Source organism: Thermobia domestica, chromosome 12 (genome assembly GCF_964235325.1).
Source record: "Thermobia domestica chromosome 12, izTheDome1.hap1.1, whole genome shotgun sequence".
Taxonomy (NCBI): Eukaryota; Metazoa; Arthropoda; class Insecta; order Zygentoma; family Lepismatidae; genus Thermobia; species Thermobia domestica.
In genome coordinates, this window is record NC_137465.1 from 185,119,662 (window position 1) to 185,191,750 (window position 72,089).

General features: G+C 34.7%; 1 protein-coding gene across 1 annotated transcript; it reads right to left on the reverse strand.

Annotated features, from left to right (window-relative positions):
- Positions 1-4,840: 4,840 nt before the first annotated feature.
- LOC145666892 (uncharacterized) lies at positions 4,841-44,553 on the reverse strand. Its single transcript, XM_081734476.1, has 2 exons — positions 43,763-44,553; positions 4,841-15,775 (listed from the first exon to the last, which is right to left on the reverse strand). The coding sequence occupies exons 1-2, from the start codon at positions 44,283-44,285 to the stop codon at positions 15,420-15,422; spliced, it is 879 nt and encodes a 292-aa protein (XP_081590602.1). The 5' UTR covers positions 44,286-44,553; the 3' UTR covers positions 4,841-15,419.
- Positions 44,554-72,089: the final 27,536 nt, after the last annotated feature.

Here is a 72,089-nt window from a genome sequence, read left to right on the forward strand (position 1 = left end):
CTTTTAGGAGATGCTATTTTATTACACTGAAAATAATAATTTTATATTATTTGACCCACATGACAGTGCAACATGCCCCCGCTCCCCTCTGTTAGGATCACTGGTCTCATACTGCTCATATTGTAAATTCTTGAAAATTCTTGTGACTTCATTAGGTTAGTATTTTGGAAAAAAAGAAAAACAAATTACAAATTAAATATAGTTGTTCAAAATACAGAAATCACTGAATTTTCCTTGTTTTTTTTTTTTTTTTTTAAAGTAACTATCCCTCATTCCACCTAATCTGATAGGCGAACAAAACGAACTTTTCCCCTCCACTCTCTAGCTCGGAGTCTGATAAACGTAAATATTGAATTCTTACTATCATTAACCCTCGCACATGAAGGTTTATTGGTTAGTTGTATTGGGTTATAGTGTTGCTTTCAGCACCGAAGCTATATGAGACATGGGTCTACAGCACAACGTGGATCCCGAATTTCATGAGCTCCTGCCGGAAATCGAATTCAGGTCTCCCGCGCCGAAGACGTGTGTATTTATCACATAATCACGAAGAAGCTCACACAGAGGTTTAATATTTAAACTTGTATAAACAATTAATATCCTTTATAATGACACTTAACATATTTCTAAACACTTTATTACATTAATATTTATGGGTGAGTCAAATAGCATCTTTTATTCTAATTGTAAATTTTAATATTTACCGTTTATTTAGTAGTCGAGAGTTGTGAGATGCTGCTGAAATGGTTAACGATGACAGGGTTGGAAATTTAAAAACAACTTACCATATTCATATGATAATTTCATATTGTGGCCCTACTATAGCGTAGTCGTTAACGCTCTTAGCTTCGGTACGAGTAGTCCCGGTTTCAATTCCCGGGGAAATCGTTTGAGAAAATGTAGAAGTTTTTTCAGGTTTTCCTGGATTTTCCTTATTCCTATCAGACAAATATCCGTATGGTGTCTGGTACCAGGCCCTTCCCTCATTTCTCATATCTTTGTTCTTCCCCAACTCCCCAGGTAGTTTCCTCGGCGCGAGGGAAGTCATCTTTCATATTTGACTTGCTAACACGACTATGGATACCGAAAGCTCAAAAATTCCTAATGCTAACCGTAATAATTTCATATTAAAATGCAATCCGAAAGCAAGTAAATTTATATGGGTAGAGTTTCATAGTTAACACAACAACTGAGGAATTTAAAGTGATTTTTTTTTAAAGAAAACTGCATCGTCCGATCCTCTAATAATGATTTGTTTTGATATTAAAGTTTAGTTTATTTGTAAAACATGAATTCTTGCCTCCTAGGCACTAAATATGCATTAGACTACACTGCATAGCTTTAACATTCTTTGAAATTTAAACCAGAAGTAAAATCTCAACCGGATTGGTTTGTTTCTAACCTCACCGGCTCTTAAGTAAAATAATTACAGAGAATAACTTTACAAAGGATGAGTTGCTACTAATTCTGTTAAAAATAGAACTAATATAAAATCTTAATACATAATAACCAATAATCCTTTTAAAAGTGAAAATTTAAGTGCATTTATTGTTAATAGTATGGATTACTAGTGACTAAAACACACAGAATCTTCCTTCCTCTGCTTTCTCAAAGACATCCAATGCGACCAAATTGGGAATGGAAATTAGATTTTACACAAAAAGTAACTCACAAAAAGATTCCCCTCCCTGACAAGATCAGCGACTTGCTTCCCCTTTTGGCAATGCCTATCAAGGGAACTTGAGTTGAGTTGGAAAAAAAGGAAATGAAATCTTTAAGTTTTACGTCCCACGATTATCCCAGGTAGGCTAAAGGAAACGGTGATGATGAGAGATGAATGAAATGGTGGAATGAAGAAAGTGGGAGGAAACGGGAGAACCCCGGGAAAACCCACGAACACGGTGTTTATTCACCAGAAAGTCCACACAATGCGCGAGCTGGGATCGAACCAGGGACCCCAAGCAACGGAGGTGAACGCTGTACCACTGAGCCACTGATAGAGCCAACACAGACTGGAGCCAACACAGTTTTATCATTTTTGCTTTCATGAGATTCAGTTATTTACGTGTCATTAAATTCACATGAAAGTCCCGTTTGTTGCTCTACGTTACCGTCATGGCTCTATCAAGATCAATGTTGAAACCGGAAATGGTAGTAGATTTCTATTTCTGGTTTCAATATAGACATTAGATCTTATACTGAATCTGTTAATGGCACAGAAAATTCATATGTACTGTGATACCGATCATTATCGAACCCGAAATGATAGATTTCTATCACCCCAGGCTAAAATATAACGATTAGAAGCGACTTTTAATCAATTTCTAGAACCCTACGTCGTGTTAATATCACGAAACCATTTTTCAATATTTACTACCGCTTTTGTTCTATGTGGGCCAATATATTGTAAAGTTTCGCTTATGTAGGTGGTAGAGCAAATCACACTTACGGGAATTGTTTTCTTCCACTACCAATTGTATTACAAAATTTCCTGTTGTAAATAGTATAATACAGTATCACTATAAAAACTATAAATTTCTCTAATAACAAGGATAAATAGGTCCCAAGGCCCAGGCAGCCTAGGGAAGGATTCCCACAGAGTTCCAAGCAAACAGAAATTAGGTGGATATAGATATCTTAATGCTCCACGCAAGCAGAGAGAGGTTAGAAGACCACAGAGCTCCAAGCAAGCTAGTTGGTTGAGGTTAGGAATCTTACAGAGTTTCAAACAAACTAAGTGGACAGGATAGGAAGCCTAGAGCTCCATGCAAGCTAAAGGCTTTGGGTTAGGCAGCTCTCAAAGCTCCAAGCAAGCTGAGAGAGTGGAGTGGACCAGTCAAAGACTGATGTCAGATATGGAGGCCCTCTTGCTTTTATAGCTACTCTAGTGTGGCGGTAGCGCTCATGATCTTTCTTCGTCAAATGAGTAGTGATGTCACTGGTGTTCTTAGTAGTTTATAGTAGGACGCACGTACTGTTATTTATAAATACAATCATGTATTGATTTTTTGTAAACAGAGCCATGTGTTGGATAGTACAATATCGAAACCAAAATTTGCAATTTATTCAAGCACTTCCGATGTTAGTGGTAATGAAGGCGAAAGAATATGTCTGCCTATTTTTCAGACGCTGAATTCATACTAAGAAAACTGTTTTTCGCTATCTTTTATTGTTTTCGTTTCATTGGAATTAACACTGAAAACGGAAACGGTATATTTATATCACTTCCGGTTGGAATAGGGGGACAACGACAAAGATGGAAGCTATTTTTGGGACTCTGAGTCCATATTGATAAATTTATTCTTCCCATCTCACACCATTTTCGCTATGATATCTGCCAACAGAGGGATGTACATAGCCGCCCTATAATACTTCCCATACTTGCGGACAACATAGTTTGGAATCTAAGCAGGAAAACTTATTCAAAAGATTTTTTTAAAATTAAGTGCACAATGTAGGTCTATTCATTATTTTACCATAATGTAATAGACAAGGAAATACGAAGTATCTATTGGAACACTTAACCGCTCAAACCGGTTCGACGTACACATGTACCGATTCTCATAATACATCTAGAGCTAGTTCGACGTAAACGTATACGTCCCGTGTAATAGTGACGAAATTATGCATATTCTGCCATCTGTTGTTTTCCCACATGATCGAAAACGCATGTCGCTCAAGAATAGACTGAAACGTACTGCCAACTGTTGATTTTCCTACTTCTTACATATGAAATTATGTTCAATTTTGTGACATTATGCGAAAATTGCTGTTTTGGTTATTTAAAATTACTGCCTCTCGCAGCAGCTGATGGATATTTAAGTTTCGGCTTGAGGAGTGAATAGATTTTTCATTTTATACTTTTTAAGGTTAGTGTAAAGGGACAAGTATTGCCGATAGATGGGACTACAGTCTTCGTACCTCTGCCATATATTTTTTACCTTTCACAAAAATTTACAATTTCTCTTACAAATTTCAACCTAGAGACTTCAAATTTTTAGAAAAGGAACTTCATAACCAAATTAAAGAGAACAATCCGTGCCGATTTTTTATTTAGAATTTTCTTCATTGTTGAAATGATTGTTCAAATGGATACCCAAACCTTTAACAATGGAACTGTTTCAACAGTGATGAAAATTCTAAATAAAAAATCGGCACGGATTGTTCCCTTTAGTAGGTTATGAAGTACCTTCTCTAAAAATTTGAAGTCTCTAGATTGAAATTTGTAAGAGAAATTGTAAATTTTCGTGAAAGGTGAAAAATACATGGGAGAGGTACGAAGACTGTAGCGACATCTATCGGCAAAACTTGCCCCTTTACACTAACCTTAAGAGAGACTAATTCAACCACATTACTTCTTTTTACTCAATATTCTCCAAAGTTATTGCTAACAGTTAAGGTCCCACGTTTGCACTGTGTAGACCACTGATTACCCTGATGAACCACTCCCTATATTCCTAATGGAAATCCAAATCGTTCCCACAATGCAACAAAAGTGACTGCGACACTACCGGCTAGAGTTGTAACTAACTGCATCGTCTGCTACTGGCAGTAGCTAAGTGTATCATTGGCTAATTCTATTAGATTCACGCTCTCTGAGTGATTTGATTCGTTCTTGCTTTTAGTAGTTCGTAGTACCCAACTTCCTTGAGTGGCGGCACCACAATCTCAACAGTTTCAGCGGGAAGAGCAGCTGAAACCTATTATACTATATTATTACTTTATGGTGTAGACTATGCTATAAAGCAAATAAAGTACACAACGTTTATTTTATTATATTGTTTATTTATTAAATTAAATAAATACAATAATTAACATAAATAAATATTATACATTTGGTAAAAATAAATACTTTTCAGTGTAGTTATTGAAAAAATATTTTGTACTACTTATTACTAAATATAGTCTATGTTTGTACTGAAATATCGAAACCTAACCAAAGTCATTGATATATAATAAATAAATTACTGTAGATCTATATATTATCAGAAATTGTTTATATTGTGTATATTTTATTATATACCTCTACTACTAAAACTGTAGACACAAATAGCATATTTTGTTCATTTATCTCAAATAATCACTAGTTTTAATAGTTTATTGTTTTAGAAAACTACTTTCAACTGGAAAGGTTGAAAATACATATCATGGAACTAACATTTTGCTGAAATAAATTTGCTGTTAAAGCAAAACTTCTTTGATCTTTAACCATATGGAACGATACGTACCTTGAACCTCACACATGTCCCATATATGTCCTCGGATATTCAGGATCGTAATGGAAGCTTTAAGGATACTGGAAATATCTACGGGATATTCTTTGAATGGGAATGGGATGTCCCACTTACTGAACAGTATTTGAATATCCAAAAGTTGTCTTATGATTATTCAGCAAAGAACGTAGAAATATCCCACAGGACTCCTTTAGGAAGTCCTCCTTTCCGGGACACAAATGGACATCCAGATTTTGATATAATGTGCACGGGACGTACACCATCAAAAACGGGACTTCCTGTGGACATTCCGATATCCCAGGACTGACTTCCATTCGACGTTCAAGGTCCTCTGGGTTACGTGTAGGTAAGAAAATTATACGAGAAATGAAATTATGATTAACTACCTTTACAATGTGTTTCGTGACAACAAAGGATTGCTAAATAAAACATAAAGTAATTCATATATTAATTAATAGTTACCTAATTGTAAAGTAGCAATATTACACATGCGATAGCATTATTTTTAAAAGCAAAACTAAACCAAATGATGATTATGAAATTTATTAATAATTGAAGGATTGTGAGCCAGAGAAGTTACAATGAAGACTTTTATGAAGGGTAGAGCGAGTATAAATATCACAATTGGATAACCTTCATTCAGCGGTATTAACAAAATTTGGAATTGTAACACTGAAATTTTGACAATAAATGTTTCTGAACACAAGCGGACTTTTAGTAATGACAGGTATTTCAGAACACAATACATGACATAATGTTAACTAAATATTTCACGAGAGATAGCCAGCTCTAATTATCCAACTTTCAATTCAACTGAAATGTCAAATTTAATTGTAACAATTACTTAGCTATATTTTGATTTTGATTATCCAATCGTACATCGATTTCTTTCATTTCTCGTATATATTGCTTACATTGTTACAGATCGTTGCAATCTTCATATTATAGTTACGCAATATTCCAGCATTAGGAAGTGCATCTATAATTTGATATCAAGCATGAGAAAGAAATTAAAAATATTCAGAAATTAAAACAAACATATCCTAAAAAATAGGTTGAATTTATCCCAATAGTATTTCACGTAATAGTACTTTATCCATTACAGTTTTACTACTCTACTAGATTAGAAGTTCGTGTACTCACGTACCTTTTCTATGCATATAATTATTTAACAATAACATATTTTTCCTGTATCATTTTTTTCTGAAATGGATATAAAAATTTAACTTCAAAATTAAATCTGATAATATAGACATCTTTATTTGAATGGTCTAAGAAAAGCACTTACCGATTTCTTTTTTAAATATTTTATATCGTTTTTCTCTAAAATATGATGATATTTTTGAAAAGACGATCAACCAATAATGATGCAAGCAAATAACTCGATATCCACTTAGATATTTGAAGAGAAGATACGATCAGATAATCACAACAGATAATATGTTCTTTTGTAAAGTGTGAAAAATATCACTATTAAAGATCTTCCTTTGGATACTAATTGTTGACAACACTATTTACATTATGTTTTAAATTGAGGCCTATGGAGAAACAATGTTTAATTTAATTTGAATAATATTAAGAGAGATAAGCAAATTAGATTTTCTTAATAGCTAACTAAACAAAAGATAAAAATTAAATTGTAAGAGAAAAATAAACAAACTCAACAGTTTTCAAGAATTTGCAGATTTTCTAGGATATATAAATACACACTAACAACTAACACAATAAATAACGTTGGCATTAACATAATAAATAAGTAACATTACCTGAAACTACACAACTTGTATGTAACGTACAACTTTAAATAATTAAATACATATGATATGTATATATACCATAATATCCCATCCGAATTCGAATGTACCTTTCCAGTAATTAAAAATTACAATTTTCCGCCACGTATCCAAATATCCAATATCGCAACAATAATACATAATAACTGTAATATATTTCTAATAATATTTTTATTATAAACACTCAATACTAACAATATGTAATATATTTTAAAAACTAACATATAGTTTTGTCTCGTTACGATTATTGCATTTTCTCGTTTTGGAAACCCTATAAAGTCTGTCTTATGGAAAGATTTAAAGATTTAAGGAAATATCTTTTCAAAGAACGTATGACATAAGTTTGGGAAATTGAAAACTTCATTACTATTACTGAAAGAGTATGTTGGGAATAATTTTGATAGAAAACTATTAGTTTTGGACGTATTATATAGCCTATTTCATGCAATTTTAATATAGATATAAACTACTATTTTATTTTCAAAATTTTTAAAATTTTTATTGAAATTTAATATTACTATATTAACCTGGATATGTAAAAGATAATACTTCTACGAAACGAGTATGAATATTTCCTAAGATAGAAAAAAATAATTTTCCGTAAGTGACGCTTTTATGTTTATACGTTTTAAGTGTTAATGGGTAATATACAAGATATATAATAAATAAACATCTAATTATCGTATCTGGTGGTAAAAAAATAGAATTTTACTTTTAATATGAGAGCTAATAGATCTGATATATTACGAAGATTATGCTTAAGTTATGTCTGTTGGTTTGAAAAGACGAAATGGCACAAGACAAAGTTAGTTTTCAAGACATTTTAAAATTAAAAAGTAAATATTTGGTCCAGCACGCTATAATATGAATTCATAAATCTATATGTTAGTTTTAGACATTATAGATAAATATAATAAATTATACCATAAATAAATACTGTCAATATAGTATTGCTATCATAAATTAGACCCGAATGTTCCGAACTATTAATTGTAAACAATACAAAGCTTTCGTTTTATATAGACCTAAGATTTATAATAAGTTACATAATTTTAACATAAAATACGGACTATATAATTATGGGTAACTACATATATTTATAATATTGTATAAATACAATAAATTATCTTTTTTTACACTTACTTTACTATCACAGAGAGCATATAATTTTTCTAATCATCAGTATGAAGAGGTAACCAATAATAATGTACATGTATTATTTAATTGGATGCTAATCTACGTTGATAAATAATTTTATTATGTTTACATGTAATAATATTTTTTATACTTCAATTTAACACTTTGTTCACATTAAATATGGTTAATGTTAGAATTGTTATCTTAAATTTGGTTTAGTGTTTGAATATTTTGAATCCTCAACTTGCACTTGTATCCTCAACGGCGTTGACTACCTTTGTTATTTCCCCCATTGATTTATAATCAGAATTTATTTTCCATTTTATTTGAAACAGAGTTGAATTTTAATGTTATGACAATTACTGGTTTCTTTGTTCAAATCTAGATATTTTTTCTTGATTTTCCAAACAAACATGCATTATATATAAAATTTATCATTATTTAAATTTTATTATTAAGCATTACCATAATATAATAACAAAATTTAATTTTCTAGAAATAAGATTCATTTAAATGGATTTGTAGAGAAATCAGTAAACTCAAATCATTCAAATAAAACTGAAAGTTGATTACTGAAACCAAAAATTGGCGCTGAACGCCAATAAGGAATGTTTAGAAATGCGCACATTGCGTTAAATTAGTAATTCGTCATTAATTTTATGTCTAAATATATTGAGTTAACCTCTACTTTATACATATATAATATGTAAAGATATAAAAATAAAATAATATAAAATAAAAATAAAACATTCTTAATTAATATTTTTATGGTATTTGCTATTCTGTGTTACAGTACCAGATTACGCTCGCAAGTGTTCAACGAAGTTTAGACTACTACAAATTATACACAATATTCGTTCTTTGATTAATAAAAATTGCATTCTTTCTCTATAAGTAAAATCCCAAAAAGTTATTAGAATATAGTGTTATCGTTTTTGTTGTGTTCGTGGATGTATACCTTCATAAAAGCTGGTTTTTAATGAGGTCCGAAGTCATTTATAGTCCCTATCATAATTTAACTATCTTAGTGTCTTGTCAGTCAATGTCGTTACGTTAAGGTTAAATAATTAAATAGCGGAGTGAGTTTAGGTTGAGTGCGTAACGTTGAGGTATTATGAGGTTGGTAGAAGGTGAGAAGCGAAAGTTTCAGGTTGAATAAGATGAGGTAAACCTCGGGGGCTTGAAGAGCGAGCAAAGTGTACGCAAGCTATTGACAGAAATAAACCATATTCGTACTTACAAATATTACGAATATTCTAACAAAGAGACGTGATATCAAATATCATACTAATACAAAAATAAGTAGTGATTAGGAACTGTGGCTTTATTAAGAACAAAGGAGATAAACAAAGATAACTGTACTATAAGGGTATGCAAAAGTCTACCTGAAAAATTATTATTATTATTATTATTATTATTATTATTATTATTATTATTATTATTATTATTATTATTATTATTATTATTATTATTATTATTATTATTATTATTATTGAAGATCTGAGAATTCAATTCTACATCTGAAATCTAAAATGAGCAAAAAACTAGCGGCAAGGAGAGGGGCATGAAGTGTGCAGGGTTTAGAAAGGAGCGCCACGTAAACAAGGTTGAGAACCATCAATCTTAAGTCAAATACATTAAATGATGTTGATAATACTATATCTAAGCAGAGACGTAATAGCATTGTCTTGAAATTTCCTTGTTTTCAATGTATTATAAAATAAAATATATTATTTCTTTTAATTTACCAGTCTCTGATTTAGGTCATAGATTAAACATTTAATAATTTGAACTATATTAAAACTTAAGTAATAACAATTGAAATCATAAGGTATAAACGTAGAAGTATAATAAACGCTTTAATTTAATTACAAATTCTCTTCAATAGAGAAACAAGAAGAATACGTGTTTTATCCACACCTACCATTTGGTTAAATGTCTATGGCTAGGGTTGCCAACTTTACATTGTAAAATTAAGGTAGATTTTGTTACGATCTTACGGCTATTATGAATGAATGAAAAAGCATAGATTTTACAAGATTTTAATACAGTAAACAACTGCAAAATGATCGTAGATTATAGTGGTTTCCATTTAAACATAAGAAAGATTACATCTTTATTTATAGTCATAAAATTAGTAAACTTTGGATTTTTTAGTGGTGCAAGAACAGTGATTTAACATTAAAATTTACCTTAATATGCTAAAAGTAAGCAAATATTTTGTTCTAAAAAAAGAGGCACATTTAAATAACATTTTGCTATCTATTTTTAACACAGGAGAAACGAACTCCCAGATTAAAACAAAAAGATCTCCCAGATCGGGGAATGCAAGAGAGTTTAAATCTTGTGTCAATTATAGAAATTCCCTTATAATACAGTAGAGTTGACAATCGTGCTAGTGGTGTGACATATAATAACAATAATATTTCTCATAATTTACATTTATTTCCAGCTATACTTCTGCATACCCTTATGATACAGTTATCTTTGTTTATCTCCTTTATTCCTAATAAAGCCACAGTTCTTAATCACTACTTATTTTTGTGTTAGTATGATATTTGATATCACGTCTTGGATTTAGGTTTGCCAACTATGAAAAAAATATCAGCATTTGCTCATAATCTTGAAAACAGGTGAAAAATAATTGTAATTTAAACCTAGAAATATATAGTTATGTCTGACAAAAAATACCGTACAGTAGTCAAGCCTATTTGAATTCTACTCTAAACTGAGATCACTGTCATTCCAATCAATCAAAAAGAGGAAAAAGAAGTTTCATTTCATTGTATTTAGAAAATAAATAATTCAGTATAATTAATAGTTATTTCATTACTTCTATCCAAGAATTTAGAAATAAATACAAGATAAAAATAATTATTTAACTTATCCTTATGATTTATACACCATACTTATGATCAGATTTAAATTTCATTTCTTGCTGCCTCTAGATTTATAACATCTTTCGATATATTGCTTTTAACAAATGTAAAATTTAAAAAAGAAAAAGAAATGAATGAATAAATAAAATTAATTCACCTCGATTCGGATTATGGACATTACTGGTGAGAGTGGGGAAAACTGTTCTACCAAAATTTCGAACTGTCATCGTGTTTGGTGGAATGACCTTCAAAGCTATGTAATCATTTATTGTATAACACGTTATTAATGTGACAGCTGTAGCTTATTAAAGAACAAATTGCAATTTGAAACAAAATGGTCACCCTAACTGTACAAAAATATAATCAAATGAAAGAAGTGTTCACGAAGCAAGAAAATGCCGTTCCATTCACGTCCCAATTAAGTTTATTAAAATATCCAGTTCTGTTGAGGAAGGTTAAAATATATGAAGATAAGTAAACTTCATGGAGCACGAGAAGGGGTTACGCTAAGGTTGACTTAGATTAAAGGGTTACAATATTAAGTGAGGTTGAGAATTAAGATATAGAATTAACAGGTTTGAAGTGCAGTGAGTAGCATGAAATTAAGTGAGGTTGCGAATAAAAACTATAGGCTAGTTATACCTTTGGGTTGCAGTAAGTAGTGTGAGATTAAGTGAGATTGAGAATGAAAACATAGGATAATAACTAGTTTGGGGTGTAGTGAGTAGCGGAGATTAAGTGATGCTGAGAATGAAAAACATAGGTTACTAATAGATTTGGGGTGCAGTAAGCAGTATGAGATTAAGTGAGGTTAAAATTGAGAACATAGGATAGTAACTGGTTTGGGGTGCAATGAATAGCGTGAGATTAAGTGATGCTGAGAATGAAAAACATAGATTACTAACAGATTCGGGGTGCAGTGAGCAGTGTGGGATTAAGTGAGGTTGCAAATGAAAACGTAAGATATTAGCTGGTTTGGGATGAAGTGAGTAACATGAGATTAAGTGAAGTTGAGAACGAAAACCATAGGTTAGTAAAGATTTGTAACAGTGCGCAGTGAGCAGTGTGATATTAAGTGAGGTTGAAAATGAAAACATAGGACAGTAACTGGTTTTGGGTGCAGAGAATAACGTAAGATTAAGTGAAGTTGAGAATGAAAACCATAGGTTAGTAACAAATTTTGGGTGAAGTGAGTAGTGTGAGATTAAGTGAGATTGAGAGTAAGACATATAGGGTAGTGAAAGATTACGGGTAAATTGAGTAGCGTGAGATTAAGATACCTAGGTACAATGAGAATAAAACGTTTGTGTTAAGTGAAGTTTGTTCGTAATGCCCATTTATACATAGTTGCATCAGTGTAAGCAATCTCTTTAAAATGCCATGTGATTGGCGTTTAGTATTTTAGATTTATGTTAAAAATCAGAGATAAGAATAAAATTATATTACCATAATAAACAGTCATGTAAAATATATCACGTCATTCTTTAAGTGTCTTACGAAGTCAATACACATTTCATTTTTGTTGTAGTGTCATTTTGTATACTTATACAAATTTATCGTTAATTTGTCAAATCTGTAATTCTTAATGTAATTTTTGTCTTTAAGTTGTACTAATTCTGCAACAAGTCTAGAATGTAGTGCACACCAAAACTTCCTATAATGTCGAGGTCAAACAGTAGTTACATAGTAAAACATAAATATGATAAGGGAATTTTAACAAATATATATAAATTTAATACCAATGAAAGAAATACTTCTCATACATCCAATAACAGTTATTATATGTTATTATATGTTTCAGTTAGAAACACTTTAATGATTTTCAATGTATGAGGTTGGACTCAAAATTATATAATTCACAGAAGACGCAGAGGTTATCATCGGCAAATGTAGAGATTTAATGTAAGTTACTCATAAGCAGCTCTATTGAAGATTTCCTTATTTGCAACTAATATTCAGGCAGCCTAAATTAGTATGTTTGTGAATTAACCATCACTGCTATGACAGAAAATAACATAATTTGACTTTATTACCATCGAATCTTGACAGAAACTTACAAACAAAATATTCGGAAGACTACATACTATCTTTGTGTTGTTGTGAATCATTAAGTTATTCAGTTTGCTTGAACAGCAAATTTGTATGTGGTTGGTATTCATATGATCTTTAATTTCTCAGTTTATAATGAATATTGATTTAAAAAATTAATAAACTCATATTCTGATCAATAAGCAAATATTGTGAAAATATTGTCTAATTACTGGTCCTTAAATTTATAAGTTCTCTATAAATTTCTCTACTTCGAAATTCGATCAACTACTTGAGAATAAATTAGAATTATTCAGCATTCATAGTATAGACAATCAATTTCAATATGGTAAATTAAAAATTCAAAATCATCCAATCTTATTATTTTCTGTAGTATAGAAAATTATTTATTTCAGTTCATAATAATTCTTAAGTTCTTTATCAGTTTTTAATATTTGTAATCTTAGCCTATAACTAATATAGACAAATATAGAAAATGATAATATAGTAAATTATTTATGGTTGGAAATTGATATAGAATAATTTCTTTTGGAAGAGATTACGCTATATTTTTGGTAAGCTGAAATTTAGAAACTAAGTGAGCATTTCAAAAGAATTGTATTGGTTAATAACACAAAATAAGACGAAAAAGTTATCTATAATATTCAGTTTCATGATTTAAATTTAGTTGTGACTGAACAAAAGTGTATTATCTTATTATGGACCATAGAAAGCATGTGTAGTAAAATAGTTTTTATCGAGTTGACTACTAATTTTAAGTCAAATAATTATTAAATAACTCATCTAACTGCTAACTTTATGAGCGTTGATTAATAACGTCCAATCAAAACGTGGTCAAGTATACAGAAGACGAGTACGATATTTTATTGATTGCAATTTTGAATTTCCTATTAAATTACGTTAGCGTAGCCAAATTAAAAAAAAATGTTCAATATTCAGAACAGCTTAATGAGATGGAAAACATTTATCTATAGACTTCAATAGTTAACTTTAATCTGCTATATTAATTCTAGATAAGATTCTTATAATTATGTTACTTTGTTATTAGTTATCACAATAAACTATATATCAGTTATCAAATTTATTTTTTATTCCTTTCAGTTATTTAAGTTACTAGAGCAGTATTACGTTTATTAAAATAATACTTTCTGAAGTCAATTATACAAGTTCTTGTAATTTCGATAAGAAAATATATTATGGTGTTTAACATCAATTAAGCATCTAAGTTCATTAATTTTGTTGTATGCTTAAAGTATATCATGAGATAAATTTATAATCGTTCTAAAATACACATTGAAAATACTTTCAGTTTATTTATACATTACCTTTTTGATTTTTATACATTACATTTTGAAAACCTTTTTGATTTTTAATATAATTTACAAAATATAAGGTTACATTTCCTTGTTACTATTCCATTCATTTTTGGTTCTGCCTTAATGAGCTTATTTTAATCAGATCAGCACAAACACATTTTGAATAAAAATGTCTGTTAATGGTAATAATATATTCACAGCCTTTTGATTTTAGGAAATAGCAACTAGTTTATTTATATAGAAACAGATATTCTAAAGTAATGAAACTAACACTTAATGATGTTTACTCATTCACCACAATTTACGGGAGATTACAATAGCAAGAGAAATGCAATTAGTAACTAACAGCGAACACTCATTAAACATCTTTGATTGTATTTGACATCTACTAGTTACGGAACACGAAGAAAGAGAAACATATGTTATTGACCTACTGTTGTCTTATGTTATTGTCCTCTGTAGTTTGTCTACAAATATCTTTTTAGACGTTAGATGTCTCTCCAGTCATCAGTCTCTTGTCAATGTAAAGCCTCTGTTAAATATATAAGATCGTCCATTAACGTTAATCCTTAAACGTACTTAAGTCGATAAATGGGCAGATACTGTGCAGTCTTCTTCAGTGAGGTAGATTTGTCTTGTTGTCTAGTCTTTTAGAAGGTATAGCAAGTTTTTGTCACTTAAGAAAAATATTAAACTTGATATTATGAACGTTATATATCGCTTCACTTTTATCTTGAACGTTATTGGTGTTTTGGTAATTTTCGGTTCCTTTTTCTCCTCAAATTGTGACCAATTTTGCTTCAGAATTTATCATGTATACGGAAGATACAAGTACAAAAAATAGTTATATTGTTGTATCTGCTTTAATTTATGGCAGCGATCAAAAATCCTTATTAACTGTACATAGCTCAGTTCTCACTTCGAGCTTATGACATCAAAGAGATAAGTTTCTAAGGACCAAGTTATGAAAAAACTGGAATGCTTATTTTTTTACCAGTGCTGTAAGCTTTGTTAATTAGGGACATGTGCTTTGTATACCAGGACATGAGAATTAGGAACCTTTTTATAGAAACTTCTCCTATAACCGTGACCGTCTCCACCGTAACTATCTCCGCCAAATCCACCACCACCACCACCACCACCGTGACCTGTTGGTTTCACAATCTCGTAGGTGGTCTCGCTGCTGTGTCCACCGAAGAGCTTCTTAATTCCGATGACAGACGCCAGGAGGAAGGCCATCTTAGCAACCAGCAGAGCCTTACCAGCGAGGAGGAACAGTTTGCCAATTGCTAAAGCCATGATCGTACCACCTTTCATCATTGCACCTATCATCATTGGCATCATCATCTTCTTCATTTTGCTTCGTTCTGTGAAGTAAATAAAATAAAGAAAAGCTACAGGTAAATTACTTTGAGTATCATTAAATATTTCTTGTTAATATTTCTTTCACCTCTAAATTACATTAAAAAAGTCTCCTACACCTCGTACCAGGCCCGTAGGCAGAACATTGTTTTGGGGCTGACTTGATTTCCGTTTACGTTTATACATATATTATCCAGACTGAAAGTTTTATGGATGCTGAAAGCGGTCGAATACAACTTTCTGTGAGTATTTACGGGCCTGGTTCGTACAATTAAAAGCAAATATATTTTCATTTCCAACACACGTCATCTGTTACCTGATCGTACAATGAGTTGTATAGGAGGAAGGAGTTTCTTGCTCCTTATCACAGATATTGCATTATTTCTGAATTTGAAAATATTCATTAAAATAAACCTTTCTAGCTTAAATTTTAGCCTTTATCTTCTTAGAAATATTCCAATGCTAAAAAACAAGTGTTTATTATATATGTAATTAAATGTGAAACAACGATATCTTATATTACAAAATAGAATAAACAACAATTGAAAATCAACAGGGTAAGAAAAAAAGATAGTGATCACATTTGATTTCTTTTCCTTTGTTTTTCCCGCAGTTTCTTCGGTAGTAAAATACTTAATGTTGTGAAATTTACTGTAGTGTGGTTCATTCACTTTAGACACTAAAAATAAATAAATAAATAAGGTGTTTGGACATTTCCAGAAACTGATTATGGTCATTGCTTAATGTTCAAAAATGCCCTAAAATGAGCAAAAACTGTCTAAAATGTGTCCTAACAGAGATTAATAGGACCTTTCCTAAGGATGTTCAAACAGTGGTTGAACTTTTTTAATGTGTCCAATGAGTATACGGATAGAAACGACTTGCATGTGTAAATTGTAATCTATATAAAGTGTCTTAACACAATTTAAAAGTAGTTCCTGCTCCTATAGTATACACATTAGACACATCAAAAGTTCAAGTATATTTTGAACATTCTTTGCGTAGTTTCTATTTACCATTGTAAAGAGGCATTAGGTAATGTAAAGTGTCCTAGCACTGTTTAGAAGCGTGCAGTTAACCACTTATTTTATTATATTTTTTAATTGTGCCAACTTGCTACACTGATCTCTTTGATCACCTTTGTTCAATTCTACGAAATCAAATTTGACTGGGTCACAAACACAGAAATATTGAGGACAATTGAAAACCTAACCATGCTTTTCAGAAGGAGTCTAACTACAATTGATTCGCCTCATAATTCAAAGCCGAACAACGGACACCATACGGTTATTGCCACCGGCATTAATAAATAGCCATGTCATGTGTACACCACGTGAATGTGTTTGGTTTATGTGGTATGCAACCAATCTTTTAAATACAGTTGGGTTACCTACTTCAAACGGGTCATTTAGATCAGTGATTCTCAATATGGATGTTAACGCTCCACACGGAACGTTCTCGTTTCCAAAGAGACACTGAAACAAAATAGGGCGGTTGGGGCGGTGATAGATTATTTAGAAGGCATTTGAGATTTTGAGCTGTTAGACTTTTTTTCTTATTATTGGACGAAATCCATTATGCATTTTACAAATTAGCAAACGTTCAGACTTTTTGTTTTTACAAAAATGTTGATTTTTCAAGGCTGATTTGAAGAATCGAAGCCTTTTCTTCTACTTCGTACAAGTCTTGCGTTTAGTCATGTGCTTGGGTGGATTGCGTTAAGACGACGGAGTGTGTTCAGAACAATCACATTCAACCAAGGGGGCACTAGGCTCGAAATGGTGGAGAACCACTGATTGAGATATAATATACTGAATAGCCTAATACAAGGGAAACGGCTTTTGATTATTCATATTTTGGGATTAAGTGGATGAATTATCTCTATGAGCTCGACTACAAACTTTTGATATACGTCATAACTCAAAACGATTGTGATACATCAAATAGTTCTAGAGAGTTTTTTGTTTGTTTGTTTCCCACACGAACAGACAGGGTATAAGTATGTGAAAGAGATTTAGTTAATAAAACAAGCCTCTTAAAACTCAACTAGAGAGTAGGGATATTAAATGATAAGTTATACACAGAGTTTCCAAAACAACACCGACAACGTTTGGGAGGTAATTCCTGACACTAAGATAAGACAAAAACTATAGACCAATCTGGGTGCACAAATGCTTCCTTTCGCAGTTATAGGCTGTCGAAAACATGCAAAAATGAACTTCAAAGATCTATAGCTCCAAAAGTATTTGACCTACTGTAGTCCGGTCAAGACTTCACTTAGGAACCAGTACGTGCCCTTTCCAAACATCCATGTTTCAGAATCCTGCGGTACTTTCGCAATATTTTTTATAAAGATAGTCTGTGAGTATTTCAAATTATACGCCCGTAGCAAAACCCCCTCTATAAAAATTGTTGTGTGGGTACCTTAGGATTCTCAAATATGGATTTTTTTGATAGGGCACATATTAGTTTCTAAGTGAAGTCTTTACCCTACTATGGTAGGTCCCATAGTTTCTGAGCTATGGACCCTTAAACTTCATTTTTTCATGTTTTCGGTAGCCTATAACTACGAACGGAAGCATTTGTGCACCCAGGTTGGTCTACACATTTTGACTTATCTTGGTGTCAGGAATCACCTTCCAAATGTTGTCGGTGTTGTTTTGAAACACCCTGTATACAGAAGTAAAAAGGGAGGAGTAGGCGCGCACCAAGGAACTTTTATTTTTTGGGATGAGTCCGAAATTTCGAGGGTCCAATACCATAAAAGTATTTCTATTTAGTATCGGGTTGCTATTATTCTACACCTGAAACAACGACAAGCAATTTTTAAGTAATTTGATCTACATTCAAAAAATATAAAACAAGCTATATTTTTATAAGAAAAGAAAGAGTACAGATGATCTTCAAACAAGAAGGGCTATATTCAGAAACACTTTTATGTATGATTATCGTCGTACTAAGGATTTTACTAACTCATGATTATAATCTTCGTGTTGAAGAACATTTTGATGATATTATCGACAACTGATTACGTTATCCACAGTTGCAGGTCACAATTTTCCCACATGGGTGTTCAAACAAATTACTGGAAAAATAATGAAGAGATACATTTTTGTCCCGTCTTTTTTCTCATAATGTATTTAGGGATGTGCACGAGACGAGTCGAGACAGGATTTTTCTGACAAAATTCGAGTCAAGACACGGCTCTTCCAACAGAGAAATATATATTTTTCGAATCGAGACCACTTTTACAGCAGAATTTCGAGACGAGACAGCCACAAATCTTGTCTCGTGCGCATCCCTAAATGTATTTGGACAACCCTAGGGTAAGTAGTGGTTTTCATCTTCCGATAAAAGTTAGTGTTAGCCAAATCACACGTAAAATTGTTTCTGAGTACGGCCCGTATAGTTTATTAAGTAATACTAGAAATGTATATCGAGTTTCGGAGTCGAGATTTTTCTTTTGAGGGAGTCCGGACCCGGTGGACCCCCGCGTACGTGCGCCCCTGGGTAGAAGGTAACTACAAAACCCCGAAGAAAATCATAATCAAGACATTGTATATCCCAAATGTATATGGTCTGGTTAACAAACCTATTCGTACTAAAAGTGTGCGATTAACAACGAAAGTACTGTTAACTCCTTCCCCAGGCAAGGAAATTCGCAGAATTTATTCCTCCGTCCTGTCATTGCAATTTAATTATGCTTTAAGAATGAATAACACATTGAAAATTAATATTTCTGTAAGCAAGTGTGGTGACATACGACCCGCGGCCCTTTGTCCCCTTTTTTTGGTTTGGCAATGGTCAAGTGATTTATCCAATTGCGTGTATGATGTCAGAAAGGTCACGTGTTAAATATTCGTTTCCTTATAGTGGAATCCAATACCTAAAAACTGGTAATTACGTATGATGTCGTGTGTGTGTGTGAATATAACAATGGAGAAGACAGTAGTAACCAATAAAGAAAAAGGGTGTCACCTTGACCTTGTTTAGTGATAGCGGTACTACCTGTGCTAGTGTTGTAGTTCTCAGGACATTTAATCTCATAGAGATTTTTCCAACGAAAATTTATTTCATGACAGAACGTGATATGTACACCTCTCATTCAATATAGTTTTGGGAGCACGGTGGCTCAGTGGTAAAATGCTTATCTCTGGTGCATGGGGTCCCTGGTTCGTTTCCCAGCCAAGTAAGTTTGTGGCGAACAACATCATGTCCATGGGTTTTCTCCCATGGTACTCTAGTTTCCTCCTACTTTTCATTCCACCAATCATCCATCATCATTCGCTTGCTTTAATGATCGTTTCTGTTAGCCTAACGGGGATAAACGTGGAACGCTAAATTCATTTCTTAAAAAGCCGGTGGATGTAGCTGAGACGTCTGAGGCATCAGCTTACGATTATGAGGTGAAGCCATTGGGTGAATCCTTCTGAAGAGCATAGTCGCAATTTTAACTGTCCTCAATATTTCTGTGTTCGTGTCCCTGTCGTGTTTAGATTACGTAGAAAGTACATGAGGTTTCCATGGCGAACAATATTAGGTTGGGGCGATTAAAAAAAAAAGTGGTACAGCGCTTACCTCTGGTGCGTGGGGTTCCTGGTTCGATAACTACCCAAGTAAGTTTCTGGTGAATAACATCGTGTCCGAGGGTTTTGTACCGTTTCCTCCCACTTTACTTTCCATTCATTCTTCCATTATCATTCACTTGCTTTAATCATCGTCTCCCTTAGCCTAAAGGAATAAACGTGGGACGTTTAACTGAAATATTTCATTTTATTTTTTAAATATATTTTTTTGTCAATTTTGGAAAATTGAAGGAATAATCGTACAAATTGTTATCCAATAGTTCACTATTTTTTTTTAGTTTTTACATTTCACAGATCTACCTTTATATTATTATTATTATTATTATTATTATTATTATTATTATTATTATTATTATTATTATTATTATTATTATTATTATTATTATTATTATTATCTCCTCTCGACGTAAGTATGCAAGAATTTGTAGCTTCATTCCTGGTCTCTCTCTCTCTCTTTCTCTGTGTGTGTGTGTGTGTGGGTGGGTGTGGGTGTGGGTGGGTGCGTAGTACTTTATTTCTCGTTAACTACTGGCCCGGATCTGAACGAAATTCGGTGGCTAAGTAGCCTATCGGGGCTAGGAACTAAAGATTCCTATATTTGGTGGTCAGGCTTGGCCAAAGACCGTCTCGGCTTGACAACAGAACCTGTGTATCACAGGTTTGCACGCCGGGAGCTTGTGAATTCGATTCACCTCGGCTAGTTATTATTATTATTATTATTATTATTATTATTATTATTATTATTATTATTATTATTATTATTATTATTATTATTATTATTATTATTATTATTAACCCTAATTAAAAGTGTTTTCCCTTAGAGGACACGATTGTTCCGTGTTAGAGCGCTCACTTCTAGTGTGAGAGGTCCCTGGTTCGATCTCATGCCAATTGAGCTTGTGGTGGACGACGTCATATTTATTAGTTTTCTGAATGTTTTCCCTTTTCTTCCACATTCTCATTCCACCAATTCTTTCATAATCGTTCACTTCCGTTAATTATCCGTATCCTTTAGCCTACAGGCCATAACTATGGATCTTGAGACTATAAATTGTATTTTACTTCTCTCCACGTAATTATCTCTTAATTCATCTAGCTTCTAAACTCTACGCGAATTAATCCGATAAGTTCATGAATTCAGAAGTATCAAGGACAGCTAAAATTGTCCATTGTTTTTACAAGTGCTTTCCCCCCCCCCATAGCTTTCCCCTCATCATCGTTAGCTTAACGCCTTAGATAAATCTGCCATACGTCCCGTAAAGAACGATACAGTCCCGATTTTAGAGCCGAATGTCCCACGCCCCGTAAATTTAGTTGGGACAGGCAAATGTCCCATATTTTAATCCAGCCCCGTTTCTGCTATCAATATCAGCTTATTCGAAGAGTGAAAAAAAAATGACATTGGCTGGGAATACCGTAATTAGTGAATGAAAAATAAGCTGTCACACCATCCTCTCCGATTTGATAGCAAGCAAGCCAATAGGTTCGAAGCGCAGAGTTGCAATTGTCCGTTAGCAGTCAAGGAGATCTGCAATCGTTGATAAAGTCCACAAGCTAAAGCTGTCGTTGAAGATATATTACAAGTGAAGTGTTCCAATTTTGTATTGACAAGAATAACTTAACTGAAGTGCACGTATTTCTTCCAATTTGAAGAAGAAGTACCCGTTTCTGAAAGTAAAGAAGTCGAACTATGATGCTGCCTGCAAATTTTGCAATGCTACTTTTTCCATTGCACGAAGTGAAAATTTGGACACTCTCCAACACTAAGAATAAGCAAACATAAGATGGCTTCAAGTGCTTCTACATCTACAAGCGTAGGGAATATAAGTAACTTTTTCTTCAGCAAGGCATCAGGTAAGTTAACAAGAATTATACGTAAATTATCTTTCTGAGAATCTAGGGCCGAGATTTGTGCTTTGGTCCAGGGAGCAGAAATATGTAATAATTCCACACGACGCAAGGAGAAAAATCAGTTAAGTTTTCATCAGATTAAACTGACAAACTTGATTTTGCAAATACAGCTACATAAATAAATATTGCTAAACGTTTGAAGAATATTAAAACGAGATTATTTGCCTATTGTTTTCCTGTAAAGCATTTTTATCATTGTAAATTTGTAAGGCGAATCTTTTGTAGTTGGATTGTAAATATCTTCACTTCGTACAATTAATTGCAGGAAACGAAGAGAGAAAAATAGTTGCAGATGTTATACTATACATAACTATATAACCAGAGCTACAGTTTATTGGATTGTGTTTGAAAGTTCGGGGAGGGGGGAGCATCGAAGTTGTCCCGTATTTTCATGAAAAAATATGGTAGACTTAGCATTAGACCACATGAATACAACACACTGGCTCCTTTGAAGCTAAAGAAGACGATGAAATGATTTTCTTCTTCAATTTTATTTGCTTCGATAATGCCCTTCAGGTTAAAGTAGACAATCAAAGTGAATGCTTATCAAAAATGGTGGAATGAGAACGTGGAAAGAAACGGGAAAAAGCCGAGAAAACCCACAAACAGATGTTGTCTACCTTAAACTAACATGACCTTAGATCGAACCAGAGCCCCCTCGCACCAGAAGAAAGAGCTTTATCAATGAGCCACCATGCCTCCGAGGAGATGGTGAGAAAGAAATGACGATAAAATGAAATTTGGAGAGACAATGCAAAACACCATTGTCCTAAGCAGGGTTCGAACCAGTGATTGTTATTGCTAACCTAGTAGGCAAGGCAAAAAATTTAGTCACTTCTGGTGTGAACAGAAGCATGAGGGTGCAAAAGTTTCAGTTTATTCTTTCAAGTAATATGCCTAATTAGCAAACAAAGCATAAGCTAGTGATATAGTGATTCGCGTAAAGTTACACAGAATTCGAAACACTGGAATGCATTTAAATTTCAATGCTCTCCCACCGGGAATCGAGCTCAGGAGTACGTGCACATAAATCACAAAGTGAATGGACTGCTGGAATTGAGAATGTGTAAGGAAACGAAAAGACCGATAAAACCCATGGACACAATATTATTCATCACAAACTCATGGTGGTGTATGATCGCAACAAGGTCCCGTCACACCAGAGATGAGTGCTCTGGAACTTTTTTCTCTTCACTTATTCAGCTTTTTCTGACATTCTGGCAATTTCTATCAGACTTCAGAGGATCGGAATCGAGATCTCAAAGACTAAAGCTGCGTGCACTAGCTACTAGATAGACAAGGAGAGCTTGGAAGAAGCAATAGTTGGTACTAGATGCATCGATGTACCTTCGCCACACTTTGTAGAAGAATTGTGTGTTGTAATAACCAAGCAGCTTTATATTAGCGCTGAAATTCTCAGGAAAGTACATTTTACAAGTACTCTGAGTAATGCGAGTAATATCGTGAGAAATTAGTTTCCTACTTCTCTCCCCCCTTCATGTCTTTGTCTCACTGTCACGGCAAGAGAGCCATGTCAATGGCGGAAGTTGGAGTGCAATGCTTTCTTTGCCATTGACCTTCATAAAAGCGAAGAGGCACTTTGGTGAATCCAAGAATTCTCAGCGCGTGGAATGCGTGACCTAGAAGGTTAAAAACACACACTGTAGCTTTTTCAGCGCGTGTGAACAATGTTATTTAATGAAGGACGAGGCAAGGCAATGTGCTTGTGGGTAAAGTCTTCACGCAATAGCAGCTCACGTGTTGACTGACATAAATAAACATTACTTAACACAGAATATTCACATGCTTAAGAGCAAAATAATTCTTTCAGTGGGACACAACACATATTAGTGAATTGAACTTCAATATTAATTATTACTGTTGTTATTAGTTTAGAGTTTAACGTCCCATTCAGCACCTAGACTACATTAGACGTGAATCTATTGGTCAACACGGAATCTTCTACCCTATCTATTTGCTAACAAGAGTGTCTTTAGTGCACATGATCCCGGGTTCGATTCTCGGCGGGACGTCATTGAACCTTAAAGTATATAATCTCGATGCTGAAATGAGATACTCAACTTCAAGAAAATGACATAATCATAATAATTGTATATTCTATACTATGAAGCTAATATAAAACTTTACGTTTCTCTAGTTTCTAGTTGAAGTCCAGATTTAGACACAGTAATTTTATGAAGTTCAGGTGAAATTAATATATTTAAACTAACATTATTTCCCCTGCCTCTTAGTTGAGAGCAAAACATTCGGTTTTGGTTTTTACTTTGAAATATTCTGCATAAAAGTATTTCACATGCGTACTACGCTCGTTAAGAACTACTCCATGCTAAGTTTGATTAATTAAGATTGGTTGAGTTTCATCAATTTGATATGAATTATAGTGTGTTAAGATTGGATGAGTTTCATCAATCTCATATGATACATGGTGTTAAGATTGGGTGAGTTTCATCAATCTCATATGATATATAGTGTTAAGATTGGATAAGTTTCATCAATCTCATATGATATTTGGTGTGTTAAAGTTGGATGAGTGACATCAATCTGATATGATACGGTAAATGGTGCGTTAAGATTGGATGAATTTCATCAATCTCATATCTGCCGTGTCGTGACAAAACGCTGTAACTTTGGCGGAGCTGTCTTGCGAAAAAGAGCCTTAAAGTTTTCATCCGAAAAGGTGATCTGTATCGTGTAGAACCAGTGTATATTGACTTTGGAAACACGTGGTTACATGAAATGTTACGTAAATGCATGTTGTGTGATTAAATTTGGTGAAAATTGATTGGTTGACCATTATTGCCTAATTACACTGGTTCTACACGATACAGATCACATTTTCGGATGAAAACTTTACGGCTCTGTTTCGCAAAACTGCTCCGCGAAAGTTACAGCGTTTTGTCACGACACGGCAGATATGATACATGGTAAGTTAAGATTGGGTGAGTTTCATCAATCTCATATGGTATATGGTGTGTTAAGATTGAATGAATTTCATCATTCTCATACGATATATGGTGTGTTAAGATTGGATGGATTTCATCAATCCCATATGATACGGTATATAGTGTGTTAAGATTGGGTGTGTTTCATCAATCTCATATGGTATATGGTGTGTTAAGATTGAATGAATTTCATCATTCTCATACGATATATGGTGTGTTAAGATTGGATGGATTTCATCAATCCCATATGATACGGTATATAGTGTGTTAAGATTAGATGAGTTTCATCAATCTCATATGATAAATGGAGTGTTAAGATTGGGTGAGTTTCATCAATCTCATATGATATGTGGTGTGTTTGTGATGATTTTTGAGGAATTTGGTTTCCTAAAATGTCTTTTATATATTTACTCTGTTTATTTCTGTATTTGTCGTTCCGGGAGACACAAAATTTTTAGAACTATTTAATAGATAAAAATCAATTTTTGGTCAGAATACATAGAGTCAAAAGTTAAGAAATCGAGTTCGTTGGTGGAGGTGATCCATCCACTGAAAGTGGTAAAAAAAAATCAACCATTTCTGGTTTTTAATGTTGATCATTGTAGAGCAAAAGTGATAATGGAGAGCGAGAAGCTGTTTTCTATGACAAAGTAAGCGTCTCAAGAATATATTTCGTATCCACTCCAATCTCTTCACTAACACCGAAAGTGATAGAAATCTACTAACACTTCCAGTTTCTATATTAATTCAGAAAATACTACACGCCATACTAACCAATTGCCTTCGTGTGGTGTACACGTGACACTGCTAATTATTTCGAAACAGAATATTCAAATAAATACTAAAAATATAATCTCTAATCAAATGAGGACTGTTTACTCTAACAAGCCCCCCTTTTTTGTACAAAGTACACATTAATTCGTACAAGTTGATTCACATAAAATGGGTGATTTTCAAAACTATTTAATTCTAGTTTATTTGGTTTTGGAAGATTGGATTTCCCACCCTTTCACCCAAAGGTGAATGAGACTTGAACCTACAAAGGAAACTGAACCATCGTAATACATTTAAACTTGAATGTTCTCGTAGCGGGAGTTGAACCCAGAACCAAGCGAACCAAACATTTAAACCACATTTATTATTGAAGTATATTGTATAATGACCTAAGTGTCTTGAAACTTTGATAAATTTTCTTCATTGTGTTCGTACAATTACTTTATCAATCAATAGTTTTTTTTTTTTGTAACAGTAAAACACAATGTTTCAGTTCTAAAACTTGGATGCAGTATTGTTGAGGCTTAAGAAATTTCATCTGAAGTTTGAAAATGTACTTCTCGTCCCGTGTGCAACCCAGAAAATAGGTAAAATTGCAGGAATGTTGATTAATAATTGAATTCATGATATCAAAGGAATTTATGAATGCAATGTGGTATAGTTATTTGACATTCTAAATTTTATTTCTTGTTTTTGTTAGTGTTAAAAGGTGTATTTTTGTCCTTTATTTTTAAGGAGCTTGGTTTATCCAAACTTTTTTATATGATGTATTTATCCTGTCCTTTTGTATGTCCGTCCGGAAGACATAAGGTCTTAGGAACTACTTCATGCCTCAATGTAGAAGATCAAATACTAGAAATCATGGATGTGATTCCTCCACTGGAAGTAGTAAAAATCAACCATTTCCGGTTTTAATGGTGATTGGAGCGAAACTCCTCTATACTCGACATAAACATCCGGATGCTACTCCGAGATTTTTGACTCGTTCTTAACCAAATTTGACATGGTGATTCGAGGTCGCGCGCTGAGTATCGTAAGGGGTCGAATGTCACGATCAGACATACCATTGATGAATAATCACCGAAAAACTGGATCTCCAAAACGCCTGAACCTTCTTCGCGAAATTTGACATGCTGATTCGAGAGCTCGCGCTAAGTGTTGTAAGGGGTCGTATATTCGGATCGGATATACCATTGAGGAATAATCACCGAAAAACGGAATCCCATGGACTTAACATTAGAAAAGTATTTGACGCGGGAATTATCACTGTAAACAATGGAAAATATAATTTTCAACATTAGAAATAGGGCGAAGCCCTTTCTGTTTCATTCTGCGAACACAGTTATTCAAAGCAAAGCTCCGATTTAGGCGTTCGTTTGTCTGGCAAGATGCCTGACCCACTCTTAACCAAATTTGATATAGTGATACGAAAGCGTGCTGAGTGTCTCAACCGGATGCCATTGAGGTGTAATCACCGAAAAAGGACATGTAAATGGACTTAACATTGGGAAAACATTTGGCGTGAATTGTCATTGCAAACATATAATTTTCAGAGTTTGAAATAGAGCTGATCCCTTTTCGTTTTGTTCTGCGAGCACAATTTTTCAAAGCCATTATACATTTCGCTGATATGCCAAATTCAACTATTTGCATGTTACGTTCGTTTATGAAAACAACTGATACATTAAACATATTCTATAAATAATCGATAAAGGTCTATCGCTTAGCTCCAAATTTGCAATTAATGCATACCTAGTTACTATAGATAAAGAAAACGATACCTTAATAGATAGACAAGCGGTTTCCTGCAGTCAATTTAAGCGTTTCAAAAGTACACACATATCATCTCCATACACTACAACATCCTATTTTAATTTTGATCTACATAAAGGAAAAACTATAAAAAGTGAAAGAGAGGAGACTTTCATAGAACGCTAAATCTATTCCAAAAATCCTCTCCTCGTTATCTCTTATAGCTTTTTCGTCTGTGTAGATCAGTATAAAATTAGTAATTGTGGAACATTTCTTCTCAAAGATTCCCTCACCTCTCCCCCCCCAAAAAAAAATGGAAATGGAAGTATTCCTTTTTGAAAATACGCTTCTCAATTAGGAATTAATCACAAGCGTAGTTTGTCTTAGATACAAGGTGTGATCAAAAAATACGGTGAATATAGTTGCACAGAGTCATCTATCAGTGTTATAACCATTTTAAGTTGTAAGTCCGGTAGCCTAAACTTTTGGTACAGTCAGTGTCGAGTTTGAACGATTTGTGATATGTTACTTGGCTTCCAGAGTACACCCACTGAAAATTAATGAAATATGCATTTTTGTATTGCGTATGCGTGATTTCCTTTACGCTGATCAACATCCACAGTTTCTGGAATTCGAAATAGGGCCTGTTGAAATTTGACTTTTTCGCGATTTTGGACAACCTTAGGTCTGAAACTATGAACTTTTCCCCCACATGTCTATATGAACTTTTTTCCTCTTATTTTGATGCAAGGAATAACCTCTTACAGTTTATCGGTATAGTTCATTAACACCCTGTATATGTGACTTCTTGTTCTTCGCAAAAACATTAAAACCGTGCTTAAAGGAAAATATTTTGATACCATTCCTGTCATTCAAGGGGCCACGGCAGAACAGCTGAACGCCCTTGAAAAAGAAGCCTTCAGAAATGTTTCCAGTCATTGATTCAACGTTGGGATAAGTGCGTTGCTAGCCAAGGACAGTACTTCGAAAGAGATTAAATCAAATCAGGAGCGTCATTTCAGAGGGCAAGGGCGCCGATTTCTCTGTAAATTTGGGGGGGGGGCATTCAAATGCAGAAGACACATATAAGAATTTTAAGACAAATTGCATTCAAATTATGCCAAATATTGTATATATTCACAAATACAATGAGGGGGGCTCACATGAGCTATGGGGGGGGGGCGGGCCCCCTGGCTCCCTCGGGATCAGAGCCCTTGCTTGAGGGGGGAGGGGGCAAGAACACCATGAACATAAGACTCAAGGTTTTTATTAGTGTATTAGTAGACAATCGATTAAAGTATATGTATTCCTCAAACTCTTGGTGAGGCAATAGTCCCTCCTGCCTACCCTAAATGATGCCCCTGAATCAAATTCCATGTAAGTCATTATTTTGTTTTTAATAAAATTGTTCATTGTATTTTTTTGATCACACCTGGTATATAATAGCAGTTGAGATAATAAATTAGATCACTAAATTGTTCACATACAGATGAAAAAAAAAAATGGAACTCAAACAAACACAATCAACAAGTTACTACAGAAAGAAGGCCTACTTTCTCATTATTCAACTGTGACACTTGTGATGAGAGAATAATTAAGACACTACAAAGACGTAATTAAAACATATAACTGTCCTTGTTATGGTTAACGAAAACAAACGCGATGAAAAAACAGGATGTTTAAAACTCAGTAAAAGAAAAAGAGAACATAGCATGGAGGACGGACATAATAGAAATAAAATGACTTTTACTTTCGTTGCGCGCCATCTAGTGTTTAAAAAAGTATCCGCACAATATTCTCCGTTATTTTGTCATTCATTGCATTATTATTCTTAATACAAGTGTTTGTGACTTACGTGTACTAAAAAAAAAAATGTATATTAGCTATTTATTTTTTGGTTATTAGAAACAAAAAATATTTAAAATAAAATAAGGAAACGTGAAAGAGAAATAATGTGCTTCTTCCCATGACGTTAGGGGTCAGTAGGTTAATTATATTGAACCTGAGAGAAAAAAAAAAAAAAAAGATATTGTCACAGAAAATAAAGGAGAGACGTTACTGCCTCAGTATGTTTGCAAGGCTATGTATGTGTTTTTTTGTTTTATTTTTCCTATGAATGTATGTATCTGTCTGTCTGGAAAGACGAAGAGGAATGGGGGGGGGGGAGGAGATAGCAGAAAGAGTAGAACGGCTATTCATATACCCATACGTGCATATGTTCAAGTTATTGAAAGAGGACAGCTGTTTCTGTGTATGTGCGTCTCCATTGATACTGATGTATAAAACGTATGTTTACTGAACAAAAACGTGAAGTTTAAACCTAATCTTTTTCCTTCTTTTTCTATACCGGAATAACCCAGAAACTGTTTAAAAAAAAATGCGAATACGACAAATGGATACTTCTGTTTTTCTTTCTCTCTGCAAAACCCAAAAAGCGACGACGACACACTTCTTGCTTGAAACAGTTAGAGTGGACATGTTAATTTAAGTGTTTGCGGTCCACATGTCTATATGTATATTGGTGGCCGTAAACATTGAACAAATGAAGGTCGCCGTTTCCACGTTCTCTTTCTCTGTATATAGTCTTTTAGAATACAAAAAAATGCACATGGTATCACTTTACTTTCAAATACACTAATTTATTTGAACGTATTATGTGAAGTATCGATATATAAGTTAAATCTAAATTATATTTGATTTAAAAAGAAAATTGTATTTCATTTGTGACTTGTTTACTTATATATATATATATATATATATATATATATATATATATATATATATATATATATATATATATATATATATATATATATATATATATATATATATATATATATATATATATATATTTCTGATGTTCCAAGTAGTAACCTTTGTTAACTGTTAAAACTAATTGCAAAATATTCAAGTAACAAAATGTGTACAGCAACAAAAGCAACAAATAAAAAGATAAAATTAAATACTTTCTTTTTGGATCAAAAGATCCAATATGTTTCAATCAAAAAATTTTTATGTACGTTTTATATCTGAGGAACTACATATAGTAGCCAAACCCAAGCTATTACTTAACTCAGTATGATGTGCTTATTCCGTAGAAAATACAAAATCCCCATTTAGGGGCCATCCAAAAATGTTGTGGTTCCTGACAAAAAGTTCAATATATTTAATTCAATCAAATGTTTTCTTGTACGCCCAATACCTCGAGAACTACATATTGTAGCTAAGCTCAAACTATCACTTAGCGCAGTACGATGTACTTATTCCGTAGAAAACACGAAAACTCCATTTAGGGGCCGTTCAAAAATTTTGGGACCCCTGACAAAAAATTCAATATATTTAATTCAATCAAACGTTTTCTTGTACGCCCAATACCTCGAGAACTACATATAGTGTAGCCAAACCCAAACTGTCACTTAACTCAGTATGATGTGCTTATTCCGTAGAAAATACAAAAACTCCATTTAGGGGCCGTTCAAAAATGTTGTGGCCCCTGATCCAAAAAGTAACTATTGGCCAAGATTGTAATCTTTTGATCCATTTTTTTAGGTATGCGCACAAGACGAGTCGAGACAGGATTTTCCTGACAAAATTCAAGTCGAGTCACTGTTCTTCCAATAGAGAAATATACATTTTTCGAGTCGAGTCACGGTTCTTCCAATAGAGAAATATACATTTTTCGAGTCGAGTCACGGTTCTTCCAATAGAGAAATATACATTTTTCGAGTCGAGTCACGGTTCTTCCAATAGAGAAATATACATTTTTCGAGTCGAGTCACGGTTCTTCCAATAGAGAAATATACATTTTTCGAGTCGAGTCACGGTTCTTCCAATAGAGGAATATACATTTTTCGAGTCAAGACATCACTTTTACAGCACATTTTCGAGACGAGACAGCTACAAATCTTGTCTCGTGCGTATCCTTAATTTTTTCAATCCTAAAATTCTTGTTTCAGTTTTATGTTCCAAGTTTTTGATATGTAAGCTAGAGTAAACAGATGATTAATGAAATGGTGGAATAATAACTTGGTAGGAAACAGCAGAGCAACAGGCATGCTATTGTCCACAACAAACTTTTTTTTGTTTTAGAATTGAACCAAGAATCCCTCGTATTATATATGAGAACTTTGATACTAAGCCATCTTATCCCTGCATACAAAGAAGATTCAAAAAGTGTTAGAACATAGCAAATTATATATAATACTTTCTTAACCAAGAAATATGATGGTCGACTTAGACAAAACGTATACAGAAAACCAACCCATACAGATTTAAGCTTAAAAGCTGACTCATATTTTATTAGAGAAATCGGCACCCTTGGCTATAAATGCAGGTTTGAATTCTGCTTTAATACCAATCTCCGTTCTTCTTTGTACTTGTGTTGCATACGAAGGTTGAGGAATAATCATCAACCACAATAAAAATCTTTTTTAAAAAAAGAAAAGTAGTTGCTAACTGAAATGCTTGGTCTTGGTACAGGCACGGGGAGAATAAGGTTTGTGAAAGATATTTGAAAGGCATATTTGAACGCTTTTCTCCTCTTAAGATGCATCTTTTCAATGAAACTGAAATGATGATAGACTAATATCGATCCAAATACTAAGTTTCAAAATCCGTTTCAAATGGTTGAGCCGTTTTCACGAACTAATCTGAAGGGAAAATTAATAGAAATTGTCCCCATTCTCATCTTAATAGAGAAGTGGTCAAAAAACACTGGGACACACATTCAATTTTAATGAGTAATTTATGCACCGAGTTTAATCATCCTACGCTAAGAAGAATCCGTTATCCAAACAGCAGTGTGTTGTACAAATATACGGAATCATTATGTTTACTACGGAAAGATGTACGGAGCATACAGTACGCTACTCGCATGCTATAAACTTACTGGTAATTTTCCGCTTAGATGCCTCTGCAGAATGTCTGACATGTAACAGTCTTCCGTATATTACATACGTATACGTACGTTACATACGTAAGTTACATGTCATACATGTTATATGTACATTTGTATGTGAGATTCTGACCGACTATGTACAGTTCTTTCGTGCGTACGGAAAGTACCTTTATTCGTAACACTTATACGGAAAATACACATAAAAGATACATTTTCAGTTATACGGTTGGTGCAGGATGTTTACATATGGTTGTGCGTTAACTCCAAAAGCTACAGGATTTACGCATGTAGCCTACGATTTACATATGCCACATACTTTCTTTAATGTTGCTTGAGAGACTCCTTAGATACACTTCTGCGTCAATTCTGATGTCCCCTTCCTTAGGGAACACATTTAAAAAATTCTAAAGAGTCTGTCTTCTCCTCCAGTTCTCTAGAAGTATAAAAACTAACGGTGTTGATTTGCATGTGGAACAAGCAAACAATCAATCTCTTTATATGTAAGAAGATAGCATGAATTAGTCAATAATGGACAGTCTATCGTCGGTCCTTGACGCAGCATCCTAAATTAACCTGTCATATCTCTCCGAAAATAACATTAACTTTTAAACGTTTAATGTGGTTCTGGCCTACAACCTCCCTCCCCTCAGAGCCTGACTCCTCACCCACTGGATACAGCCCCGATTTAAACGCGTTCTAGTAGATCATCAATAGTATTTTGCGATTCAGTTAATACCTAGACCATGAAAGTACTTCTTTGGTAGTTACGGATGTGGAAACTTTTTTTTAATGTGTTCCCTTCTTGATATTATTCCTCCTCGATTTCTTCATAACCACAGACAGAGTATAAGATCATCTTATTGGATTGGCAAATTGGTTCTGAAGTATCGTGAGTTTTGCAGTTTGGCAGAAAATTTCAAAACTGCTTGTTTCATACTGTTTTAGCAAAGTGTGGTACAGTTGACTTGATGATATAGCCGTTTCGTGTTTTGGACAATCTGTAAAATTTCTGTTCAAGGTCTGTAGTTTAGAATTTGCTGAAGTAACAGTTTGGTGTTGCGCAAGTTTGGATCATAGACTGGTAAGAGAAAATTGTGCACTTCCGATTGAGGTTTATGTGAGTTGTTAGATACTTTCTACTATCATGAGGCGAGAGCTGTCGTCGAAACTGGTAATATCGATGTTTGTCGTGATATTTCTTGCAAAAGTGGAGATGCACCATAGATGTAGATGTTATGTTGTCATAGGTAGTTCTGGCATTTTCATTTCAATCTGTATTGACTTGTGATACAAATGCATCCTTATACCTCTTCCATTTTGCTACTTCCGCAAATAGAACGGAGGAGCAGCAGCAGATGTACTAGTGTTAGCCGCAGGCCATAGCGGTCGATGATGATGGTGAGTAAAACACCAATGATCGATCAGTAAAGATGATAAAATGAATGTTAAAGATAAGCTTCCAAAAATACATACAGTGGTGTACACAGTAGTGCAGCCTCCACTAGTCCCCCATAGTCTTTCACCCCCCGTAACTGAGAATTGCCACGCTTGCGTCCACAAGCACGTAATATCTCGAGCCCAAACTTGGTGCTGTAAACATTGTCTCCAGTGAGAAAACTGGAAATCAACTATGTTAAATTTATTTGAGGTTAAATTTACATTGTCCGCTCCAGTTGGTATCCTTAGGTAGAGACGAGAAATTACTCTATTAATTTTAACAAAGTGCGTCCAAACTTCCGTAACCCTAAGCTTACCCGACCCACTCTACCCTACTTATCTCGACTTACTCTACCCTACCCAACCCTGCTATACTATATCATTTTAAAGCGGTCCTACTTATCGATGCGCAGCTAGTACGTGTATTGTAAAGCTTACTCTTTATTTTTTCTCGATTCCTATAAGCTATCAATGAACATTTCGTACAATGTGGCTTTCCTCATTAGCTTGGCTTGATTTCAATATATGGATAAATATGATCTCACTCCATTTTTCATTCTTTTTTCTTTAATTCATACTCGTTTTTTTATTTATCTTTACAGGTTGTCCTCTCCCATTTCAAAAGTCTTCAACTCGTCTGTAAGCTGACGACATCTATTAGCGCCAAGTAGGAGCTAGGGACAACTATTACCTGACTATGAACTATTAGAACCTGCAGTTATTGGCAGATTGGAAAGTGTTTTGCATTTATAATAATGAGTAAGAATAATTAAATATTTTTGTCTAGATCTTTCTGCAATCTGTAATTCTTAAAACTTTTGAAGTTTTTTCATATTATCGTTACTGACAGACTGACATACTACTGTATTATAAACAGGATTGAAATTACTTCAATTATTTTTTTAAATAAAAAGTTGCAATTATACATATGAAGAAAAATGAATCTTAATAACAAAGCTTTTGAAATGTAATATTTGAACCTTTATCTCAAAATTTTAATTACTCCTCATTAATATTAACATGTAGTAATCACTGCATGAAATAATATACATTAAGCAACGTCTGTTGTAATTACACGGCCAATGAAATACAATATCGCAATAATTTCAACGATCAAAAGGACAATTAATTAATGTATATCGCCTGAAACATGCAATGATGATGTATTAAAATTCCACTCATTATCCAACAGACCTGTAACAAACTTTATTTTTGAGATTTTTTCTTCTCAATCACGAATAATTTTGTATTAGTGCTATTAGTTATATTGATATTGCTTGAAGATCAGGTTCCGCTATCCTTCGGTCAAATGCTATAGGTGAATTATTTTAATTACGTGTCTAGAATCCAAATCGAAGAATGTTTATCTTTCGCACGTGACTTAATAGGATAACCCAAGCCATTGATTAACATTATTCTTTATAAAAACCTCTTTTTAAGGGAGTTTAGTTTGAATACCGCTTATTTTAGCTTTGGAACTTCTTGTACACAATAAAAGACAAATTCTGACCAAAGCATATATTAAATAACGCTATTATTTATTAGTTAATATATGCTTTGATCAGAGTTTGGTTTCATAAAATTTCTGTCCGTGTGTCTATCCGAGGACACAAAATCTCAAGAAATACTTAAGAGCCTGATATACTAAAAATAATACAAAATTTACAATTTTTCTTTTGCTTGTTTTTGATAAGTGAAAGGAGATTATGAAATGCATAGATTATGTTATTCTACAACAAAAAAATATGACTGAAGAATTTTCAGTGTTGCCATCCGTAGAAATTACAGTGTTGCCAGAATAACAGTTCCCACAAAATCTAAGTTAAGGCAGCAACTCTAGAGGAACTAACTCAACTGCATTTGATTACGTATCATATTGTTTTGTTATCCTGTGAACTATTTTTAAATAACATTATTATTTAATTTTAATAATTGTACGTAAAATTATTTTGTTTATTACAAACTAAATACAACTATTATTTTTAAAAAAGTAGTTAACAGAATTCCAAGAAAACATGATACGTAGTCAAATGCAATTGAGTTCGTTCCTCTAGTCGCTGCCTTAACTTAGATTTTGCGGGAAATGTTTATTGTGGCAACACTGTAATATCTATAGATAGCAACACTGAAAATTCTTCAGGTTCATATTTTCTGTTGTAGAGTAACATTATCTATGCATTTCATTATCTCCTTTCCCTTATGAAAAACAAACAAAAGAAAAATTGTAAATTTTGAATTTTTGAATTTTATTTTATTTTATTTTATTTTATTTATTTATTTATTTATTTATTTATTTATTTTTACTGTATCAGGCTCTTAATGGATCACCATCAATTTTGGAAAGGATATAGAGAGTAAAATGTTAGCAACTGAGTTCGTTGATATCAAAAGATATTGGTAATCAAAAATCAGTTCTTCATGTATTTCTATGGCAGTAATTAGATATATCATCTGATAGGCTACCCGTGGTAGTGCTGAGGTTAGCAGGTTAGTATAATGCTCAGGATGCGAAATTACATTCAGTGAAACTACATTCACGTGATGAACCAAACTTCTTCATGTGGTGTGCAGTAGCTGTTCTAGAAGGTAAAAACTGGGGAGTCTAGGCCCGGGATTAGAATCGCCACTGGGTGTACACTGTGACATTCCTCTTGTTTAACGAAATATTTATCCAACTATAATTATCGAATAGTTGCGGTAACTATTGAATAATAGACTAGCTGAAAATGACAATCAACGCCCAGAAACTAATCCCAGGTGAAGTAGTTTTATTTAACACTGCACATAATAATGTGAAGAGCGGGGTAAACGATATGCATTAGTGTCCAAACGTCGTGATAATTTTTGATAATATCCAGCTCGAATCACGCCCTTTTCCTCTTGCAAATTCCTTCCTTCTGCACCATTGATATAGAATTCATTTGAAGAAGTCTCGCACTTAATTCGAACGCCACGTATGAGTATTTTAATGAACTCTTTCGCTCTAGTCGAAACATTAAAAAAAAAAAAAAAAAAATTGAAACACGGGTTTAATTGTTGTGAATGAAAAATCCACGGCCGTGCCGTGGAAAATCAGCGCCCGGGCGCAAGGGGTATACGACGGCGCCCCCATACATATATTCCAAACAATTTTTCCTATCTTTTTTCCTTTTTTTCTCTTGAATTTTACGCACCCTTACTTCGGCGCCCGGGGCCGGCGCCCCGCTCGCCCCTCCCACGGCACGGCCCTGGAAAAATGTAAATATAAAATTTCATGTCACTAACAATAAGAAATTCTGGTATATGGACATTTTAGTATAATAATTGCTAGCTCTATGACCTTTCCACAGCAAATTTCCAAAAAATCGTTTCTTAGTTTTACCTCACATCACAACTCCTTTGTACTGTCTAAATTTTAAGTCTCCAGCTAAAGCAGTTTGGCTTAGGCGTTGATCAGTCAGAACTTGCTTGTTTATATATACTGTAGGGATTACATTTTTAAAACAAGTCTTGTTTGTACATTGGAAAGTATTTTAAAATAACTATACCTAGAATACAAACTACTAAACTTACACTTAGATGAATATCTTATATATATCTTCCGTACTGGTTTAGTGTTTGATTTGGAATACGCTGATTTGGAATACAAGGTTCCGTATTCGATTCCCGGTGGGAGAGTTAATAAGTGATCTTTTACTCGTTTAGACAACTAAAACTACCACTTGGCGTAACAGCCCTTTCTGTGGACTTGAGCCTCTCCAACACCATCTGTTAGTGATTAACTGAACTACGTCTAGCTTAGTGATAAACACGTAGTCGGCCGCGTCGTCCTGTCTCTAAGTACCCGGCTATTTGAGGCGATCGCAAAGCGTATTTATTGCTCATGAGTACTCTTGGAATACGCTGACCATGTATTTAAATGTAGATGGCTAATCATAAACGCGAAAGCAATAAAAATCGCTGAGAAAACGTCAGCTCGAGCGTATTTGGTGCGGGTCGGAAGAATAGACCGCCTGCTGTTTAAAATATTTCAAAGGGAAGAAAAAAAAAAAGGAAAGACGTGTTGCCAGGCAAAGGGATTGTAGCAAGAAACAGCTGCTTGGAAGATGGTTTGTGCAGAGTATTGGAACTCTGTTATTACACACCTGGACCTGGCAAAAAGACCTGGAAACCCTGATTGGCTCACAGTATGATTTACACATCTGGTGAAAGTAAAATTACTGAATAGCCACTTTGGCCGCGTTCGCTACAAGGGGTAATGCTTTCTCGACTAGCCTAGGACTAACAGCGTATCAGAAGATTACTAGACCTATTGGCCATCAGGTCTTTTATTTACGTGACTCCCCAAATTTGCCTCACGATGCTGGGTGAATGCCGAACGTTTAGACAACTCCTCGCAGAAAGATCTTTTTTCTTTTTTTTTAAAGGAGTTTGGTTTACCAACCAAAACTCTTTTATATATTTACTATGTCTGTCTGTCCGTCCGTCCATGAAACATTATATTTTGAGGACTAGTTGATGGATCAACTTCAATTTTGGCCAGGGTGTGAAGGGACAAAAGTTACAACTCAACTTGGTTGATTGTGTAATGATCACTTAGGATCAGGACAATATACACTGGGAAAATAAAAAAAATAAAAAAAATTAAACAAAATAAACCTGTATTTTCCTACAAGCCAACAAGAAACCGTTGGAAAAGTTTCCGTGGCTGCATTAAGACACGAAACACAAGCTAAAAATTAACTTTCCAAGTAAAATTTAGTTACAAAAAGAAGTTCGTAACCTGAAAAACCAAGAACAGCAGGCACTATTTAAACTTCGGGTTTTGAGGTTACTGGGGGGGTCGTTTTTCGAATGGTAGGTCAAGGTGCTGTACGTTCGCCAACAAATTTTTGATTAACAGGCTGCTTCGATTTTGGAAGAGAGAGGCCTAGAATTCAATCCAGTTATATCCAGCTCCATAAGCCACGCAAAAAGGTTTGCTGTGGGCCGTAACTGTTGCCTATCTCAGAGGTTCTGGTATTCATTTTAACTTTGATTGCAATTTGATCGCTGATTTAGGCTTAGAAGAGGAAGAAGTGATGCATCTAGTAATTTATAGTGTCTATAATTAGTGCGTGATTAAATTTATTATCGTGTGTTATGAATATAAGACCAGAAGCTGATTTCCAAAGCGGTGCCGAAACATGTAAGCAGCCAATAATGGAATTTAATGCATAAATGATAGATTTACTTTTAAGGCAGTTTTAGGCTATATAGCCCAAGGCTTGTCATATGCCTGGCGTATTATTTCAAATTGCCTTGTTAATATAATGATTTTTTTGTAGGTCAGACAGAATTTATACTATTTAATTAAACTCTGTTAAACTAACTTTTATGACGCACAGAGTTTCACCCTGGCTTAGCAGATAAGCAGTAGTGACAAATAGATTATCTTTTGTTGTATGTATAGCTTATATAAATAATCATCGTCATTATATGTTTTCTCTTTTATTCCATTTTGCAATTCTTAAATAAGGTTAACGAGAGGTTGTAAAAACTAGTAGCGTTATATTAGCAAAGGTTCACCAAGTAGTTTGTAAAATAATTACGTCCTTATCTATAATAGAGTTGCAGGGGCTTACCGCCTAGCCTCGTTAAAAAGATAAGCATATATTGTTTATTGCATTGCAAATAGCATACCCTACAGAGCAATCGAATCATAGGTCACTCTATCACTGTACTACCACACCGACACTAATAAAAATAGTAATATTCTAAAGCAAAAACCATTGTCTTGTTCTATGGCTCCCTGACGGGGAACCGAAACCCGGTCTCCCAAACCGGAAGTGTAGGACACAAATCATTTACAGTTTTAACGTTAATCACTAAAGAATAAAAGCAGTAAATAGGTAGCTAAAAGCGATTTTCTCAAATCGATTAAGGGTCCCAAGAATACATTTCATTACGATCCTAAACTCTCTACTAAAGCCGTAAGTATTAAAAATCCACAGCAACTTCCACTTTCAATGTTGATCTATATAGAGAAAAACCGACAAAAGATAGCGAGAAGCATTTTTTTAGTCGCGTCAGCATTCGTAAGAAAAGTGAAAATCTATCTTAACCTTCTTCTATCTCAACCCTCTATTCAAACAACCACTTCCGGTCTAAATGTTGATCGCTTGCAAATTGTAATAGCTAGCGATAAATGTTTTTTCTTCAATCAATCGTCTTAACAATATAATTTATTCCATCTTCACTGTTATTTCTCTACTAAAACCGGATGTAGTAAATATCTACTAGTAGTTCTGGTTTCAACAGTAATTGAGGAAACATCACATCATCATTCAAACCAAACTTTTTCACGTAGTGTACACGTGACACTCATACTTGTTTCAATGCCTTCAGTCTTGAGAAATGAATCAGGCATCAGATGCTCAGAATACGATTGCAATACAATATTATTATAACCCAACCTTAGTCTCAAATGTATATCACTTACTCTAGGCCTCAACCCTTTGTATTGATTATGGATAGATGGCATTGGAATTTGCCGGTATTTATGCTGTTAAATGCCTGTACCATCTCAGTTTTACTCAGCATATTGATTTACATTAGGAGGTATTTTTTTCTTTCTTTGAAATGGACATCAAATTTAAAAGTTTTATTTAATCAATTTCACCAATTAATCAAACCAATTTAAATATCCCTTGTTTACTAAAAATGGAATAGTATGATAAATAAATTTAATATAATTGTTTAATATAATTGTTTAAGATCTGGCCACAGAGACGGCGTAACCGTCTACGGCCCGCCCGTCGCATGATGGGAATGAAATGCCTTATGTTGTTGTTGTTGTTTAAGAAAGGAATTAAAATTACTTCTCACAGAACTTAATTTTATAAAATCCGAGACATTTAAATACATATGAAGAAGTAAACAGAAAAATCAAACCATAATATATGTACAAATACCACCCATTCTAGCTTTGGAGGGGGAACTTCTTGTATGAAATAAAAGACCAAGTCTGACTGTACCGATATGTAATATCGTTACAGTTTCGTAAAAGTATCTTGGCAAAGTAAATAATGTGTCTGATAGATGATTAGATAGATAGACAATACATAATTATCTACTTTCTGCAAAGTAGATAATGTGTCTGATGAAGGCAAAGATATTTTGCCGAAACTGTAATGATATTACTTATTAAATAGTATATGCTTAGGTCAGAATTTGTATCTTATTTTAATATGTGTATATATGTTTATTTCACAGAAAAATCAAGAATACTTTCTCATAAATCCAATGGTGTAAGCAAGGGTTTTTCTCGGCATTAATATTCCCCCTATGTAAGCAATATATAATGCAAATATAGCATTTACTATGCTAGGTTATATATATAAACATCATAAATAAAAATAAACTTGAATTCCCCCCCCCCCATCGTTGACCAACTTCTGCGTACGCCACTGTGCATAAATCAATAGGTCAAAAAACAAAGTTTGTACAGGTTCTCAACTGTCTTGATTGTTTTTAAGTATCTGGGCCAACTTCGCGTTCTTAGCTCATTGAATTTGTACGGGGAACTGATCCTCTCTTTTCATCAAAATGAATTGGAAATTTTAATACTAGTTCTTGATTCCTGATTTCTACTTCAAGTCTATTTAAATGTCCCTTTTGCTGTTTCCAAACATGTTTTTTTTTTTTTTTTTTTTTTGTATGTAAAATTCAATATCATCATTATCAGCTATTCTGCCATTATTGGCAGGTCACTCGCTGCAAAATAGAGGTTTTCATACTCCATAGTCTTCAGCTAACCTCTCTGTCTTCACGTACGACTTTTCTGTTTTGATATCGTCCATTAATTGTAGTCTAATTCGCCCTCTCCCTCTCTTTCCTGCCACCATATCATCTAGCATTCCTTTCATGATACAGCTCCTTCTTAGCCAATATCCCCACCAGTTTCTCTTACTCTTCTTAATAATATCTAAAATTATTCATTTCTCCCCCACCATCTGTGTCTAACACCCTCTCATTCGTTTTCCGCTCTACCCAGCTAATTCTCTCCATTCTTCTCTATACCCATATTTCGAAAGTTTCATCATTTTTGCGTAATGTCCATGTTTCTGCTCCATACAGTACAATATTCCACACAAAGCATTTTATGAGTCTTTTTGTCAACTTTTTGTTCAAGGTCCCACAAAATAGTATTTTCTTCCTCCTAAAGGCTTCTTTCGCCATTCCTATCCTTACTTTTATTTCACGTTCGCATTTCATATCATCACTAATAATATTACCCAGGTACCGAAAACTAGTCACTATTTTCTCCCCTTCTATTTCTAGTTTTATTTGACACCGACTGCTTTGTAACTTGAATAAAATTTGTTTTATCAAATATTAAAATAATACTGTACATCACGAAATTAAATTTTCGTGAAATAAGGGAGATTTAAATAGATTTGAAGACGACATCTGTGAAATCAAACCATTAAAATTTCCAATTCATTTCAATGCAAAGAGAAGATCAGTTTCTCGTACAAATGAATGAGTTAAAAAAGCAAAGTTTGCACAGGTACTTGAGCACAAGCAAGATACTTGAGAAACTACGCATTTTTATTATTTTTTGTTTTAATTTAATACTAAATTTGGCCGTAGCTTTCATCAGTGATGATACTTAACACAAGCAAGGTAGTTGAGAACCTGCGCAAATTTTGTTTTAATTTAATACTAAATTTAGCCGTAACTTTTAACAGTAATGATATTTAACACAAGTAAGACAGTTGAGAACCTGCGCAAATTTTGTTTTAATTTAATACTAAATTTAGCCGTAGCTTTTATCAGTGATCGTACGTACTTAACACAAGCAAGGTAGTTGAGAACCTACTCAAATTTTGTTTTAATTTAATACTAAATTTAGCCGTAGCTTTTATCAGTGATGATACTTAACACAAGCAAGGTAGTTGAGAACCTGCGCAAATTTTGTTTTAATTTAATACTAAATTTAGTCGTAGCTTTTATCAGTGATGATACTTAACACAAGCAAGGTAGTTGAGAACCTGCGCAAATTTTGTTTTTATTTAATACTAAATTTAGCCGTAACTTTTAACAGTAATGATATTTAACACAAGTAAGACAGTTGAGAACCTGCGCAAATTTTGTTTTAATTTAATACTAAATTTAGCCGTAGCTTTTATCAGTGATCGTACGTACTTAACACAAGCAAGGTAGTTGAGAACCTGCTCAAATTTTGTTTTAATTTAATACTAAATTTAGCCGTAGCTTTTATCAGTGATGATACTTAACACAAGCAAGGTAGTTGAGAACCTGCGCAAATTTTGTTTTAATTTAATACTAAATTTAGTCGTAGCTTTTATCAGTGATGATACTTAACACAAGCAAGGTAGTTGAGAACCTACTCAAATTTTGTTTTAATTTAATACTAAATTTAGTCGTAGCTTTTATCAGTGATGATACTTAACACAAGCAAGGTAGTTGAGAACCTGCGCAAATTTTGTTTTAATACTAAATTTAGCCGTAGCTTTTATCAGTGATGGCACTGAACACAAGCAAGATAGTCGATTTTTTTTTAATTTAATACTAAATTTAGCCGTAACTTTTATCAGTAATGGTATTTAACACAAGCAATATATAAGAACTATAAAAAAAACTTATAAACGAACTTAATGAATGTCAATTAATAAATGTAAAACTTACCTTCATTAAAACTAGTCATGAGTTTTTTGCCGTCAAAGGATGGTAGTTTCAGTTGGATACTATGACTATGCAAGAACCTGGACACCCTTTCCAGAAGAAGCCAATTGAGTTGTTGATGTTTCAAATCCGAGTCTGTTGATAACGATGCTTTAATACGAGACTCAGAAAGCGGTTTAACACCATCGTTATCACCTCCACTTTCCCTGTTGTACGAGGATGATCCTGAACTTTTCTGGTTATCAGTACGCACTATTGATATGTCACCAATGATCGGAATGTTGTCCGCACGCACTGCTTTGTCCATAAACATCACTGCTTTCATTTTCAGACAGGAGTAAGTATCTTCGTTATAACACTGTTTGAAAACACGATATAACAACCTCAGTTCCGTGTCACCAACAAGTTCGTTGTCCTTGGTTTCTGTTGTTGAAGATGATGTCGGGTCTTCGTTACCAAAAATACGAATGGGTAAGATTGTTCCTAAAATGAATATTGTTAGCAACAACAACTTCCAAGTAAACATTGCTGATACTTGTTTCAAGAATCTTGATGGAAACTATAGAAAAAAAATTTCTTCACTACCACAAAATATATCAGCAAGAACTCGATATAATTGTTCTTTTTTTACAAACAACCCAATGAAACTATTTATGCCTATGGCAGTTTCTGCAGAACTGGCGGGTCTCGAGGTGTGATTCAACCTTTTTAACACTTACAATACCTCCCACTTTTCTTCTTATCAAACTTCTACCATGGGAATTCTTTTTGTCGTTGTATAGAAGGTGGTGGTACTAAATTCTATATCTATTGTGTTTGCAACGACAAGATGGGAACTTTTTAAAAAAAGAATCTGGGTAAACAGTACATATTACTCCACACACACATATTCGTAACACAGTTTCCTTACATAACATATGTATCATTATTTTTAAAGAAAGAAAAGGGGGTTTTCACATACTCATTTTTTTTTTTTACAAAAGTGTTCCGTCATTGCACATAAACTAACACCTTCTTAGGTACATTAACGGTATAAAATCTATATTGAAGAACCATTGACCTTGAATTCAGATAAGAACTTAAGTGTTTGCCGTAACAACTACTTTAACTCCGGAATGTGCCTCACGATACCTTTATATTATTATCAAAGCTGTTCTTTGATCCTTTGCGTATATTCGATGGAAAGAGGGAGAGGGGTTGCGGGAGGGAAGTCACTTTGAGTGATGTTATTTCCTGAGTTCCCATCATCCTCGTGATTCTCACACACCAATAAAAGCTATGATGTAAAATGTAATTCTTCTTTCAAGAAAAGGGGGTCTTATACAATATACACATACGTATATTCACGATCACATAAGAGTTATTCGTACGATATATTTTTTTCTTTTATTTATTTTTCTTTTTTGTTTCGATGTCACCAATTGAGGCCATCTTCAATAATAGTCATTGATGTGAATTGTTTCACGCATTGAAAAGAGGTGAGAAAGGTACTGTCTTCTACCTCCCCAACCCCGTATCCCCAATAGGAATCTCTTGTAAAAATTTTGCATACTGCCGCTCAAAACATTATTCGAAGTTATTATTAATCTCCTTTCAAATTTTAAAGTGTATTTGCCGCAACTATCATTAGATAATCTGTACATTCGTTTTTTCCCTTTATGATTTGTTCCTTTTATTGTCAAAAAAACAAAAATAACTTCCTTCGCAGTGTCTCTCCTTCACAAATCTATAATTTTCACCGGGTTTTCCAGAACTATAGGTAGATTCATGATGCTGAGGTCAGATGCATGTTTGTATTCTAATTACACTAATACTCGTAAACTATTAAATCCGTTAATATCACAGTATTGTACTTAGCACAGCGTTTGATCACGGTCTTACTGTAAATTTCGGGACAAATATCGGGACGCTGTATGACTTCGTATTTTTCATCTTTCTCTGTAATCAAGATGCATTTTTTGGGTTTTCAACAAAGTTCTTCTGACTAGATTTCAGGTTGAAAAAGTAATATATATCAAGAATAATAGGTTGAAAAAGTAATATATATCAAGCATCATGTCCTTGTAGGATGTTTCGTAAATTCTACCGTTATCATCTGTTTATCCAAACAGATAAAGATGACTGGAAACAAGGAGAAATTCAACAAGGTCTTTCAGGGGGTCGGTGGTAAAAGTCAGCAAAAATTGCTTAAAGAATTCAATCATTTACATCCTACATGCAACCAATCACCAAAAATTGTGTGATCATATTTGGAGAATTGTCTGCATATTGACTCTGCAATAATTAAATGGCTCCGCCGAACAACGTTGCAAGTGATAACAATCCAAGGTTACAGAAATCGGGGGGGGGGACTATATGTTGATTATGTATAGGCTTTAAATTAACTTTTTCAGTTTCAAACTATGTCTTTATATTAAATGATGTTACATAGAATTGGAATTTCTGTTACAGTACCATTGTTCTGTTAAAATCTCAATGTGACAGAAATTGCCGCTTGCAACGTTTGTTAGGCAGGGCTATTGAATTAACCATATTTTAATGAATTCAGTCTATAACCATCAGAAACACTATAAATGTAGTGATTTTCCAAGTTTTGATTATTTATATAATCATGAATTGTGGTTAAGTGATTGATTATATAATAACCAAAAATTAGTTTATATTGTTGAAATATTAATAGCATACATTGTTATCATTTTACAATTAAATTATCTTATATATTTTGTTATTATATGTAAAAGCACATTATTTATTATATGTACATTATTAAGAACATTATTTTTTTTATAAAATAAAAAAGTTTAATTAGTGATTTCAATAATTAATTTTCTTCCAGTCAAAACCCTCATTGTTACTTATTATTTTATATGAAATATAATTTTTTTTCACTTCCAAAAATAAAAATTATTATTAAACATAAGTTCAAAACTTATTTATATTCAAATCTTCTGCTTCCATCTTATTAAATATTTGTTAATGAAATCTATAGCCTATAAATAAAAATGAAAAGATTCTACTTTCTTCAGGTTGTCTTCAAGTTCTCCTTATGCCAGTTTAAAGTGTTCTATCTAAGGTAAAAGATTTCTTCAAGCTTATGGGAAGAAGGGAAGGAACTCAAAATACTGACAGCATTGCCTTTTTGTTTGGCTATGCTTACGCGTTGCAGTAAAAATTGATAGCTTCTAGGGTCTCCTGTTTTTGCTGTCAGACTTGCTCCTAGTTCTTTCAAAAAATCCATTGCTTCTTTGCTGAAGACACCTGTTGTTTCGGTAGCAAAGGCTATAAAATGATGGTCTTCTTTAAGTTTAGAGTACTTTGAGTGTTTGCGTGAACAAGCCGCTTCCGCTGCGCTCCCTGCTTTTATACTTGTGGATTGTAGATAAGATGGAGCAAACGTATCCACACATGTGACATCCCAGACTAATCTTAGACCCTTTTTCCACGGAATTAATGTTATTCCGTCTGGCCGTTTACCATCGTTCCTGAACATTCCTGGAGGTTCTAATATACTCGGAAAGTCGATGCTTGCAAGAGTTCTTTTGATTATGTTGTTTAATTCGCTATGACGTGCAAATCTTCCTCCACTTTTGTTGCAGCTCAAAGCATGAAGACCTTTCTTGTCCATCTTGTTGTTGCAGGTGCAAATAAATTCATGGCAAATATTCAGGCCTAAGCGCAATCCTATGCAGATTTTGAAAAAGTTGTCATTCAAGAATGTCCCTATGTTTATAGATGGTGTTGACTGTAGCCATGCTCCTGATTCCTTCTCTCTTAAAGCTTTGATGCGTGCACTTTCAATGTCGTTTTCAGCGACTATTTCGTGTTCGATTACCTCGTTTAGAATAATTTGATCCCATTGTTTCTGTGACTCTTTTAAAACCGGGGTTTATATTCGGTTAGGTTATCCTAGTTTAATTTAATTTAGCTTAGCTTAGAGTTACTTTATTTTAAAATAACAATTAGAAAAGAAGTTTAAGTTTATAGGTTAGTTTTGCTTAGGTTAGTTAAGCTAGATTAGGTAGCTTGGCTTAGTTCATTTTAAGTCTGGTACCGAGACAAAGAGTGAGACGGACTTTTATATACCGAAACGAGACCGAGACAGACCTCTATAAATCGAGACGAGACTTAGGTCAGTCTCGAAAGTCAAGGTCTCGTCTCGAATATTGATAGCTATTTTGTTTTTACTCAAAGTTTGTTTCGTTGCTGTGTTAGATAATATGGAAACGTTGACTGATGTACAGTGGCGTATTTATGCGGTAGGTATCAGGCTCAAGCCCCGAATCAAAATACACTGCTCATGTATATAATCATCTCTCTCTCTCTCTCTCTCTACACACACACACACACACACACACACACCATATACATATATATATATATATATATATATATATATATATATATATATATATATATATATATATTCACTTTGATGGTATAAGTGAGGGTAGGGGGAGGAGGAGGGGTATAAAAATAAATAAAACTTAATAACTCTTGAACTATCCGACCGATCTCAATCAAATTTTCAAGATATATGAGGTTCGAATCTTGAAACATTTTTGTAATTTCACTTTAACGGTAGATCCTAGGGAAAGGGAGGGGAGGGGCAAGTATTTATAAAAACTAATAAATCTTAATAACTTTTGAACCACCCAACCAATTTCGATCAAATTTTTAACATATATGAGGGTCAGGCCTGGGGTATTTTTTTATTATTTTACTTTGACGAGCCAACATAGGGGAGGGGAAGATATATGTAAAAAAAATAAATAAAAATGACTGCCTTTGTGACTTCATCACTCTTGAACAACCTGACCAATCTCAATCAAATTTTCAACAGACATAAGTTTAGGGACAGGGATTACTTAAGGCTATTCACTTTGACGATGCAACGTAGGGGAGGGGGCAGGCGCGAGAAATTTAAAAATGATAAAAAATGACCGATATTAATGTTGAATCAATAGATTTCGGGGTCGATGAGAGAAACAGTGACACTTCTTATGCTGTTTCAATCCAAGTTCAGCCCAGATAGTTGGGGAGAGGGAGAATACAACGTAGGGGAGGGGGATAAACATTTAAAAATAATGGAAAATGACTAATATTAGTGACGAATCCATAGTTTTAGAAGTAGCTGACATTAGCAATAACAATTCTGATGTCATGTGCCGTAGTACGGAGGAGGAGGAGGAGGGGGAGCTGATCGAAAATGACCAATATTAGTGTTTAATCCATAGTTTTCGTGATCATTCAGATGAACAGTGACACTTCAGATCCGATTTAAATCCAAAATCAGCCCCGCCACTTACAGGAGGGGGAGAAAGATATATATATATATATATATATATATATATATATATATATATATATATATATATATAAATGATCGAAAATGGTCGCTATCAGTGTTGAATTTATAATTTTCTTGGTCCGTTAGATGAACAGTGATATTTTCGATCCCGTTTCAATCCAAATTCAAACCCACAAGTTGGGGGACGGAGAGAAAGAAATATTTTAAAATCATCGAAAATGACCGATATTAGTGCTGGATCCTCAGTTTTTGGGGTCGCTGAAATGAATGGTGACATTTAAGATGCCATGGCTCGCAACATGGGGTAAGGGGAAATATATATAAATGGTCAAAAATGACCGATTTGAGTGTTGAATCTATAGTTTTCGGAAATGAAACGAAATGAATTTTTTTAGTTTTACTTCCCACGATTGTGCCTGTTAGGCTAAAGAAGACGGTGAAGATGAGAAATGAATAAAATGGTGGAATGAAGAAAGTGGGAGGAAACGAGAGAACCCCGAGGAAACCCACGCACACGGTATTTGTCCACCATACAAGAAATAGAAAACAACTTTTTCTAAAGACGTGCTGACATATCACATCTCATCATGTAGATGCTACCAAAAGACTTAAATGATCATAATGCCAATTACAACAATTGTTATTTCAAACCGTTTCAGAGATACCAAACACATGGATAGTGATTGTTATACTGCTTAAAATTAGGTATTTGTGTTAATTTTTTATAATGATTGTTGGTTTCGTTTGTTTGCTTCTTTAACATTATAACATCATCATCATAGGTATTCTGCCTTTATTGGCAGGTCACTTGCCGCAGCTGAGAAGCTTCCATGCTCCACGGTCCTCCGCTAACCTTTTCGTCTTCGCGTATGATCTTTCTGTTTTAATATCATCCATTAATTGTAGTCTCCTTCGCCCCCTCCCTCTCTTTCCCGCCACCATACCCTCTAGGACGTCCCTCATGATGCAATCTCTTCTTAGGCAATGTCCCAACCAGTTTCTCTTCCTCTTCCTAATAATATCTAAAAGTGTTCTTTTCTCACCCACCATTTCTAACACTCTCTCATTGCTTTTCCGCTCGACCCAACTAACTCTTTCCATTCTTCTCCACACCCACATTTCGAAGGCTTCCAGTCGATTTTCGTCACCCTTACGCAATGTCCACGTTTCCGCCCCATACAGCACAACACTCCAAACGAAGCATTTTATGAGTCTTTTTCTCAACTCTTTGTTCAAGGTCCCACAAAACAGACTTTTCTTTCTTTTAAAGGCTTCTTTCGCCATTCCTATCCTTGCTTTTATTTCACGTTCGCATTTCATGTCATTACTAAGAACACTACCCAGGTATCGAAAACTATTCACTTGTTCTATTTTCTCCCCTCCTACTTTTATATTTGACACAGACCCCTTTGTTCCAATCACCATGGCTTTTGTCTTTCTAACATTTATTTTCATCCCACATTCTTCAAAGCCCCTTCTCATTTTTTCTAACATTTTATTGATTTTCTTTTCACATTCTGCAATAAGGGCCATATCGTCTGCAAATCTTATGCATCTAATCATTCTACCTCCTACCGAAATGCCATCATCATCATGTAGGCTCTTTTTCACTATCTCTTCTAGATAGACATTAAATAGTGTTGGCGAGAGGCAGCATCCTTGTCGAACTCCCCTTCCAATTTTACTCTCTTCCGTCAGTTCTTCCCCTATCCTAACACTTACTTGTTGGTTCATGTATAAGTTTCTTATGAGTCTTCTATCTTTCCATTCCAACCCTATCTTTGTTAGAACTCCCAACAACAATTCCCAATTCACGCGGTCAAAAGCCTTTTCCAGATCAATAAATACAACATACACCTCTTTCCCTTTTTCTATAAATCTTTCACCGATCACCCTTAATAATCCAATAGCATCTCTTGTGCCCTTGCCTCTTCTGAACCCGAACTGCTCTTCCTCAACATCTTTATTTGTTCTTCCATATAACCTTCTGTTCAGTATTCGGAGCAGAATTTTAGCTGCATGAGATATGAGACTAATAGTTCTATAATCCTCACATCTCTTTGGGTTCGATTTCTTAGCCATCGGTATCATGATAGTTTTCAGAAAGTCTCTTGGCCATTCTCCTGTTTCATATATTTCATTGCATAGTCGCCACAATTCTTTCTTTCCCTTGTCTCCTATATTTTTAATGAATTCAATTGGTATGTTATCTATTCCTGTTGCCTTTCCATTCCTAATCTCGGATATAGCCTTTTCAAACTCATCCCGAAGAATACTAAATCCTTTATCATCCTCGCCTACTTCGTTTTCCACTTCAACATTTAGGCTACACGGTCTATCCCTACTCTCATATAAGTCTTCAACGTATTCTTTCCACCTTCCTATGACCTCATTTCTCTCGCTGACTACCTTCCCATTCTTATTTTCTACTGCCATCATGATACTCCCTTGTTTCCTCCGAAATTCCATACATTTCACCTCCTTGTACATTTCCTCATATTTCCCAACTCTTTCTAATTCTTCTATGTCCTCGCATTTTCTTTTGTAAAACTCTTCCCTCGCTTTGTCTGTTTCTCTTCGTAATTCATTATTTAACTTTCTGTACATCTTTCTGCCCTCTTCTGTATCAACCTGTTTCCACATTTTCCTCTCCCTCATTTTCTGCAACATCTGCTCTGTAACCCATGGTTTCTTAGCAGTTTTGTGTTCGCGGTAACCTACTGTTTCTTCTGCAGCCTGCTGTAAGCAACGTTTAATATGTTTCCACCGTGCGTTACTACCTGCGCCTATCCTTTCCTCGTTTGAACATTTTTCTTCGAATTTTTCAGCGAAAAGATTTCTTATTTCCTCGTTTTTCAACTTTTCAGTATTCAACACTTTGTTACCTACTTTTCTTCTGCCTACATTTTTCAGTTGAATATCTACTTCGGCCAGCACAAGATTATGATCAGAGAAAATATCAGCCCCGGGAAGGGTCTTCGCGTTCTTTAAGCTATTCCGATACCTGTCCTGAATCATAACATAGTCTATCTGATATCTTCCGCCGTCTATTGGTGATTTCCATGTATATCTTCTTCTCTTGTGCTGATTGAACCAAGTGTTCCCAATTACTAGTGAATTCTGTCTACAGAAATTCACCAGTCCCTCTCCCCTTTCATTTCTTTCGCCTAAACCATATTTGCCTACAATATTCGCTTTTTCACGAAGCTTTGCAGCCCTTGTAAACAATGCAGACGACAGTGTGTAACTGTTGCCAACTAACAGACTAAAAAGTTTATAGAAAACCTTGAGCTAACAAATTAAGAAACAAACCGAAGAGCGGGATATTGAAAATGAAATGCCATGGACTTCTGATATATTACCAATATGTATTTTCTTTCTCCTGAATCTTTGAAGTAGCATATAAATATAGACACTGAACACTAGGAAGCATGGCTACCCGCAGTGGGGAAGGGGGAAAGGGGATGTTGCCTCCCTTTGTTTTAAAAGGTTTTTGGAAGTGCATGTCAAGACATACTAATTTGCTTACTTAAATGTTGTAACACTTAATATATTCATATTAAATACTATAGTATCTGGTATTATGGATTATTTACTTTAGTTAAAAAGCATACGCACGTAAATAACTGTTGTTTTACTTGATGTATTATGTGCCCTCGTGTATCAAAATATTGTGTATTCGCGACTGAGTTTGTGTGTCGGTCTTTTGTCCTCCCCTGGAATCGGTATTTTACCCCCTTGAAAAAGTCCTGCGGATGCCCATGCCTGGAAGCCGGGCTGAACAATCTCTTAAATTTTCCCTGTAACTGCAAATCATGACTAATCGTGGTTGACGATAAATCCTCGTCCTTTGATATCAGGGAGTTCGCATTAATGGTTCAAAATATTCAATTTATTTGGTCTAGGAATTAATTCGTGCGGTTGGTACGCACACATTGAAGCTGTAGTACAAACACAAAATACATAAATACCTTAAGAAAAATATTGTCCATCGCTAGCCACCACTTTCGCCCATCTGTCAGGCAATGTACGGATTCCGTGGCGAAAGAAGTCCTCATCCTTGGAAGCGATCAAGTCAGAGACCCATGTTTCGATATCTTCTGAAGAAGTAAACCGCTGTCCAATCAAATCGTTGTTCATGCAATCGAACAAGTAGTAGTCCGAAGGAGCAACGTCTGGTGAATACGGCGGGTGGGGTAAAACTTCCCATCCGACATTTTCTAAATAGGTTTTGACCGGTTTTGCGACATGTGGGCGAGCGTTATCATGTTGAACAATAAGTTTATCATGTCTGTTCTCCCATTCTGGTCGTGTTCTGGCCAGAGCTTGCTTCAAACGCATTAATTGTCGTCGATAACGTTCTCCATTCATAGTTTCACCCGGTTGCAGCAGCTCATAGTACACCACACCTTTCATATCCCACCATATGCACAGCATAACCTTTGCACAGTGAATATCTCGTTTTGGTTGTGATGGACCTGGTTCACCTGGTTTCACCCAGGCCTTTTTTCGTTTAGGGTTCTCGTAATGGATCCACTTCTCATCACCCGTAATAATTCGATGCAGAAACCCCTTTCTGCTCTGTCGTTGAAGCAGCAATTCGCAAATGGTTTTTCGTCTTTCAACGTCTCTGTCTTTCAATTCATGTGGAACCCAATGTGACATCTTTTGAATCATTCCCATGGCTTTCAAGCGTTTGGAGACTGTTGTTTGATCAACGCCTAATGCTGCTGCAAGTTGTTCCTGCGTTTGACACGAATCCTGCTCGAGCAATGCTGTCAATTCTTCGTCTTGAAATATTTTTGGCTGTCCAGCTCGCTCTTGGTCTGCCAAGCCGAAATCACCACTTCTAAACCGTGCAAACCACTTCTGACACGTTCGCTCAGCTAGAGCATGGTCACCAGACACTTCCACCAAAATACGATGACTTTCAGTCGCACTTTTCTGCATGTTAAAGTAATGCAGCAGGACACCCCGCAAAAACACTTTATCAGGCACAAATTGCGCCATGTTCACTTAACTACAAACTGGTGTTGTTGACGCTTTAATCCACTGCCATATACTACGAACAATACGCGATGACAGGGGTTTGCAACACATGTGTGGATACACGGAACTGTGGGACGCTCCGTTCGTTGCGCCATCTCTTGTCCACCCGCACGAATTAATTCCTAGACCAAATATCACTACTAAATTTTATTTAGCCTGCCCATAGCGTCAAGGGATAACATGGAAAATTAGAATCAGAGCAATTGGATCTTACTATGTTCTCTAGTCTCTGTTGTCTTACTATGTTTATTAGCTTGACTAGCAGATCTACTAAAACATATGCTCTTTACTCCTGTCCATTTCAAGACTGTTTTGGATCACTACGTAACTCTCAAGTAGAGGCAAGAGAACATGTGGATCAAATAATTGTTCATTAAAAAAAAGCGAGAGAGTTTATTTATTGAATATATTACAATTTTGGTATCCCTTGAAGATTTTTTCAGATATTTTGTTACGCCTGAGAACGGACAATCATTCTTGCGACTCTTAAATGTTCATTTAAACCTTATCGTACCAAGCCTAACTCGTCAACGTTGTTTACAAAGCTGGAGTCTTCTGGCGACCCCAAGTATTATTTTAATTTCTCAACATAGTATTGCAACTCAAATTATTATTATTATTTTTGTCTAAAAGCTTACCTAATTTAAATGAGCATTGTTGACATAAAATATTATTCAGTTTAACAATATTCAGTTTTTCGTACAATTTTATACTTTTGTGTTCGTAAATCTGAAATACAAGCTTAACAATGGAGCTTTTACATTTTCAAGTATGTTTTTATTTTTTGTATTTTTTTTTTAACGAACGCATCGTTGATCTAATTATGTAATAGATAGTATATCCCAAACGGATGCAGGACACACATAAAAATCGAGAATAAATTGATTCTTATAGTTGCAGCAGTATCACCAAATATCACTCTCTGGGGTCCCTAGAGGGTATGTTAAGGGTTAAACCCGATCGTTTCTTTTAATCGATATGCGAATTATAACCAGGGGTAAAAGTGTAGGGGAACGCGGAGGGACGCCATCCCCGACCTCGGAAAAATATGTACGGCGTCCTCCAGTTCCTAAAAAATTAAAATGGGCAAGGATAGGCGGGGGGACGGCGTGACGTCATGCCGCTTGCTACCGTCCCCCTACCTTTTCAGATCCACTTTTACCCCTAATTATAACATACAGAATTAACATCAGACGTTACGCTACTTCTAATCGGTGAAATAGCTTTTATCTTTCTTTCTTACTTATCTTTAAAATAATAGGCCTACAACTTTTTATATCCAATTATCCAAAGTATAATGCATTTAATATATTAAATAGACATTTAGCACAAGGGCTCAGTTTTTCTTTTGGGTAACATAATGGACATTTGCAGCCCAGTTGAAACTGACTAAACAGTCTACGATTTAAAAAAAAAAAACGAAATATAATCAAAAGTGAGCAACACTGACAATGAGCCAAATGACCATTATTCTTCCATAAGAAAATAGTCCCCAAGAAATTCCACTTGTTCAACCTAGGTAGCAATTATTGTATTTTTTAATCACACTAAGAACATTTTAGTTTCAATTAAAAGCACATCCCTACATGTGGATTGATATCTTACACAAAAATATTAAATTTAACAAGAAAACAGCCACAACCACTGACAAATACGCAGAGCGCGCGCTATAGTTGATGATGGTCATGCAGGCAGCAAGCCTACCAGTGAAGGATTACATGCACGTGCAGAAGCAGAAATATTGCGGGAAACAGACGTAGTATTTTCTCCTGCACCAATCACTGAATACTCGTGCGCGGAGTGATACAAGTTGAGTTACGCGGTTTGTTTTTGAAAGGTGCAAAGGTACGTGAAAAAGCGAGTAGTATTTGGTGGTTTATTACAAGTCGCAGTTCCATTATTTTAAGTAGTGTTGCCAACTTAAATAAATTACTAAATATTATTCTAAATATAGTGCAAATAATGTAGCTAAACTGCAAAATATTTTCAAATTACTCGTAATTTGTTTTATGGTGCAAGAATGTTTTCAAAATACGACGTTTTTCATAGTCTTTATAATGTTAATGTCAAAGTTTTGATTCCAGCAATACATATAAATGCAAATTGTAACTAAAATTAAATGTAACTGCTAGGTTTTTGGTAACACTAGTTGTTCTTTAAGCCTTAGGACTGAATTAGAAGTTCTAATTACACCCCAGTTACATTTCACTTGTTTTAATTTGACCAACTACCACCTCAAACTCGATCCATACCATATAGCTATATGTAATTATTCAAGGACTTACAGTTAGTAATATACATTGTTTTGATTTTTGGTTTGGTTTGTTTTAGCTTAATGTCTCTCGGTTATGCTAGGGCAGCTAAAGGAGACGAGGAGCTACTAATTATAGTGAAATCCAAACTACTTCGATCGTTCAACTGTATCCCCACCGAAAATCGAATTTGGGATCACGTGAACCGAAGTCAAGAGTGATAGCCGCTAGACCAAATGGAGGTCCTCACATTATGTTGATTTAAATCATTGAGTCAGTGTTGTTAAATTCTAAGATCAAAAACTAGCGTGTCTGTGATCCAAAAGTAGCAGATTTGAACTATTTGTAGCCCAAATATATAGAAATGACTTATTTGGCAACTAATGATTGGTACTAATGAAATAATTTTTAACATGGGCTGGAAAATGTGCTGGAGACATTGCAAGAAATAATGATCGATGGACGAAAACAATTCTAGACTGGATACTACTAGATAAAAACAGCCTAGGAAACGTCCCTATACAAGAAGGATTGACGAAATCAAGAACAACTTGAGAGTAACCTGAAAAAGAATTGCTCAAGATAGATAGTTGTGGAGAAGACTTGGAAAGACCTTCATCCAGCAGTGGATTGGTAATGGTTGATTATGCTTATGGTTATGATTTTATTATATCTGGACCTCAGAGGTAACCTAAACCAAGTTATAATTTCGTAATTTTGCAGGAGAACCGTAAAACCGGTTCCTTAAGTAAGGCCTATAGTACTGTTTTTCAGTGCTCTTAAACTTACATATTACACCACTAGAAAGAACATAGTCTATTAAAAAAAGTATTCGTAACTCAGTTTCGGCCAAAAAGTGACTTAGTATAGTCTATTCCTAAATATATATAACTTTTACTAGGTAAGGTAGGATAAAAATGGATCCAAAATTTAAGGAAAGTCGTACAGTGAAAAAAAATTATTATTATTATTATTGATCCTTCATGTTCCAGCAAAACTACAAAAATTAATACAAAAGAAACTATACAGTTAAGAATCACTTGTTTTGGCGAGAGAGAGAAAATAGATACAGATAACTCGAATTACCTATACATTTATATAATACGTATGTCCATGTTTCGCAAATAATTTTCAATCAATATAAAATTTCAACGTAATGAACGCACGATTAGTTTTCTCGAATAAAGGTCACATTCACCGCTGAGAGCTCAGGAATAAGCTTAATCTATGTTACGGCATTGGATATATGCTTATGTAGTGCGTTACGACCTTATGAACTTGTATAAGAAACAGTACTTAAATGTAAAAATGAAATGAAATCTTTGAGTTTTACGTCCCACGGTTATGCCGGTTAGGCTAAAGGAGACGGTGATGATGAGTGATGAATGAATTGGTGGAATGAAGAAAGTGGGAGGAAACGGGAGAACCCCGAGAAAACCCACGCACACGGTGTTTGTCCACCACAAAGTTCACTTGGCGGAGGCTGGGATCGAACCCGGGACCCCTAGCACCAGAGGTGAACGCTCTACCACTGAGCCACCGCGGCCCCCAGTACTTAAATGAGACACGAACTAAGCGAAACATTGGACTTTGAATCTAACTTGTTTGGTGATCCAACCCGAGACCATAGATAGCAAAGATTAGTGCCGTAGCTCCCCCCAGAAGGTTCAGAAAGATCCTTTTTTAAAGTGTCAATTAAACAGTAATAAAGTATTTGATCAATTTGAAATAAAATACAATGTAGTAATAATTTACCCTATTTGTTAAGATAATGAATGTTATATTATGTTTTTATAATGACAGTCAAAGCAGAATGTATTGGATAATTAATGAGAAATTGTAAAATTTCAATTTCGTATGATTAAATACATTCGTGCTATGTGTTGCGTTATCCGTTAGGAGGTATTGAACATTTTTTATTCAAAGGAAGGAAATAAACTACTGTATAGTACTGGAGTAAATTTAATAGAGTTTAATTGTATAGGCAGTACTGAGGCTATATGAGACAAAGTCTATTGCTGAAAGTAAAATATGGATTAAGTTACTATTAGGCAGGGGCGGATCCAGGACGGACTTCTGGGGGGGGCGGTGGGTTGTAATACTGCTACTTAGAGCTACTTTTAAGAGCGTCAAAAAATAAACTATATATTTTATTTATATATAAAATAAAAAAGTTTCCTTCTCTGGGGGGGGGGGCGATCGCCCCGATCGCCCCCCGCTGGATCCGCCCCTGCTATTAGGGTTTTATCTCAGGTATGTTATACCTACTGATGATTGAACCTGAAACACAAGCATGGAAAGCATTAGTGCTAGCAAATTAGCTACGAAGAGGTACATCATACCATAATTCTAAGTCAAGGATGAAGCCAAAAATAAGAAGCAGAAACGACAAACTGTACGATAATAATACTTTCACAATTTTCACACTATTTATTTCGAGGCTTTCGAGACGAGACCGAGACCGAGATCGAGACAAGCATCTGTTGCCCGAAAGGAGACCGAGACCAAGACGGCGATTTTTGACTCGAGACGAGATCGAGACCGAGACCGCTACTTAGCAACCGAGACGAGACACAGACTGTATAAAGTCTCGTCTCGATATCATCCCTAAGCTTCGCTTAAGCTACTTAAGTTTTAGTTAAGGTAGATTACTATTTTTTGGTTATTACGAGTTTGTGTAACTTCTCTTTGGTTAACACTAAAATGACATTGCTTTGTAGTATTGGATAAGATAACCAATAGTAAGATAAGCATTGGTATCTAGTATAGATATCTTAGCTTTGATTATCTTAATATAACATAGGTTCAGTTAACATAGCGATGCTAACATTAGCTGCATTAAGAGCACAACTTAGGGATACAAATAGTTATAGACAACGAAAAACGAATTTTCCGAAGGGCATCTTTTGTTGTCAGGTGTTCCACATTTCTTTGCTCAAATTTAAGAAAAACAATGGTATCGTTGTTTCTCTTTTCGAGTACGGGAAGTTGAGTCTAATTCAGTTGATTTTAAGTTTAATGTCCCGTTCAACAACGAGGCTATATGAGACGTAGACCTACTTATTAACTGGAAATCCGAATCACATGAACTCCCGCCGAAAATCGAACCCGGGTCTCCCATGCCAAGTACGGGAAGTTGCTCACCTCAGGAACACTTATAATATTTTAAATACAGAAGTGGATATAATTATTCAAGGCTAAAGGGGTAAAAAGTGTTTCTGATAACTCGATATTTCAGCTTCATACTGTAAAGGTTACACGGGAATGACACCAATTAGAAGAATTCCAGAACATTTTTACCGAGCAGGTCATTTCGCTCCTTGGGTATATACTGAGTACTTACCAAGGAGCAATATTAAATCTAATGATAACCGATTGTTTTCAACGGCTAATATGTTTGTTACAAATGAACCATAAGAAGTAATACAGAATTCATAGCCTGCTTCTTCCTTCCCATTATAATTGCAGTTTTTGTTTTATCAAGTAACACTAATAATAAGGAACACAAGACGTATGCATTTAAAAAATAATATTGCAGTTTTATTCGATTGTTTTCTGAAAGAACATGCAATGACTATAGAATTTGGCGACTTGGACACTGCATCCCAAGTATTGTCCTTTGTGCGGCTATCATCCAAGGGCGCCGATCCTGGGGGGACCCCCAAAGCTCATGTGGGCCCCTATTGTATTTATGAATATACAATATTTGGCTAATTTGAATGCAATTTGTCTTAAAATCCTCATATATATATCTTCTGCATCTGAATGCCCCCCCTTTAAATTTACAGAGAAATCGGCGCCCTTGCTATCATCAAATTCAAAGACAATGTCAGTTCTAGAAAAGAAGTGAGTAGTAAATTAAAACTACCTTAATATAGAAACAGCAGATGGACATCTTAAATATGCAGCAATATTTTCTTGTTATCTACACTTTATGCAGCAAGAAAATTAGTTTCAAATGTCGAAAACAAAAATTACTTTTGCACCATAAATGGCCTTCACACTAATTGTTTCCTTGCCGTATGCATTAGAAAAGCTTATACAATCATTTCATTGTACGCAAATCACTTTTGTAAAAGTAAGTTCACTAAAAGGAAGAAAGAAGTGTCTAGGAAATTCAGATGTGTAAACCTAGGTGCAATGTCTTCTCGTACATCCTGGCCCTGGGAAGAACAACTTTTATTTCCCTACTACAAATATGTTCATTAAAAAAATGAGCCTATGGAATCCGTATAATGTTATGGTACACACGATTGGAGTAAACTAGTATTATCCACTCTCAAAAGTAGACAAGTACAACCAAAAATCAAAAATCGCATTGAGTGTACCATCTTGTGGAGGCTAATCAATTAGATCCTATTAACATTTAATACAAAGGGGCCCATTCCATACAAGTTTATTTCAAAGTAAAGCAAAATATGCGTTTTAGTTTGCAATAATTATAAAGCACATACAATTGTTTCTTCCAGATATATGACGTTCGTAACATTGATCTGCGGTCCCCAACATTTTGTTTAGACTGATAAGAAATGACTCCCAATGTAGTTCTTTGTTCTTACCTACATAGAAACGCATTTTATATTTCCAACATTGGCTAAGTCCAATTCAAAAAGTAAATTAGTTCCGTAACTTGTTAAGTTCACTACAGATTCCAGAATCAAATCAAGGTATGTGTAATGCTTTTCAAAAGGTAACTTTGCTTTCCAAGTACTAGGTATGAAGGTTCCCCAAACTAAACTTCTTGGTGTGAAGCCCTAAGGGCATAAGTTGACCAGTCAGCTATTTTTAAGTTGGAGGATGTATGGTCACCATCAGTTTGTGTTAGTTTACTTGAGCGGACTCCGCTACCATTTCCTTTCACATAGCTCCTCAATCGTCCTCATGATGGTAAGTGAACACTTCACTGTCTGTTCCTGTCTATCTGTGAGTACTTCCAAATTGGAGACAAAAAAACTTCAAGAAGTAATTGCTGGATCACGATCACCAGGATCAGGCACGTAGCCAAGGGGTGGGTCCAGGGGGTCCGGATCCCCCCCTTCAAAACCAAAAATGTAAGAAAAATTAAGGAAAAATGAAACAATAAAAAATGAGAAAAAGAAGAATCAGCGTTAGAAATATAAAGCTACAGCAAGCGTATTGTTACTCTTTCTTATGAGGAGCTTTGTGTAGAGGAAACTGTGTGTGTGTGGTTCAACTTCCCCCATCAAGTTGAAAATGAATATTATTGTAACGGAGCATTCCAAATTCCATCTAGCTCCATGCTAATCCTATGGACAACAAATGATGATCGAGAAACCGGTTCGATCAGATAGACTCTAAGAAGAACTTAAGAAACTCGGAATATTATATCTTTTTCAATACTTTTTTTATATTATTTTACTCGAGATTCTTTATTATTTTACTCGAGAGATAGTACGTTATTGAAATACAAGCATATCCTCATTTTATTGTCCTAACAAACGAATATACATGTTGCCACTAAAATAGTTTAGATTGATCGAGGCCCTGGGGTGTAACCAGAGTATTTCATGTTATCCCCCCCCCCTCAGCATTACGAAATCCTGGCTAAATGAACCAATTTATGTTTATAGTAAAATAGTTCAGAATGATCGAGCCCCTGGTGTGATAACCGCAATATGTCGTCACGGACCCCCCCCCCCGTTACGAAATCCTGGCTACGTGCCTGCCAGGATGTAGAAAGTCGAAATATTGTGAATCAAGTTCGCTGATAGAACTTAACGCATCCTTGTGGATTTGATAATTGGCATTTTCATACTATAAGGTATTTGAAACAATCAGAAGTTGCTTTTTAAGAAACGTGAAGCAGAGTATATTAACTCCCTTACAGCATAACATAAAATACATTTGAGCAAGTTTACAAGGCAGAGCTCGAGACTTGTAACGAGTCCCCACCCTTATTACAAGTCTATATTTGACATATCTTTCAGCCTACCCGCCATAATCGTGCTACGTAAAACTTAAAGATATCGTTTCTTAGATTTATTAAACATCCCAGCTTTGTGAGTAAATAAATTAACAATAACATATATTAAAAAAATCAAGCGTTTTTGTAACTTATCCTTTCTCAGGGATCCCAAAGACTTCTAGTATGTAAGTGCTTCTCTTCTATTTACTACTATTCGGCCAGTCTTCGGTGGCCGCGGTGGCTCAGTGATAGAGCGTTCACCTCTGGTGCATGGGATCCTTGGTTTGATCCCAGCTCGCGCCAAATGAGTTTTGTGGTGGGCCAACACCGTGTGCGTGGGTTTTCTTGGGGTTCTCCAGTTTCCTCCCACTTTCTTTCTTCCACTATTTCATTCATTTCTCATCATTACCGTCTCCTTTAGCCTAGCCGGCATTAGCGTGGGACGTAAAATTTCAAGATTTTATTTAATTTCGTATGATAGAACTTTCAATCTGCTCATTTTTCGGAGGATACGATATTCACCAGATGAAGATTCAAATTCATTACAAATTAAAACAACAGTGACCTTACGCCCTTCACTACAATTGCAATATTATTTTGATTTGCAATAGTTTGTCCGATAAATAGGTTCTTCCTAACACAGTAACTTTCCCCTTCGTTTCGTTGCAATGAAAGATACAGCTATTTTACTTACTTAAATACACTTGCACTTACAAACTTTCAAGTGACGAACTTAGTACTGATCAGCAACTTTTACTCATCAGACTCAGTATGAAATTACTTGAGCAACACACATATCTTTAAATGAGACATCTAATCAGAAACATATTCCCTGATTGGCTCCTAACGATCAATCATCTTACAGAAAACGAAGTTACACAAAAATTCCAAAATCCCTTCCCCTGCTCTATCCTTGCAAATGCACAGAAATAATCTAATTACATAAATATAAACATTAATTCTTATGCCTTTTATCCCACTGACAAGAGCAGACTTGCCTACCTGGCTACCCGACAATTGCCAACATGATAAAGAATGTTTTGTTAAAATGATAAAGAGGAAAGTATAGGAAAAATATTTTGTTTGAAAATTTAACCTTGGTCTCTATGCTAGACAGATGTTTTCAACATCTAGTGCTAGATTGTTTAAAATTTTTAAATGTAAACTATTTTTAAAAATTAAAGAAGGGTTGCTTTGATCATAATGTATAAAATATGGTTAAAATGTATCAGAATAATACGTACGGTATTGTCGATGATTCATATACGTTTATTACTATGTGTTGGGTATGCTATTTTATTGAGGCTTTGGTCTTCGCAGTACGTGGATTTAGAATAATAGGTTGTACAAAATGTACCTATAAACTATTAATAAGGAAGCAAAAATCATTTATGAAAGTCAATTTATTTGATTTTACGTTTTTATATATACGAATGAAAGAAAAAAGCTTGAAGAAAATGTAAGATTAAACTCAGACACCACTATACAACATGTAGTACAGCAATAAATTCGCAATTGTGCATCCAGTTTGGCAAATCAGAGGATCGCAGTGGATGACTAATTTCATTCTTTAAAATTATTTTAACGTATTAGCATTGTTCATTTTTTTTAAAAATACTTTATTTTATATTACATTCTTAATTCGCTGTAGGCAGGGAGTGGGTCTTGGGGGGGGGGATCCGAATCACTCTCCCCGAAATCTCGAGTTTTCTGTAAATTTTGTATAATTTTAGGGGCGACAATACAATACAATTGGTCTTCATATTGAATTTGGACACCTTCTCTCCGAAATGAAGTCCTACTCACGTCCCTGGCTGTAAGTGTTAAACAAGTATAATTAACATAAAACAAGTGAACCCTATTTGGCAGGATATGGTTTAGAAGTCCAGCTCCCCATGCCTCTCCCTGGTTAACCCTTAGAGCTCCTTCGTGGCTAAGCGGTTAGCGTACGCGCCTTTGGCGTGGAAGACCCGGGTTTGATTCCCGGCGGGAGCTCATGTGGTTCGGATTCCACGTTAATCAGTAGGTCCACGTCTCATATAGCCTCGCTGCTGAACGGGACACTAAACTAAAAATCAACTCAATCATCATCAACTGGTTAACCCTGTATATATCGCTATTGTTAAGTTCCTTGTTGCTTTCATTTTTTTAAAAAATATTAACTTTACCAAATAAACCTATCCTCCCTTTAGGATGTGGAAGAGTTTATTTTTTTCCTACCTAAGTATAGTCGTAAACTTTTTACTTGGAATGTTTTGCACACTAATGAACCATTGGCCTCAGACTGTTTGATGTCTGGGAAGGTTTGTGAATCAGAATTTGTGCAAAAATGTTTTCATTACGCAATAAATGAAACATGATTATGAGAACTATCATTTTAATTTGTCCTTTTTCTTTACACATAAGTAGTGTGTGTCGGCAAGGACTTTTTTTCACAATTCAAAACTTTTCTGCACTCCTGATCCGAGTTAAGTTGTTTTCGAGAAGTTACAATTCTATTTCTATAGTCAAAATAAACGATTGTCATTGAGGTTAAAAGAAATAAAATACATGTAAGGTGGATAGTGTTAAAGTGATAGTGAATCTACTGTTTTGCGCAACCCAGAACTTGTAGGACTATGTTTATGCTTTTTTTTCTTTTCTTCTTTCTTTGTTTTTCTTTCTTTATTTTTTGTGATTAGGTATAACTTTGTTCGCTTGAATGGCAGTAGGGCGTCGAAAATACGGATTCGTGAACCATGATGGTCGGATTCGTGGGTCAAAATTTCGGTGGTGGGAAAAAGTTCGCCAGTCCACCCTGCCCTGTGATCATTAATTCTAAGTTCTGAATTCCAATTCATTACATTGTTACCTTGTTTTTCAATGAATCTTGTTTCTTTCCAGTTCCTCAGTATCCTTCTGCTGAACATTTTAATTACATTTATATTTGCTAAAGCAAGGCTACCAATATATGAAAATTATTGTAAGGCGAAAGGGGAATTCCCGTTTTGTCTTACGATAACAAGTCATTAATACCAATTTTTGATTGACGTTTCCTACGATAAGAATCATAAGGCAAAACGGGAAAAGGCGAACAGTGAAGACACGGATAAAGCCAATACTTTTATACGCACTATTCGTTAGGGATGCACACGAGACGAGTCGAGACATGATTTTCCAGACTAAATTCGAGTCGAGACACGGCTCTTCCAATAGAGAAATATACATTTTTCGAGTCGAGCCATCACTTTTACAGCACATTTTCGAGACGAGACAGCCACAAATCTTGTCTCGTGTGCATCCCTACTATTCGTGATGATTTCGATATAATGAGTGGATGATAACTTTGAGTCGAAGAACACTTCCAAATCTTCAATTGTTTTATAGATGAGTCAGCAATAGAAGGTCTCTGACAACTCGCAGCAGCGTTACCACTACTCACGTGTCAGGGCTTTTTTCGGTGCATTTATAATGGGAATTTAATTAATGGTTTAAGACCGAGTGACCGTGGTTGGTAACACTAGCACCAAAGTAGGGATTGCATTTTTCCTCCGCATATGGTAAGAAACTTCAAAAACCATCTCTTGCTGGCCCTGCTATAGGTCTACAAAGGTTCATTCCATCAAAAGAATAGTCATAACTGAAATCCTTTTCTTTTAGACTAAACGAAAGGGTTTTACATTTGAGTTGAATTTAACGTAAATTGATTAATGTCACATCATGTCATTACAGTTTGTAAATTCACTTGTAGTTTTATGCAGTCATCAATTGGCTTTATTCTAGATTATAATTTCAGATCATCTGCAAATAATTACATATGATAATTTTTAACATATTCAGTTTTATCACTAATCGTTATAAGAAATAGCAAAGGTCCAAGGTTCGAGCCTTTTGGAACGCCAGATATTTAATTAGACTTTTCAGAGATAAAGCCTTTGTAAACCACAAATTGTTTACGATTACGTAAATAGAAAGCCAAAAATGTAGGGATTTTTGAGAAAAATTCATAAATGCTAGTTTCTTTGGTAAAATATCGCGGTCAACTAGGTCAAAGGCTTTCTGAAAATCTGTATTAAGTTCCTTTGGAATGAAATCAGTAACAATTAACTAATTTGTAGAAGTAGATCTCTATTTCAAGAATTCATATTGGTAGTTTGAGAGATAAGGTTGTAAGTTTTTTAATACTTGCTTATATATATTGTGTTCATAAGTTTTGCAAATGACAATAAAATAGCTACTGGTCTAAAATTTTCCACATTTCAGTGTTCCTAGGTTTTGCAACAGGGTATATTAAACTTTCCTTCCATTCTTATGGTTATACATTAGATCAGCGTTTCCCAACCTTTTTCAACTTGCGGCACACTTCAGGGTAACTTGAATTCTCGCGGCACACACATTATTATTATTATTATTATTATTATTATTATTATTATTATTATTATTATTATTATTATTATTATTATTATTATTATTATTTGAAAATATAAAATACTGTAGCAGTTTTTTCTGATTACTGACATCCTTCTCACAGAGTAGAAAGCTTGATCACTTGTTTTTTTCCCGTGGTAAATCATAATGCTTATTTTTCATTTTAATTTAAAAATAGAAAACAATTGCAATCAGATATAGGCCTCATCATCATCATCATAGGTATTCTACAACACTCCACACGAAGCATTTTATGAGTCTTTTTCTCAACTCTTTATTCAAGGTCCCACAAAACAGACTTTTCTTCCTCCTAAAGGCTTCTTTGGCCATTCCTATCCTTGCTTTTATTTCACGTTCGCATTTCATGTCATTACTAAGAATACTACCCAGGTATCGAAAACTATTCACTTGTTCTATTTTCTCCCCTCCTACTTTTATATTTGACACAGACCCCTTCCTTCCAATCACCATGGCTTTTGTCTTTCTAACATTTATTTTCATCCCATATTCTTCAAAGACCTTTCTCATTTTTTCTAACATTTTATTGATTTTCTTTTCAGATTCTGCAACAAGCGCCATATCATCTGCAAATCTTATGCATCTAATCATTCTACCTCCTACCGTAATGTCATCATCATCATGTAGGCTCTTTTTCACTATCTCTTCTAGATAGACATTAAATAGTGTTGGCGAGAGGCAGCATCCTTGTCGAACCCCCCTTCCAATTGCACTCTTTTCCGTCAGTTCTTCCCCTATCCTAACACTTACTTGTTGGTTCATGCATAAGTTTCTTATAAGTCTTCTATTTTTCCATTCCAACCCTATCTTTGTTAGAACTCCCAACAACAATTCCCAATTCACGCGGTCAAAAGCCTTTTCTAGATCAATAAATACAACATACACCTCTTTCCCTTTTTCTATAAATCTCTCACCTATCGCCCTTAATAATCCAATTGCATCTCTTGTGTCCTTGCCTCTTCTGAAACCGAACTGCTCCTCCTCAACATCTTTATTTGTTCTTCCATATAACCTTCTGTTCAGTATTCGGAGCAGAATTTTAGCTGCATGAGATATGAGACTAATAGTTATATAATCCTCACATCTCTTTGGGTTCGATTTCTTAGCCATCGGTATCATGATCGTTTTCAGAAAGTCTTTTGGCCATTCTCCTGTTTCATATATTTCATTGCATAGTCGCAACAATTCTTTCTTTCCCTTGTCTCCTATATTTTTAATGAATTCGATTGGTATGTTATCTATTCCGGTTGCCTTTCCTTTCCTAATCTCGGATATAGCCTTTTCAAACTCATCCCGAAGAATACTAAATCCTTTATCATCCTCGCCTACTTCATTTTCTACTTCAACATTTAGACTACACGGTCTATCCCTACTCTCATATAAGTCTTCAACGTATTCTTTCCACCTTCCTATGACCTCATTTCTCTCGCTGACTACCTTCCCACTCTCATTTTCTACTGCCATCATAATACCCCCTTGTTTCTTCCGAAATTCCATATTTTTCACCTCCTTGTACATTTCCTCATATTTCCCAACTCTTTCTAATTCTTCTATGTCCTCGCATTTTCTTTTGTAAAACTCTTCCCTCGCTCTGTCTGTTTCTCTTCGTAATTCATTATTTAACTTTCTGTACATCTTTCTGCCCTCTTCTGTATCAACCTGTTCACATCTTCCTTCCCTCATTTTCTGCAACATCTGCTCTGTAACCCATGGTTTCTTAGCAGTTTTGTGTTCGCGGTAACCTACTGCTTCTTCTGCAGCCTGCTGTAAGCAACGTTTAATATGTTCCCATCGTGCGTTACTACCTGCGCCTATCCTTTCCTCGTTTGAACATTTTTCTTCGAATTTTTCAACGAAAAGATTTCTTATTTCCTCGTTTTTTAACTTTTCAGTATTCAACACTTTGTTACCTACTTTTCTTCTGTCTACATTTTTCAGTTGAATATCTACTTCGGCCAGCACAAGATTATGATCAGAGAAGATATCAGCCCCGGGAAGGGTCTTCGCGTTCTTTAAGCTATTCTGATACCTGTCCTGAATCATAACATAGTCTATCTGATATCTTCCGCCGTCTATTGAAGATTTCCATGTATATCTTCTTCTCTTGTGCTGATTGAACCAAGTGTTCCCAATTACTAGTGATATAGGCCTCAAGATGTTAAAAATACACTTTTTTTTTTCGAAAACAGTATCCAACCTTTCATCAAGAAGGAGGATCACTAAATAACGAACGAACAAGCAAATCTCTTTTACTTTTAAAACACAAATGTAGGTAATTCGTATGCATGTTTACTTTGCCGGAAGGATTGAATAATATTTTAATATTTCAAGTTACGAAATAGTCTGCAACAATAAAGAAGCAATAATGGTCATAACAATGATAAATACTTTTTTTCAAAATTAGAAATGTGCAGAAAAATGTTCTACAGAAAATTAAAAATGTGCTATAGAAAAGTAACATAATGTGAAACTTTAAATTTTAGATTCATAGTAGTAATGTGAAATACAAATATACTTTTTTCTCTATGTCTTGCATTTTGATTGCTATAGAATTAATAATTTTGTTTCGATTTCCTCGCGGCACACCACTGTGCCGCGGCACACCGGTTGGGAAACGCTGCATTAGATTTTAGGGACAAATTTAGTAAAATATACAGGTGGTTTTTAAGGTTATCAGTACATCCTTTTATTACATATGGTGGAATCCAAACATCCTGATTCGATTTCTGATAGAAACTTACGTAGTTTAGATCTCACATTAAATTACAGGCTTCATATAATCTATATAAGGTCGTTGCTTAAAAGGATGTTAAACTCTCAACCAGCTATGACACATTGAACCTCTATCCTCCCTGAAAAAGTAGAGTCACAGAGATAAGAACGTTAATTGTACATATTTGATCAGTGATCTGTTAGTAGTAAATTGCATCCAATTTACAGAGTGATTGATAACTTTCTATTTATGTTCTTTGTCAGCATGGAGACTATATAAAATGAGGCGTACAGCGTAAAGTACCATTAATCTGAATCATTGTTGTACGTATGGATCTGTACCAGGAATCGAATCATTGTACCGGAAATCGAATCAGATACGTCGTGCACCAATTAAATTCATTAAACTGAAGAGCTTGAAAAGCTAGAATGAAACTTTCAGTGGAGCCATGAACTACGAGTTTTAAGGATCTAGTTCTTCGACTAAGAAATCAAAATAGATTTATCATAAAATTACTAAACTGACATGCACAAGTTAATATCTGTATAATAGTGAATCCACAGTAACTTAGTTCTTGTAACTGTGGTAACTCGAACCATAAGACCGGTTTTATCCAGGCCGTTGCTCAACCACTGCGGATCCGCTAATGGCTTTTTCACTTGCGGTTATGTCTGCAGATGCTACTGGCAAAATTGAGAAAGCAAAACACCAAAGGCAGCGTTACCAACCTATTCAGTGGAGAATTGTAATGTTCTGTATTGAAGTCACTCGTGTTAGATTCGTGCACTTCAGACAACAACAAGCAACAGAAACTGTGGCTATGACCGTAGGAGTTGGCACCGAACCGCTGTGGATAAAATTTCCAAATATGACACTATATAAACTGAAACCATCTAATTGCCGCGGACCGTAACTACCAGAAGTCGAATTTTTAGACCGTGGTAGTAGATCTGCACCTTTGTAGACAAAACACTCATTTAACTCAATATAATTTGTAAATGTGGAGGCTGCGCAACCACATGTATAAAATCAGTCCAAGCCTCAATTAATCCGTTTACTTTAGCTCCCTAATAACAAGCTATACAGTTCTCATCGCTTGTCTAGTGGTTGCCAGCGTGGTCACTTCCAGTTTCTTAGGATTATTATTTAGATTTCTGGAGTTCGGCATCTAAGATCATGTTAGTCCGTCACGTATGAGGGATAACGTTCCTCAGCGATCACATTATTCGAGGAAAGCGAAGGAAGAAAGCAACCTGGAAACTGTATGTAAAGTCCCTGGGTGAATAAGGAAAACCCAGAAAACCTCCATCAGGGTGGCTGACCTGAAAAAGCTTTTACCCTTTTTCAACCGAATGTCCCCACCGAGAATCGAACCCAAGACCACTGGCACCAAAGACGAGAACATTAACGAACACGTTATGCGGGGCCATTTCTTCCAGTTTCAATATAGAAGGAAGGGTTGTAAGGGGTCACCTTGGTTCGTAATTAATCTTCTAAATAACTTAACGCGTTTTATTACTTTCTTAACTGACGTTTATTATTTGATCATGAGAAGTATATATAATTAACTTTTCTGCACATATAACAAAATATATAATCGTCAAGATGTCATTAGTACAATTATTTATGTCGTTGCTATAGAAACATCAACACTTATTTTTGTTACTGATTACATAAATAATATCTCAAAATCTCAATATACCTTTCTTTTCTGTATACATTATACTGCTCACATAATTCGCCTCTGATTCCTTTCTGTAAATAGGCACAGATTTATAATGAAACATACAACGTTATCGTTGTAGGGTGAAGACAGAATCCATTCTTGTGATGCTAAATCAATATCACAAGAAGTTTTGCTCTCTATTACCATTTATACTTGGTGACAGACAAACGGGTAAACGTACAAAGTCTGTGTTTGAGACGTTTCATATTTACGCCTATCATAATTTAGAAGCAGTGGCAGCAGTTGAAGGAAATTAACACTGAGAAAAATTAAAGTTTGATGTCTACAAGCTAAGGAAAGAAACCTTACCTAAATTCTTCTATACAACATTAGAACATTAAGTGGCAGCGGTAGCTCAAAGGTAGAGCGTTCACTTCTGGCCGTGCAGTTGATGATTCGATTCCAGCTTCCGCCAAGTGAAATTTGAAGTGAACAAACACCGTGTGAGTGGGTTTCCAAAGGTTCTCCCGTTTCCTTTCACTTTTGTCATTAAACAATTATCATTCATTTCACCATCACCGTCTCCCTTAACTTTGGTACATAATCGTGGGACGTTAAACTAAGAAAAAAGTTTACGATTAGGTAAGCCTTTTTCTCCAACTTGTAGCCAGTAAATTTTAATTTTTAAGGAACTTAATTTTCCGGAACTTCTCTATATATTTGCCATGTTTGTCCGTGTGTCCGTCTGTTCGCGAAATAAACACCATGTATGGCTATGTGTGTGTGTCCGTCCGTTGAGGAGACAAAAATCTCAAGAATGCTTAATGGGTCACCACTAATTTTAGCCAGGATGTAGACAATTAAAAGCTACGAATCGAGTTCGTCAAAGGTGGTGATACTTAAACTGGAACTGGTAAAAAATCAACGATTTCTGGTTTTTACGTTGATCACTATAGAGCAAAAAAACGGTAATAGGTAGCTACAGGGTGAC

What these genes read in the sequence shown, in the direction of transcription:
- LOC145666892 (XM_081734476.1), bottom strand. Translation starts at nt 44,285, where the DNA reads ATGTTTACTTGGAAGTTGTTGTTGCTAACAATATTCATTTTAGGAACA. An exon ending in CATGACTAGTTTTAATGAAG is followed by an intron (nt 15,776 to 43,762) that starts GTAAGTTTTACA and finishes TTTACTTCACAG; the next exon opens with AACGAAGCAAAATGAAGAAG.